At 36.3% G+C, this 72,089-nt stretch overlaps 1 protein-coding gene, 1 long non-coding RNA gene and 2 other non-coding genes across 4 annotated transcripts; all 4 read right to left on the bottom strand.

The window, feature by feature from the left end:
- Positions 1-33,834: 33,834 nt before the first annotated feature.
- Positions 33,835-33,916, bottom strand: TRNAS-GCU (transfer RNA serine (anticodon GCU)). Its single transcript has one exon. It is a non-coding gene; the product is annotated as a tRNA-Ser (tRNA).
- A 1,905-nt stretch (positions 33,917-35,821) lies between these two features.
- On the bottom strand, positions 35,822-35,903 carry TRNAS-GCU (transfer RNA serine (anticodon GCU)). The gene has a single exon. It is a non-coding gene; the product is annotated as a tRNA-Ser (tRNA).
- A 1,459-nt stretch (positions 35,904-37,362) lies between these two features.
- LOC142520636 (uncharacterized) lies at positions 37,363-45,970 on the bottom strand. Its single transcript, XM_075623698.1, has 8 exons — positions 45,759-45,970; positions 44,745-45,057; positions 43,970-44,167; positions 43,604-43,876; positions 42,695-42,797; positions 42,456-42,574; positions 38,670-38,846; positions 37,363-38,311 (listed from the first exon to the last, which is right to left on the bottom strand). The coding sequence occupies exons 2-8, from the start codon at positions 45,042-45,044 to the stop codon at positions 37,532-37,534; spliced, it is 1,950 nt and encodes a 649-aa protein (XP_075479813.1). The 5' UTR covers positions 45,045-45,057; positions 45,759-45,970; the 3' UTR covers positions 37,363-37,531.
- A 1,133-nt stretch (positions 45,971-47,103) lies between these two features.
- On the bottom strand, positions 47,104-59,414 carry LOC142521498 (uncharacterized). The gene is made up of 3 exons (XR_012814213.1): positions 59,228-59,414; positions 58,633-58,681; positions 47,104-48,392 (listed from the first exon to the last, which is right to left on the bottom strand). It is a non-coding gene; the product is annotated as an uncharacterized LOC142521498 (long non-coding RNA).
- Between the last annotated feature and the right edge of the window lie 12,675 nt (positions 59,415-72,089).

Genomic DNA, 72,089 nt, shown 5'->3' with positions numbered 1-72,089 from the left:
TACACAAAACTCAATCGAGCATTCCCAGCTATGCTCTGATACCACTCTGTGTGGGGCCCTTAGCTCCTAATCGTTATTACAATGCAATCTGATTAGGGTTAATTAATTACAGCGGAAAACGAGTTTAAATTTTCTTTACAATGAGCCCAAATCATTTTATTTGAATACTAAAAATAGTATTTAATCTCACGTCATAAACATGCCCACACGAAATCAAAATCTATCATATACAAACAACTCACATTCTCGGGACATGCCCCGGTATATAGATACATATACATATATAGTGGGAACAAGACAAAACATAAAACCTCAGCCCAAGCTGTGGCTCCCTCCAGAAGTACCCTCTCCGGTCTCCTGATATCCTGGAGTACCTGCCATTGTCCACACACAAAGACAACAACAGCCCCCCCTTGGGGGTGAGCAAAGCTCCGTATGGAACAACCAATCATATATACCACAGATATCTAAGCAATGATATATGGTATGCAATGCATGTATGTCGTGGAGGTATCGGGTCAAATGCCCATCCACTGAGCACATGTCAGAATCAATCGAATCGCTATCAAATCAATGCTCGAGCTGGCACACCGGCCAATATGGGATACTCGTATGATAGCGTCGGCAAAGCGCCATCAAGTCCCAAATCTCATATCCAATCATATGGGGCCACAATTGTCTATGCTTTACGGGTCATATAATACCGACATAGCGATTGTGTTCACAAACCCCGGAAGCCAATCAAATCATATCAGGGTATCCAAGGATCATAGCTCAACGTGCATGTCATGTATCGATGTATGCATAAAATGATGTGTGTTAACAAAACATTTATTTCATACATCGATATCTCAATCTCAATGTCATGTATGCCACATAAATCAACAAATAAGGCATATAGACACATAATCTCATTCCAATCAATCAAATCAATCCGACATATATCATATAATACAGATTCATGTCGTATGTTACCCGGTCGCAACATACCTCAATTATTCGTTTTCAGTTGATGTAGCCTGAAGATATTGATATTACACTTTATCTACATCAATAACATACTCATTCCAATCAATAACATACTCCAAAATCATTAATATGAGTTTCAAATATCATTTGAAACTTCAAAAATTCATATCAAATCAAATTCATATCATAATTCAATTCCGACTTCGAATACAAGTTTCTTGTCGGTTATTCTACTACATATCAGAAATTCAACTTCAAATACATGCTATTCCAACACTTTGATATTTAGAGCTGCTGGAACTAGAAGAAAATTACCTCAGTCAGAAGCCCTCGACGCGAAGATCACAAATATATAATTTGTTTCGCGTTTAGACAGCGTTTCGAAGTCGATTCGGACGAAAGAAATTCGAATTTCCTCGTATTTTCTCGAAGCCTCTGAAATGAAATGAAGAAAACGAACGGCAAAAATTGTTCTTATCTTCCCACCGCTCTCGCGCTCGGGCGGTAGAATTCTCGCGCCCGAGCGCGAGACATTCTGCCCCGAGTGTGAGTTGTGCCGCGCTCGGGCGGTCAAATATTACCGCTCGGGCGCGGAGTGTTCTGCCCGAACACAAATTTTACATACCCTAGCGCTCGGGCGGTCATTTTCTACCGCCCGGGCGCCACACGTTCTGTACAAATATAAATTTTTGTACTATATTGGCGTCCGGCTTTTCCACTCGTGCTCTTACAACGTCAATTCATATTCAATATTCATTTTCTCAATTTCATTGTCATAATATACATCAATTACATAATCACATAACAATTTCATGAATTATCGATAATCATATAAGATTTACGATAATACGATACACGGTCCTTACAGGTGGTGTCAGAAAATTCCTTCGGCGCTAGCCTCCGGAACTGATCATAAACATCGTGCTGTGGCCTAGGAGCATGCTGAAACTGCTCAAAGAAACGGGTCATGCCCTCAAGTGCACGAACAGCAGCATCTCCATTAGGAGGCGGGGGTGGATTTTCTTGACGGTTCTCATTATTCTCATCCTGATTCTCCATAACAGGGGCACGTCTGGGAGGCATTTTATCTGAACGTTTACCAAATTCTAACGTAACCAACATGCATTTAAATCTAAGTTTTCCAATCATGCATCATATCCTAATTCATTTTAGCAATTTTTAAACATATAAAACATCTATTCTCGTAAAGCTATTAAACATGCGATGTAAACATATAATTCATGTAATTATGCAAGTAGCATCATATAAATCATGTAAAGAATGTAAACTTACAGATTGAGGCTTGAAAACTTAGCTTCCCGACACTGATGGTGGCACAACCCTTTAACAGAAGAGGAAATTGGTTAAATAACCTCGGTCAACACTTTTTAAAAAAAATGACATCTTCAAGTGTATTTGAAATACACTTGACGAGGTCATTTTCTTAAAAAAAAGAGTTGACCGAGGTTAAAAAATAAAATACCCCTTTACAGAACCATTGTTTTGATACCAACTGAAACGTCCACTACTTGTTTTGCTTAAAAAATACTATAAATTATTTTTTTTAAAACACTTACTATTGAATCGGCCGAATATACACATGCACGTAAAAATATTTTGACATCATTTTAAAATAAAACCAGTCAACTAATATTTGAAAAATCAAAGGAATAGTTGAAATCGTAAAATCAACAAACGTTTTACCAAACCTAAAAGGAAATAATTTGAAAAGTATAGTTCATACTAAAACCTCTCAAAAACAACTCAAAGCATAAATAAAAAGTCGTAAAATCTTTAACATAAACGTAAATCATAAGTGCGGAAAAATAGAAGTGCTGGTCCTCGGGTTATGTGCACCTTCAGTCCAGCAAAGTCAACCATCAAGACCTCCATTATCATTATTATCATAATCACATGCATCGATCACACCTAGTGAGTCTAAAGACTCAACACAACATATTCTTGATAACAAATAATACGTATAAAAATCACATGCAACAGTGAAATTAAATTGTATGTAAAATAACATTTTCATGAAGATGCATAGACTTAAACATAAAAAATTTTCATTTTCATCAATCCATATCATTCATCATTTTATCATAAATTTTTCCCTTATTTTTTTATCATAAGCATATACGTTTTCCTTTTATTGAATTTGGCTTGTTAATTGTGACTTTCATATCATCATAAGGTCGATGAATCCATCTATAATGTAACCATAGTATCGGGCGGCGGGGATATCAGCGAAACTCTCACCCGTCAACTGAGCCTTGGCCTATCATCATCATATGGAAATAAGATCTCGGGCTCCCTTGGGGCCTTCTCCCATAGACGGGCTTCCTATGGAGCCTTCTCCCATGAATGGGCTCCCTCTGGGGCCTTTTCCCTCATGATATCCCCAATCATATCATCACAATAGTCACAATTACTTCACCTCTTCCAACGTTTCATATTATCATAACTTTACAAAAATCATGCATAAAAATCTTTTTATAGCGTCAATCTGCAACGGTAATCTTTTCAAAATATATCTGTTTCCAAATGCAGATGTCGTTATGACATTGTCATTGTCCTTTCTGACATGTTCTTATAGTGCGTGGAAATATGACATTCTTTTTTAAGGTTCAATGACTGTTAGTACGAAAGACTTTAACCGAAATTTTAGCTGGGCTCTAATTCTTAATCACTGATCATACTGATTCTTTAGGAAATATAAGGATTTGGTCTAACAAATCCATTAGATAGATTGTCAGTTGGGCGTCATTAGTCAACCTTGAAACGGTTTGGCTATCAGTATCTTTCTTATGTTATATCAGTCTGACTTTGTAAAAAATTACGTTTCTTAGTTAAGTTTTCCTCCTTGAATTCAGAACGGCTAGGTTAATCAACAAAATTTAAAATGTTCTAACAAATATAAACATAAAATGTCTTTTATACATTTTTCTTTTATTAAATATAAGAAAATATTAAAACTAATTCACAGAAACTATTATGAAACATGAGTCAATTTGTGAGATGAATCTTTTACCCTACACGAATAATGAAAAAATTGTTTTACGTCAAAATTATTATTTTTCACTCAATCTATAGACCGAGTCGACCTGTCCGATGAATATATAGATCTGTGAGACAGTCTCACAAGAGACTTACTTAAACTAATTTAGGTAAATTTATTTATTTTTCCACTTTGAGTAATTTTTCTAAATATGTTGACAAGCAGTTTAATTAGACTAAGTTTCAAAAATACATTATAGAGAATTTTAGGATTTTCTTCTTTCTTTTCAAATAATTATTTTTATTTTTTATTTATAATATTTAGTTAATTTAATTAATTACAAAAAAATTACATATACTTGTATATTCGTAATTATTGTATGTGTCGTTGTAGATTTAAGTTTCTCGAATAAATTTGTCATTGTAAAATAATAAATATGTGTACTCTTATATTTTAATATAAATTATTACTTTAATTACATATATAAACATATTAATTTAGTTTTGTTTAATAATACTTCAATATAAATATTTTTAAATAAATATATAAGAAATAATGAGGAATAATATAAAAAAATATATAAGAAATAATAATATTCCTCATTATTTCTTATATATTTATTTAAAAATATTTATATTGAAGTATTATTAAACAAAACTAAATTAATATGTTTATATATGTAATTAAAGTAATAATTTATATTAAAATATAAGAGTACACATATTTATTATTTTACAATGACAAATTTATTCGAGAAACTTAAATCTACAACGACACATACAATAATTACGAATATACAAGTATATGTAATTTTTTTGTAATTAATTAAATTAACTAAATATTATAAATAAAAAATAAAAATAATTATTTGAAAAGAAAGAAGAAAATCCTAAAATTCTCTATAATGTATTTTTGAAACTTAGTCTAATTAAACTGCTTGTCAACATATTTAGAAAAATTACTCAAAGTGGAAAAATAAATAAATTTACCTAAATTAGTTTAAGTAAGTCTCTTGTGAGACTGTCTCACAGATCTATATATTCATCGGACAGGTCGACTCGGTCTATAGATTGAGTGAAAAATAATAATTTTGACGTAAAACAATTTTTTCATTATTCGTGTAGGGTAAAAGATTCATCTCACAAATTGACTCATGTCTCATAATAGTTTCTGTGAATTAGTTTTAATATTTTCTTATATTTAATAAAAGAAAAATGTATAAAAGACATTTTATGTTTATATTTGTTAGAACATTTTAAATTTTGTTGATTAACCTAGCCGTTCTGAATTCAAGGAGGAAAACTTAACTAAGAAACGTAATTTATTACAAAGTCAGACTGATATAACATAAGAAAGATACTGATAGCCAAACCGATTCAAGGTTGACTAATGACGCCCAACTGACAATCTATCTAATGGATTTGTTAGACCAAATCCTTATATTTCCTAAAGAATCAGTATGATCAGTGATTAAGAATTAGAGCCCAGCTAAAATTTCGGATAAAGCCTTTCGTACTAACAGTCATTGAACCTTAAAACAGAATGTCATATTTCCACGCATTATAAGAACATGTCAGAAAGGACGATGACATGGTCATAACGACATCTGCATTTGGAAACAGATATATTTTGAAAAGATTACCGTTGCAGATTGAAGCTATAAAAAGATTAGTTGAACAAGCTCTATATTAGACACTTACAGCTACTAATTATCAAATCAAACTGATCTTCTCAGTAATAAGCTTTTCGAGATCCAAACTGAAAGAGCCAACACGCTCTGATAAATCATTATACGATCATTTTGAGGATAAAATTTGTGCTTAGAATTTCTCTGAGAATTTTGTGTAATTGAGAGTAAGAATTCTTACTGCTCAAAGTATTTAGATTGAAATTTTTACTAAAAGTTTCAATTATGCTGTATTAGGTTCTACTGAAGTGGGTGATTTCATGTTTTTGTAATTATCAAAATCTTTTATTGCAAATCTTTAGCAAGGAAGAAGGAGTAACATAGGAGTTTTGGAATCTCCGAACATCTAGAAACAACCTTTCTTTTATTTAATTTTAAGTCTACCTTCCTTACTGACTTTCTTGATGAGACATTTGTTCAAAAAGTTTCAGTAAGCCTACTTTCGTACGGTTTATGCTGATTGATTTGTTGAGAACTCAATTGACAAGAATAAAATTTTAGTGTTGCTAACGCAACAAAAAATCTTGACAAATTTATTCACCCCACTCTAAATTTATTTTTTATCCTAAGAAGTGGTATTAGAGAGGTTTATTCTTGTCTTCGAACAAAATATTATACATGGCATCATTAGTAAGGTCTCAATGTTCTCTAAAGAAGATTTTGATGACTGGAATATCAGGATTCTGGTTCATCTAGCTGCTCAAGATGATGATGTGTGGTATTTCACCACAGACCAATGAAAATTATGAAATCAAATACTGCTATTGTCATTTCTAACGGTGTTCTTCAGATGATTGAAAAACCAAGAATGGAATGGACCAGTGAGGATAAGAAGAAGGCAAATCTGGACAATGTAGCCAAGGATATATGTTACAAAACTTTGGACAAGAATACCTTCAACAAAAACAAAATGTATCCCATTGCCAAAGATATCTGGAATAAACCGATACAATTATGTGAAGGTAATGATCAAACAAAGAAAAATAAATTGTACGTGGCAATCCAAAAATTTGACGGTATTTAAGATGAAGGATGAAGAATCCCTGTCGGATTTTGATGAAAGAGTGAGCAATATAATTAATGAAATGACTGCTCTTGGGAAAGAATATGGAAATAGAGAAATAGATTTAAAAATCATTAGGGCACTCCTAAAAGAATGAGATGTCAAAACAATGGCTACGCGAGAATCAAAGGACCTTAACAAACTTGAACTTCACGATCTGTTTTCAGATCTCAGAGCATATGTATTTGAATTAGAAATAAGAATTGATGGTGAATCTTCAATCAAAATGACAAAAGCTTTGGATGCTGCAACTACTAAACAAAGTTCCTCAAAAGAGAACTAAATGCATGATGCCTGAAAAAATATTATTTTTCTGTGTCAAAGCAAATATGTTATGTATTTGGTTAAGAAATTTCCAAATGAAAGCACTAAACACATGAAAACACATATACGCTCAAGTGAAAATATGTGCAAGGATGATGTTGTAGAAAGTGTTGACAACATCCTCTACCGCAGAATCATAGCCTTTTGTACTTGACTGCAAGTCTTCCGATATCATATTTAGTGTTTGTTTGTGTGCTAGGTACTAAGAAAATTCTAAGATCTCGCATTTAAAAGCTGTTAAATGTGTCCTATGATACATAGCAGGAAACACAAATTTAGGATTATAGTGCACTCGAGAGACTAATACCAATTTAGTGAGATTTTCTAATGGTGATTGAGCTGGAGATTTAAATAATAGAATGAGCTCTATGAGATGTTTTTTCTACCTTGGGAATAATTTAGTTGCATGGCATAATAGGAAACAAAATGGTGTGTCACTCTCAACTGATGAATCTGAATATGTGACAGTTGGAAATTGTTGTTCTCAACTTCTATGGATGAATCACATGATAGAAGAATATACGCTTAAGAGTGAGACTCAAATTATGTTCAAGACTTAGTATAGAAAGTTTTGATCCGTATATAATTTGTTGGGACTAATAACCAACTAATAGACATATTTACAAAAACATTAGAATTGGAAAGATTCTCCAATCTAAGGAAATTTCTCAACATGTGTACATTCTGATCACTTACGAATGTTTTCTTAGATGTTACAACATTTCGGACAACACCTAACATGCATGTGTATTTTTAGAACATTAGGCATTCTAGATTTTCATTCATGTTGTTATATGTAATGTTTGCACTGTGTTGACTAACTTTCTTATGTGGTTTCAATTTTTCAATTCTATTTGAATCAACACACTTGGTCATGATATGTGCTATGACTAAATCACAAAGTAGTTAAGGGATGTTCGTGTACTCCATGATCTTGTCACATGTGAAAAGTGACTTAAGAAGAATGAGCAAAAAGGAAAAAAAAAAGGATTTTGTTTTGTACCAGAAGAAAAAAAAGGAAAAATCTATCAAAGAGAGTTCAAACGAATATTGTCCTTTTAATATGTGAGCTACCTCTTTTGAATCAAAAACATAAATAAAAATGGAAAAATCTACCTAAAGGAGCCCAATGAAGATCGTTATTCTAGTGTGAAAGCTACCATTTCTGTATATATACAGTATGAATGGGCTATGTGTGTAAGAAAATCAAAATTATTTTTGAAATTAGAAGTGTTGTCAGAAGATGTTGCCAACATCAGTAAAAAAAACACCTTATTTTTTAACACATCACGTGCATCTTTTCATGTTTCTATTATGTTACATTCTATTTTTAGGCATAATTAGATCATGCATATAATAGGTTTGTGAATAATTTTTTCTCGGGAGGTTATAAATTTTCAACATAGAACATAAGATGAAAAATTATATTTTCTAGAATTCAAATATTTATGATTTATGATGGTTTAGTGGTGTTAAGCTGACGTGGAGTTTTAAAATCTGAAAATTATTTTGGAAATAAATTGTGCTCTTTTATCTTTAGTGAAATATTCATTTGGCTCCAACTATTCCGGGATTAGCGGAGATATTTCTTGATGTATTCCCTATGAACTTTCTTCGAGGTTCCTTTCTTCAATCCTTCTATCAAGTCAACGACTAGATCAATTGTTCTTCTTCTAAATTGCACTAGAAATTTAGAAGGATTTTACGTTGAGATTGAAGAACGATTGACAGCTCAGATCTTCAATTGATATGAAGTGGCCGAAAACAAGGAGAGTGGGAGGAGGTGTTTTTCGAAAATCCCTTGGCTTAGAGGCTAGGGTTTTTCGAAAATTATGAATAGTATATTCTTAACCCTAAACCTAATACACATATATATAAGCTTAGCGTCCATTAATTAAATTAAATATTTAATGGCCTTAATAATGTAATTACTCTAATCCAACTAAATTATATAATTTTTTAAAGTCCAATTAAGAATTTTAATAATTTGTATGTTGGTCTTGTACTTCTACAAGCTCACTATACATACACTCATTACATTTAATTTAATTCTTTTATAAATTCAACATTTTAATTTAATATTTAAATTATAAATTCAATCCCTTTAATTCATCACCTCCAAAATTTAATAGTAATAAATTCAACTCCTTTAATTTATTTCTCAATGTTTTATATAAATTCAACTCCTTGAATTTATTATCTCAATGTTTTATATAAATTCAACTACTTGAATTTATTATCTCAAAGGGGACAAAATAATCCAGTACTTGCGTGAGCCTCAATGATTCAGGGATACAACTAGACGTGGATTCACAACTCTTTGTGATTCAGGACATAATCCTTTGTTTGGGCTTACCATAATTTGCTCTATTTTATGTATCAACAATTGATCATGAGAATGTCAGAAATCATATTTCTGATTAAATTCACCGAATCATGATAAGAGCGTCTAGTAGCATCGCCTCACGATTTCCTAGGTATCACTGATAGTGCCTGCAAAAACCAGTCGGCTATGATTAACGTACAGTACGGTCCCTTCATCTCATATATCCCGATCGAATATGCAACCATTGATTCATCGAGGGTTGCATAAGAATTAGATAACTATGTGAGATATATTTGAGAATAAATAGTGGCATCATATGTACAATTGAAAAACTCCTTCCCTAATGTACATCTCAAACTCTGGCCAGAGATTTTATGCACTATTATTTCATAGATCACAGAGGATATTCACACTCTTAGGTGAGAGGTGAATTCCCGACTATAATGCATTCGTTCCTATATGTATCGCAACTGTACCCAATCTCGTCACCTGATGACCCTCCTGGAGTCGGTAAACGAGTCAAAGCACCGCCCTAGCATATAGAGCATCAGTGTTGTCCCGGGCCGTAAGGACTAATAATGTACAATCATAACCACAGACTTAGACTTATCCTCTCGATGAATTATAACCACTTGAAAAGTCCTAGGGAGGGTAGTTCGGTACAATCATCATATGACTTCCCATTACGTGTTTGGACATCTTTATGGCTGTAAGGACCGTGCATCGTATTATCGTAAATCTTATATGATTATCGATAATTCATGAAATTGTTATGTGATTATGTAATTGATGTATATTATGACAATGAAATTGAGAAAATGAATATTGAATATGAGTTGACGTTGTAAGAGCTCGAGTGGAGAAGCCGGACGCCAATATAGTACAAACATAAATATTTGTACAGAAGATGTGGCGCCCGGGCGGTAGAAAGTGACCGCCCGAGCGCCAAGGTAGAAATTTTAGTGTTCGGGCAGAACACACCGCGCCCGAGCGGTAATTTTTGACCGCCTGAGCGCGGCACAAGTAAAATCCGGGGGCAGAATGTCTCGCACTCGGGCGTGAGAATTCTACCGCCCGAGCGCGAGAGAGATGAGGATAAGAGTAACTTTTCTTCTCTTTATTTCTTCATTTGCAATTCAAAGGTTTCGAGAAAGAGAAAAGAAACTCGATTTTCTTCCGTCCAAATCGACTTCGAAGCGCTGTCTAAACGCGAAACAAATTATATATTTGTGATTTTCGCGTTGAGGGCTTCTGATTGAGGTAATTTTCTTCTAGTTCCAGCAGCTCTAAATATCAATGTAAGGTCCAAAATTAAGACGACGTAATCCAACTGCATGCGAATCTAGGAAATTATGAAAAATTGAGTAATTAATATATTTTAGCTGCTAATTAATTATGTGACGTACTTGTTTATATGCTAAATGAGATTTATTTGTCATCATGCATAAAAAAAATGTATTTTTAGGAATATTCAAGTGACGATCGAGGAACGGGGACCGAGGGCTGAAGAAAACGTAAAATATTTATATTAAATAATTATTTTTAATTATTTAAAAGATGGTCGATGCTTTTTAGTATTTTTATGAAATTAAGGGTTTTGAGGTGATTTTATACGCCGGGACGTAAATTTTATCGGTGCTGGTTCTTCAACTAAAATACAAACTTTTTGGCAACCCGGCTAATAAATTCACATGTTTAATTAATCAAAACTTTGGTTAAAATTTTATTAATCCTAATTAAAGCTAATGGGCTTGAATTTGGTGGCTTAATAGGCCTAAAGCCTACTTAGTTAATGAATTAGTATTTAAAGTGTTAATTTTATCAAAAACCCTACACTTTGCAAAAGAAAACTCACGCCTCACTCTGAAAACTCTTCCCTCCCCACACCCACACACACACGGCAGCACACACTTGCAATTAGGAAGGGGTTTTCGAAGGTCTATCAAGAGCAAACCGTAGTCGTCCCTCCGTTCTTCGTCGTCAACGATTATTCGAGCGTATACTACGCAAAGGCACACCTTAATCTCCCTTTTCTCATCCATTACATCATATTATTGTTTAAAGTATGTGTGCATGAAAAGCTTGAAGTCATACATGTATATATTCAGAATTTTCGAAAAAAAAAAGGAGACCATCTTGTACATGCATTGGATTTGTGATTATATGCAATTTGTTTGATGCCATGACTCACGTTTTTTTATACTAAGGGGCTGCCATGATGTCTAGGCATGGATAGGTAAGTATTACACGGGTTTTGGAGTCCCACACACCACACATGAATCGACTAAAACCAAGAAAGAGAGACGAAACCAGAACTCGTGCAGGAACCGGTTGTTGCTGTCAAGTTTGGGGTTCGGTTTTGTTGTGCAGGGACGAAGGGCTTGGTTGGCTCGTTCCAAGGGCTAGCCAGGGTCATGAGAGAGTCAGGAAGGGAGTCCTAGCCACGCTAGGACTCGCGCACTAAGGCAGGGAAGGAGTCCTAGCAAGCTAGGACTCCCACCCGAGAATCAAGGGGATCGCGTGCAGGGTTCTGTGCTTCGCACAAGCTTGGGCGCGCGGTTCAGGGGGTCTGGGCTGGGTCAGGTCTAGTCCTTAGGGTCCTTAGGGGGTGAAAATCAGGTTGGTTTGGTGGTTGGGTTCGTGGTTAGGGGCTAGGTAGTGCGTGCAAGAGACCTTGTCCAACAAGGTTTCTCGGCCAGCTTTTGTTCAGGAAGTAGAGGGCTTGTTTTTGGCATTAGAAGGGTTTCCTTGATAAAGTTAGGGTCCAGTAAGTTAATTTATTATGTTGGGCACCTTTTGGCTCGACATAGTTTGGGGGTAACTCGTGAAAATCAGAAGTTGGCTCGGGGTCGAAGTTTAGGTGTCAAAATAGGGTTTTAAGTAAAGAAAAAATTGGAAAACGGCTCACGGGGGTCGAGTCGGGGTCCATAAGGGCTAAAATAATATAAATAGACTAAATTTAGAATTTAAGAATTTTATATTAAAGTTTGGTATTTTTCGGGATTAAAACACTGTTAAAACAATTAAGAAAAGATAATTGAAAAAGTCTAACATTTAAGCCAAATAAAATTATGAAAAAAAATTCACGTAAGCTTAAATAATTATTTGGGACATGTTAGAGTCGTGAAATCAAGGAAAAAGTCGAAAACGTAAAATGTTGAGTCCAGGGGTAAAACGGTCTTTTTACACCTAGAAATTAGTTAAGGTCATGGCAGTGCCCTAAATGCTATTTTATGAAAATATGATTATTTTTAAATGTTTATGAATTGTTCATGATTGAATGATGATTTTTAAATGTCTATTTGATTTTTATGATTGAGGGAAGACATTTAAAATACATGTTGCATGCTTGGTTTCAAAAATGAAAAACGTAATGATATTCATGATTTTTTTCTAAAGTGATGTGAATGAAAAATGTTGAAGGATGTGAAATAACTGTGACTAATTCGTTAATGTTGGCGACGTCGTGAGGGTTATGGTCCCAGTGGGAGCCCGACGATCGTGTTTCCATCATTGCGAATATGTGGTAACGGATATGTGGTAACGGATATGTGGTAACGGTTTTGTGGTAACGGAAGAATGGGAATATCGTGAGGGAAAAAGGCCCCAGAGGGAGCCCATTTATGGGAAAAGGCCCCAGAGGGAGCCCCGACGAGCGTATTTCTATTTGAATCATGATAGGCCAGGGCCCAGTTGACCGGTGAGAGTGTTGCTGGTGTCCCCCGCCGCCCAGTACTGTGGTTTTATGTAGATGGATCCATCGACCCTCATGAGCATGATCAGGAAAGTCACAATTAACGATCTGAATTCAACAAAAGGAAAAGGAAAAATGTTTATGATCATGAAAAATGTTTTATGTCATGTCATGTTGAGGAAAAAGGGAAAAGGTTAAGGTTTATGATTGCATGTCATGAAAAAGTATTTTACGAAAATGTTTATGTTTAAAGTTTTATGCATCATGAAAATATTTACAAAAATGTTTATGTTTATGCATCTTCATGAAAACGATATTTTAAGTACATATATTTTTCACCGTTATATGTTGACTGTATTACGTATTACTCGTTATAAAGATTATGGTGTGTTGAGTCTTTAGACTCACTAGGTGTGATGGATGCAGGTGGTATTGAGGGAGGACTTGAGGGGTGATTTGACTGGACTGAAGGCGCACACAACCCGAGGACCAGCGCTACATTTTCCGCTTTATGCTTTATGAATTAAGTTAAAGATTTTTAATATTATTTATTTATGCTTTTAAGAGATTTTTGAGAGGTTTAGTATGGGCTTTACCTTTCAAATTATTGCTTTTTAGGTTTGGTAAAATATGCGACGATTTCATTTGATCACTATTGCACTTGGTTTTTAAAATGCTAGTTGGTTAATGTTTAATTTTAAAGGGTAAAATATTTTATAAAAATATTTTCATGTGAGAAAGGTACATGGCCGAAAAATTGAGTGTTTGTAAAAAAAAAAAAATTTCTAGTACTTTTAAAGCAATAAAAAGGGCAGGACGTCTCAGTTGGTATCAGAGCAAAGGTCCTGCAAAGGGTTGTGCCACCATCAGCGCCGGGAATATCAGTCGTCAAGCCTCAAGTTGTAAGATTTACTTGCTTTATGTGATTTTATATGATTTAACCTGCATGACGTTATGGATATTATGTTTATGATACATTTTTAATAGCTTTTTGAGTAGTATTGCCTTGCATGCTTAAAATGCTAATTAAGTCAGGATGTGTTACATGATTAGAGAACTTAGATTTAAATGCATGTTGGTTACGTTAGAATTTGGAAAACATTCAGATAAAATGCCTCCTAGACGCGTACCCGTTATCGAGAATCAGGCAGAGAACAGTGTTAATCGCAGAGGGAATAGTCAAAGAAATGCACCACCACCACCACCTCCTCCAGGGGATCCTGCTACTCGTGCATTAGAGGGTATGGCTCGTCTCTTCGAGCAACAGTTACAGCAGCAGCAGATACAGCAGCAACAGCTACAGCTGCAGTTACAGCAGATGCAGCAGCAGCAGCCACAGCAGCCACCTAGGCCACAGCATGATATTTATGAGCAGTTCCGGAGGCTAGGGTCGAAGGAATTTTCTGGCACCACCGATCCATTTGCTGCAGAGAGTTGGATCCGATCACTCGAGGTACATTTTCGCTATCTGAACATGGGAGACGCCGACCGTGTGAGGTGCACTACTTATCTGCTTAGGGATGACGCTTCTTTATGGTGGGAAGGAGCCGAGCATGGTGTTGACCTTGCTACACTCACTTGGGCACAGTTCAAGACGAAATTCTATGAGAAATACTTTACTGCTGACGTCAGAAGCCGGATAAAGAGGGAATTTATGACTCCCCGCCAGGGAGACGTACCTGTTGCCGATTTTGTGAAGAAGTTTGATAGGGGTTGCCACTTTGTACCCCTTATTGCGGGAGACGCGGAAGAAAAACTTAGGCATTTCAAGGATGGCCTAAGACCTACCATTCGGGATAAAGTCATGATGATGCGTCCGGAGAATTATGCTATGGCAGTTACTTATGCATATCAGGCTGAGCAGTCCTTAAAGGACATTGACTTTGAGATTCAGCGCAAGAGGCAGCACTATCAGAATAACAATCAACCCAACAAGAAGCCAAATACGGGTCCTCCTAGACCTCAAGGGCCTCAAAAGCCCCAAGGTCAAGTCAAGAAGCCAGCGCCACCAAAGCCACAGAATCCGAGAGCACCAAAGCCTGCTGAGAGGCAACCATGCAAGGAGTGCAACCGTCTACATCTTGGCAAATGCGAGTTGGGATCATATAAATGTTTCTACTGCAAGGAGGCCGGTCACAAAGCTATTGATTGCCCAAAGAGGAAAGCAGCTACTACGGCCCGAGCTTATGTGATGAATGCCGAGGAAGCCGAGGAAGAGGCAGACACTACACTCATCACGGGTAACCTAGTCATTTAACATTTTTATATTCCTTATTTCGGCATGAAATGTTAAATTGGTTATTAGAATTGAATTGTGATTAAGTTTCAACCTAGAATAAATTAGGTTGCATGTTCTACTTAGTTGGCCTTAAGCGATGATTTTAGAAACCATAGAAAAATGATTCGAATTTTTGTGCCTTATTTTATGTGAAGGATGTTATGATTCAGAATAAAAAGTCTAAGGGCCAAAATTAAAGAAAACCATAAAAGGGGGTTTCGAAATTATTGGGGGGCCAATATGCAATTTTCGAAAATTTAAGGGACTTAAGTGCAATAATTCGAAAATTATGGGTCAATAATGCAGACTTAAAAGATTGAGGGACTAAAGCAAAACTTCTCTAAGAAATGATTAAGTTCAACACGAAATCTTCATTCAACTTTGGGAATTAATGATAGTAAATCCTTAAGTGTCAACACGAAAAGAATTAAAAGACATTTTCACCGCAGGGAGGATCATCATTCTAGGCGTAGCTACCTATGCTTTGCTAGATTCAGGAGCTACACACTCTTTCATATCAGAAACCTTCATCAAAAGACTGAATGTTACTCCTCAAGATATGGGTTTGGGTTTCAAAGTTTCGATTCCATCCGGTGATCAGATGCTCACGTCTAAGATTGTTAAGAATCTGGAGCTTCGTTTATTCAAAGATGTTGTTCGGGCAGATCTTATTGTGCTTCCTATGCCCGAATTCGATATTATACTTGGGATGGATTGGCTATCTGCGAATGGAGCTTCGATTGATTTCCGTCAGCGATCAGTATCTATCAGGCCACCCAGTGGTAAATCTTTTGTTTTCGAGGCGGCAAGAAACCAGCAAATGCCGCACATTATCTCTTGTCTATGTGCGAGGAAGCTTATTAAGCATGGATGTCAGGCGTATTTAGCATGTGTCACTACTACACATGAATCCATCAGCCAGAAGCTAGAAGATGTTGATATTGTGAGGGATTTTCCTAGCGTCTTTCCCGAAGACGTTTCTGGCATTCCGCCCGATCGTGAGGTGGAGTTCTCTATTGACCTTATGCCGGGCACTGTTCCTATATCTAAAGCACCTTATCGTCTAGCACCCGCTGAAATGAAAGAATTGAAAGATCAAATTCAAGAATTGCTAGACAAAGGTTTTATTCGCCCTAGTTACTCTCCATGGGGCGCACCGGTTTTGTTTGTGAAAAAGAAAGATGGTAGTATGCGTCTTTGCATCGATTATCGAGAGCTCAATAGGGTCACTATAAAAAATAGGTATCCACTGCCAAGAATTGAGGATTTATTTGACCAGTTGCAAGGAGCTTCGATATTTTCTAAAATTGATCTGCGATCTGGATACCATCAGTTGAAAGTCAAGGAGTCTGACGTGCACAAGACAGCATTTCGCACAAGATATGGGCACTATGAGTTTATGGTCATGCCATTCGGGTTGACCAATGCGCCAGCGATCTTCATGAATCTCATGAATCGCGTATTTCAGCCGTATCTGGATCAGTTTATTATTGTCTTCATTGATGACATATTGATCTATTCCAAGAGCAGAGAGGAGCATAGTCGCCATTTGAGGACAGCACTGCAAGTTTTACAAGACAGAAAGCTTTATGCAAAATTCAGCAAGTGCGAGTTTTGGCTTGATAGAGTGGCGTTCTTAGGCCACATCATTTCTAGGGATGGCGTGGAAGTTAATCCGAGTAAAGTTGAGGCAGTAAAAGAGTGGCCAGTACCGAAGAGTGTCACCGAGATTCGCAGTTTCTTGGGACTAGCTGGCTATTATCGCAAATTCATCAAGGGGTTCTCATCTATTGCAGTGCCTTTGACATCTTTGACGAAGAAAAATGCTAAGTTTATTTGGGGATCCGAGTGTCAAGACAGTTTTGACAAGTTGAAGCAAGCTTTGATATCAGCACCAGTGTTATCCATGCCATCAGGGCAAGGGGAGTATGTTCTTTATACCGACGCTTCTAAGCTAGGTTTAGGTGCAGTTCTGATGCAAAACGACCGAGTTATCGCCTATGCGTCAAGACAGTTGAAAATTCATGAAAAGAACTACCCTACTCATGATCTTGAGCTTGCAGCAGTAGTCTTTGCATTAAAGATTTGGAGACACTACCTTTATGGGGAGAAGTGCAAAATATTCACTGATCATAAAAGCTTGAAATACTTCTTCACCCAAAAGGAGTTGAATATGAGACAGCGCAGATGGCTTGAATTGGTAAAGGACTATGATTGTGACATTAGCTACCATCCCGGGAAAGCTAATGTAGTGGCAGACGCATTGAGTAGAAAGGCAGCGGTTATCACTCAATTATCACTCCAAAGACCGTTGCAGTCCGAGATACAGCGGTTTGAGCTTGCCGTGTATGCTAGGGGCGAGGCCCCTAATCTTGCCACATTATCAATGCAGTCGACTTTGAGAGACAGAATTCGGGATGGACAGCCTACTGATGAGCAGTTGCAAAAGTGGAGAGCAAGAGATGAAGCCAAGGGCCGGAATTTATATTCAGTAGTGGATGGCTTAGTCCGTTATCGAGACCGTCTATGGGTTCCTAGTGACGATTCTTTGAGAGATCTTATTATGAAGGAAGCCCACGACACACCATATTCCATTCATCCGGGCAGTACAAAGATGTATAGAGATTTGCAGTTGTTATATTGGTGGCCAGGCATGAAGAGAGACATCTTGAGATATGTATCCGAGTGTTTGACTTGTCAGCAAGTCAAAGCAGAGCATCAGAGACCAGCGGGAAAATTGAAGCCACTCCCTATTCCCGAGTGGAAATGGAAAAATATCACCATGGACTTTGTTGTGGGATTGCCAAAGACAGTTAAAGGATTTAATGCCATTTGGGTGATAGTGGATCGTCTTACAAAATCAGCGCATTTTCTACCTATTAAGACGACATTCACCATGATTCAGTATGCCGACTTGTATATTCGGGAGATAGTTCGGCTGCATGGGATTCCTGTATCCATCGTTTCTGACCGGGATCCGAGGTTCACGTCGTCTTTTTGGAAAAGTCTGCATGCAGCGATGGGGACCAAGTTATTGTTCAGTACAGCGTTCCACCCTCAAACCGATGGTCAGTCAGAAAGGGTTATTCAGATTTTGGAAGATCTACTGCGAGCGTGCGTCATTGATTTCCAAGGCAGTTGGGAACAAAAATTACCTCTAGTGGAGTTCACTTACAATAACAGCTATCAATCATCAATAGGAATGGCTCCTTTTGAGGCACTCTATGGAAGAAAATGTAGATCTCCTATTCATTGGGACGAGGTTGGGGAAAGAAGAGACATTGGTCCAGATGTGATTGAAGAAACAGCCGAGCTTGTAGTCAAGATTCGTGATAGAATGAAGACTGCACAAAGCCGACAAAAGAGTTATGCGGACAAAAGACGAAGGGACTTGGAGTTTGCAGTAGGCGACCACGTGTTTGTGAAGATAGCACCCATGAAGGGTGTTATGCGTTTTGGCAAGAAGGGCAAGTTTGGTCCTAGATTTATTGGCCCATTCGAGATTTTGGAGATGATTGGGACACTAGCTTATAGAGTGGCATTGCCACCCGCACTTTCTGGAGTTCACAATGTGTTCCATATTTCGATGCTGCGGAAGTACATGTCTAATCCGTCGCATGTGCTTAATTATGAACCTCTTCAACTAACTCCAAATTTGTCGTATGAAGATAGACCTGTCCAGATTCTGGCTAGACAAGACAGACGATTGCGTAACAAAGTAATTCCAATGGTCAAGGTCAAGTGGCTGAATCACTCGGAAGAGGAAGCTACTTGGGAAACTGAGAGGGACTTGAAGAGTCGCTATCCGGATCTATTCGGTAAGTTCTAATTTCGAGGACGAAATTTTATTTAAGGGGGGAGGAATCGTAAGGTCCAAAATTAAGACGACGTAATCCAACTGCATGCGAATCTAGGAAATTATGAAAAATTGAGTAATTAATTGATTTTAGCTGCTAATTAATTATGTGACGTACTTGTTTATATGCTAAATGAGATTTATTTGTCATCATGCATAAAAAAAATGTATTTTTAGGAATATTCAAGTGACGATCGAGGAACGGGGACCGAGGGCTGAAGAAAACGTAAAATATTTATATTAAATAATTATTTTTAATTATTTAAAAGATGGTCGATGCTTTTTAGTATTTTTATGAAATTAAGGGTTTTGAGGTGATTTTATACGCCGGGACGTAAATTTTATCGGTGCTGGTTCTTCAACTAAAATACAAACTTTTTGGCAACCCGGCTAATAAATTCACATGTTTAATTAATCAAAACTTTGGTTAAAATTTTATTAATCCTAATTAAAGCTAATGGGCTTGAATTTGGTGGCTTAATAGGCCTAAAGCCTACTTAGTTAATGAATTAGTATTTAAAGTGTTAATTTTATCAAAAACCCTACACTTTGCAAAAGAAAACTCACGCCTCACTCTGAAAACTCTTCCCTCCCCACACCCACACACACACGGCAGCACACACTTGCAATTAGGAAGGGGTTTTCGAAGGTCTATCAAGAGCAAACCGTAGTCGTCCCTCCGTTCTTCGTCGTCAACGATTATTCGAGCGTATACTACGCAAAGGCACACCTTAATCTCCCTTTTCTCATCCATTACATCATATTATTGTTTAAAGTATGTGTGCATGAAAAGCTTGAAGTCATACATGTATATATTCAGAATTTTCGAAAAAAAAAAGGAGACCATCTTGTACATGCATTGGATTTGTGATTATATGCAATTTGTTTGATGCCATGACTCACGTTTTTTTATACTAAGGGGCTGCCATGATGTCTAGGCATGGATAGGTAAGTATTACACGGGTTTTGGAGTCCCACACACCACACATGAATCGACTAAAACCAAGAAAGAGAGACGAAACCAGAACTCGTGCAGGAACCGGTTGTTGCTGTCAAGTTTGGGGTTCGGTTTTGTTGTGCAGGGACGGAGGGCTTGGTTGGCTCGTTCCAGGGGCTAGCCAGGGTCATGAGAGAGTCAGGAAGGGAGTCCTAGCCACGCTAGGACTCGCGCACTAAGGCAGGGAAGGAGTCCTAGCAAGCTAGGACTCCCACCCGAGAATCAAGGGGATCGCGTGCAGGGTTCTGTGCTTCGCACAAGCTTGGGCGCGCGGTTCAGGGGGTCTGGGCTGGGTCAGGTCTAGTCCTTAGGGTCCTTAGGGGGTGAAAATCAGGTTGGTTTGGTGGTTGGGTTCGTGGTTAGGGGCTAGGTAGTGCGTGCAAGAGACCTTGTCCAACAAGGTTTCTCGGCCAGCTTTTGTTCAGGAAGTAGAGGGCTTGTTTTTGGCATTAGAAGGGTTTCCTTGATAAAGTTAGGGTCCAGTAAGTTAATTTATTATGTTGGGCACCTTTTGGCTCGACATAGTTTGGGGGTAACTCGTGAAAATCAGAAGTTGGCTCGGGGTCGAAGTTTAGGTGTCAAAATAGGGTTTTAAGTAAAGAAAAAATTGGAAAACGGCTCACGGGGGTCGAGTCGGGGTCCATAAGGGCTAAAATAATATAAATAGACTAAATTTAGAATTTAAGAATTTTATATTAAAGTTTGGTATTTTTCGGGATTAAAACACTGTTAAAACAATTAAGAAAAGATAATTGAAAAAGTCTAACATTTAAGCCAAATAAAATTATGAAAAAAAATTCACGTAAGCTTAAATAATTATTTGGGACATGTTAGAGTCGTGAAATCAAGGAAAAAGTCGAAAACATAAAATGTTGAGTCCAGGGGTAAAACGGTCTTTTTACACCTAGAAATTAGTTAAGGTCATGACAGTGCCCTAAATGCTATTTTATGAAAATATGATTATTTTTAAATGTTTATGAATTGTTCATGATTGAATGATGATTTTTAAATGTCTATTTGATTTTTATGATTGAGGGAAGACATTTAAAATACATGTTGCATGCTTGGTTTCAAAAATGAAAAACGTAATGATATTCATGATTTTTTTCTAAAGTGATGTGAATGAAAAATGTTGAAGGATGTGAAATAACTGTGACTAATTCGTTAATGTTGGCGACGTCGTGAGGGTTATGGTCCCAGTGGGAGCCCGACGATCGTGTTTCCATCATTGCGAATATGTGGTAACGGATATGTGGTAACGGATATGTGGTAACGGTTTTGTGGTAACGGAAGAATGGGAATATCGTGAGGGAAAAAGGCCCCAGAGGGAGCCCATTTATGGGAAAAGGCCCCAGAGGGAGCCCCGACGAGCGTATTTCTATTCGAATCATGATAGGCCAGGGCCCAGTTGACCGGTGAGAGTGTTGCTGGTGTCCCCCGCCGCCCAGTACTGTGGTTTTATGTAGATGGATCCATCGACCCTCATGAGCATGATCAGGAAAGTCACAATTAACGATCTGAATTCAACAAAAGGAAAAGGAAAAATGTTTATGATCATGAAAAATGTTTTATGTCATGTCATGTTGAGGAAAAAGGGAAAAGGTTAAGGTTTATGATTGCATGTCATGAAAAAGTATTTTACGAAAATGTTTATGTTTAAAGTTTTATGCATCATGAAAATATTTACAAAAATGTTTATGTTTATGCATCTTCATGAAAACGATATTTTAAGTACATATATTTTTCACCGTTATATGTTGACTGTATTACGTATTACTCGTTATAAAGATTATGGTGTGTTGAGTCTTTAGACTCACTAGGTGTGATGGATGCAGGTGGTATTGAGGGAGGACTTGAGGGGTGATTTGACTGGACTGAAGGCGCACACAACCCGAGGACCAGCGCTACATTTTCCGCTTTATGCTTTATGATTTAAGTTAAAGATTTTTAATATTATTTATTTATGCTTTTAAGAGATTTTTGAGAGGTTTAGTATGGGCTTTACCTTTCAAATTATTGCTTTTTAGGTTTGGTAAAATATGCGACGATTTCATTTGATCACTATTGCACTTGGTTTTTAAAATGCTAGTTGGTTAATGTTTAATTTTAAAGGGTAAAATATTTTATAAAAATATTTTCATGTGAGAAAGGTACATGGCCGAAAAATTGAGTGTTTGTAAAAAAAAAAAAATTTCTAGTACTTTTAAAGCAATAAAAAGGGCAGGACGTCTCAATCAAAGTGCTGGAATAACATGTATTTGAAGTTGAATTTCTTATATGTAGTAGAATAACCGACAAGAAACTTATATTCGAAGTCGGAATTGAATTATGATATGATTTGAATTTAATATGAATTTTTGAAGTTTCAAATGATATTTGAAACTCATATTAATGATTTTTGAGTATGTTATTGATTGGAATGAGTATGTTATTGATGTAGATAAAGTGTAATATCGATATGTTCAGGCTACATCAAATGGAAACGAAGAATTGAGGTATGTTGCGACCGGGTAACATACGACAGGTATCTGTATTATATGATATATGTCGGATTGATTTGATTGACGGAAATGAGATTATGTGTCTATGTGCCTTATTTGTTGATTGATGTGGCATACATGACATTGAGATTGAGATATCGATGTATAAAATAAATGTTTTGTTAACACACATCATTTATGCATACATCGATACATGACATGCATGTTGAGCTATGATCCTTGGTTACCCTGATATGATTTGATTGGATTCCGGGGTTAGTGAACACAATCGCTATGCCGGTATTATATGACCCGTAAAGCATAGACAATTGTGGCCCCATATGATTGGATATGAGATTTGGGATTTGATGGCGCTTTGCCGACGCTATCATACGAGTATCCCATATTGGCCGGTGTGCCAGCTCGAGCATTGATTTGATAGCGATTCGATTGATTCAGACATGTGCTCAGTGGATGGGCATTTGACCTGATACCTCCACGACATACATGCATTGCATACCATATATCATTGTTTAGATACTTGTGGTATATATGATTGGTTGTTCCATACGGAGCTTTGCTCACCCCCAAGGGGGGCTGTTGTTGTCTTTGTGTGTGGACAATGGCAGGTACTCCAGGATATCAGGAGACCGGAGAGGGTGCTTCTGGAGGGAGTCACAGTTTGAGTTGAGGTTTATGTTTTGTTCCCAGTATATATGTATATGTATCTATATACCGGGGCATGTCCCGAGGATATGAGTTGTTTGTATGTGATTGGTTTTGATTACGTGTGGGCGTGTTTTATGATTTGAGATGAAATACTATTTTTAGTATTCAAATAAAATGATTTGGGCTCATTGTAAAGAAAATTTAAACTCGTTTTCCGCTGTAATTAGTTAACTCTAATCAGATTGCATTGTAATAACGATTAGGAGCTAAGAGCCCCACACTAGATGGTATCAGAGCATAGCTGGGAATGCTCGATTGAGTTTTGTGTGTACTTGAATAGGCACAAATGAATTGTGCGCTTGTGTTTGAATTATTTGTATTACTTGCTTCTACTTGATTTGAATTGAGTAAGTATTTGATGAGATTGACGATATGAGATGATGAGATTGATATTGATTTGTGATGTTCATCATTTGATTTTTAGATGGATCCCACAAATGAGACTGCGAGTAGCAGTACTGAGACGATAGTTGGACAATTTGAATGGTTGTCCATGGATGTTGTGATGGCTCGATTCCAGGATCTGAAACCACCGAGGTTCTTTGGCACTGAGAGTGCTGAAAGAGCTGAGGCCTGGCTGAAGGATATCGAGCACTTGTTTAATATTGTTGAGTATTCCAAGGCTCGGAGACTGAAACTTGCTTTGTATCAGCTGAAAGACCGAGCTAAATCTTGGTGGGAAGCCGCTGAGATTGGATTGAAAGAGGCCGGGATTGAAGTCACTTGGGATGTCTTCAAGGCCCAGTTTTTGGAGCAGTATTCCCCTCCTTCTTATTATACTGCTCAGGAGAATGAATTCAATAGTCTGCAGCAGGGAACGATGACTGTTGCAGAATATGCTTCGAAATTTTCTACTCTGTTGAAGTATGCACCTCACGTAGATGGGAATGCGAGGGCAAAATATAACAGGTTTGTAAATGGATTACATCTTGCTTTATATACTTATGTTGTTTCTGGATTGCCTAATAGCTACGCAGAGGCAGTTGAACGAGCCAAGGCAGCCGAGGCTGGACTTAGGAGAGGAGGTCCACAGTATAGTCCTCCACCATCGGTGTCAGCTCAGCAGCCTACTTTGCGGCCGAGAGGTAAGAAGTTCAAGAAGACTGGTTCTGTTTCTTCGTCTTCTTCGAGTTCGAGTGGATCACAGCGAGGGAGTCCTGTGATTGCTCTCTACTGTAGTCATTGTGGAGGTAAACATACTATCGAGCAGTGTCGAGGTATGTTTGGTACTTGTTATCAATGTGGGCAGGAAGGTCATTTCTCTCGAGTATGTCCGAAGAGGGGTACGACTTCTGCTCAACCCCAGCCAGGATTTAGAGGTGGCCCTAGTACTATGATGAGACCTGCTGTTCCTGTTCCATCTTTTCAGCAGTCGAGTGTCCCACGATATCGAGGACCGGGTGGTCAGAGTGCCCAAGTTCCTCCCCAAGTGAGAGTGTACGCCATGACTGAGGATCAGGCGAGAGAAGCTCCTGGAGGTGTGATTGCAGGTATTTGCACGCTTTGCGATTATCCTGCACGTGTTTTATTTGATACAGGAGCATCTCATTCATTCATATCTCATGCATTTGTTGCATCTCACGATATTGAGTGTACCCCGTTGTATGACACTTTGTCGATAGCCACGCCAGCAGGGAAGATTATTTTGTCTGAAAAAGTTGTGCATAATTGTGTATTAATAAATGAGGATAATGTGATGTTCTTGAATTTGATTGTCCTCCCAATGCACGACTTTGATTGTATTGTTGGCATGGATATCTTGACAACAAATCGAGCTACTATTGATTGTTGTCATGGAGTGGTTCGATTTCGACCGATTGATGGACCCAAGTGGAATTTTTATGGCAAGGGTTCCCAAGCCAAAATTCCATTGGTATCTTCCTTGGAAATGTCCCGATTGTTGACTAGAGGAGATGAGGGTTATCTTATCTACGCTATTGATATTTCGAAGAAGGAGTCTTCTTTATCTGAGATTCCTGTTGCGAAAGAATTCCCGGATGTATTTCCCGATGAGATTCCTGATTTTCCTCCTCATCGAGAAGTTGAGTTTAGTATTGATCTTGTGCCGGGGACTGCGTCTATTTCTAAAGCTCTCCATCGCATGGCACCATTGGAATTGAAAGAATTGAAAGAATAATTGCAGGATCTTCTCGATAAGGGGTATATTCAACCGAGTGTATCACCTTGGGGAGCTCCAGTTTTATTTGTTCGAAAGAAAGATGGTACTATGCGAATGTGTATCGATTATAGGCAACTGAATCGGGCTACTGTGAAAAACAAGTACCAACTTCCTCGTATTGATGATTTGTTTGATCAGCTTCAGGGTACTTCTGTTTACTCGAAGACTGATCTTCGTTCTGGGTATCATCAAGTACGTGTTCGAGACGAAGATGTGCCCAAGACTGCTTTTCGTACGAGGTATGGCCACTATGAATTCTTGGTTATGCCTTTTGGTCTCACGAATGCTCCTGCTGTTTTTATGGATTTAATGAATCGTGTCTTACGAGATTATCTTGACCGATTCGTTATTGTGTTTATTGATGATATTCTGGTATATTCGAAATCGAAAAAGAAGCATGCTAAACATCTGAGACTGGTACTTCAAACTCTTCGTACTAGTCATTTGTATGCTAAATTGTCCAAATGTGAATTCTGGATGGACAAAGTGGTATTTTTGGGCCACGTCATTTCGAGACATGACATATCTGTTGATCCTGCGAAGGTCGAAGCTGTATTGAATTGGCCGAGACCTACGAATGTTCCTGAGATCCGTAGCTTCATGGGTTTAGCGGGATATTATCGACGTTTTATCGAGGGATTTTCGAAAATAGCTAAACCTATTACTCAACTGACACAGAAGAATCAGCTATTCATTTGGTCAGATGAATGTGAAGCTAGCTTTCTCGAATTGAAGACGAGATTGACCACAGCACCTGTGCTTACTATTCCCTCAGGTACCGGAGGATTTGTGGTGTGTACAAATGCGTCTGGTAAAAGTTTGGGCTGTGTTCTGATGCAACACGGCAAAGTGGTTGCTTATGCGTCTCGTCAATTGAAATCTCATGAAATACGTTATCCTGTTCATGATCTCGAATTGGCTGCCATTGTGTTTGCTTTGAAAATTTGGCGCCATTACTTGTACGGAGAAAAGTTTGTTATCTATTCGGACCATAAGAGTCTGAAATATCTCTTTTCTCAATCTGATTTGAATATGAGGCAACGCAGGTGGATGGATCTCCTGAAGGATTTTGATTGTGAGATTCAATATCACCCTGGATCGGTGAATGTTACTGCGGATGCCCTGAGCCGGAAAGTTCATGATTCTGTTTTAGCATCTGTTTGTGTCGCCAAGGTACATGAAGATATATGTACTTCTGGTTGGACTTTTCACTCGAATTGAAATTCTGTCACTGTCTCAGCATTGCAAATTGAGCCGAACTTGATATCTAAAATACGAAAGGCCCAACGAAGCGATGCTCAGATCCAAAAGTCGAAAGAACTTGTATCTGCTAGACACCAGTCTGGATTTCAGATTTCTTCTGATGGTTCTTTACGACTTAGTGGTCGGCTGGTAGTTCCTGACGACTCTGAGTTGAAATATGCCCTTCTTCGAGAAGCACATTGTAGCAAATACAATATTCACCCTGGAGGTTGGAAGATGTATTTGACATTGAGACCTCAATCCTGGTGGAAACATATGAAGAAGGACATTGATGAGTTTATTTCGAAATGTCTTGTTTGCCAGCAAGTAAAAGCCGAGAGAATGAAACCGGGAGGATTGCTCCATAGTCTTGAAATCCCGAAATGGAATTGGGAACATATCGCTATGGATTTTGTGACTCATTTACCTCATTCGCCCAAGGGCTGTGATGCTATTTGGGTGATTATTGATCGGCTTTCCAAATCTGCGCATTTTATTCCGTATGAGCGGACTTATCCTTATAAGAGAATGGCCCGTTTATACATTGAGAATGTTGTGAGACTGCATGGTGTGCCAGTCTCGATTTTATCTGATCGTGATCCCAGATTTGCTTCTAAATTCTGGGGTAGTTTTCAGGAGGCGATGGGTACACGTTTGGCTATGAGTACTGCTTATCATCCTCAAATTGATGGCCAAACTGATCGTACGATTCAAACTTTAGAGGATATGTTGCGTGCGATTGTGATGGGCTTCAGAATGGGATGGCAAGATGCCTTACCATTGGTTGAATTTTCTTATGATAATAGCTTTCAGACGAGTATCGGTATGGCACCGTTTGAAGCTCTATATGGGAGACGATGTAGATCACCGTTATTCTGGGATGAGATTGGTGAGAGACAATTACCTGGACCTGAAATGATACAGGAAATGAACGATAAGGTTCAGTTGATTCGGCAGCGGATGAAAGCTGCTCAGGATCGTCAAACGAGTTATGCGAATAAACGAAGACGACCCTTGGAATTCCAGAAAGGTGACAGAGTGTTTTTGAAAATATCTCCCTTTAGAGGCACTATTCGATTTGGCATGCGAGGGAAACTATCTCCTCGTTATGTTGGTCCATACGAGATTTTGGATCGAGTTGGTGATCTTGCGTATCGATTGGCATTACCACCAGCTTTATCTGCCATTCATGATGTATTTCATGTTTCTATGTTGAGGAAATATGAACCGGATCCATCACATGTGCTTGTACCTGATGAGGTGGAACTTGATCCTTCTCTTTCCTATGTCGAACAAACTGTTCGAATTATGGATCGAAAGGAGAAGATATTGAGAAATAAATCGATTCCTTTAGTACGAGTGCAATGGACACGACATGGTGTTGAAGAATCAACGTGGGAATTGGAGAGCAAGATGCGAGATTCGTATCCGCATTTGTTTGATTCTATGACATCTGTTCCATTGTATTTGATGTATTTTGATCCTTTTTCTGATTTTAGTTTTGATATGTACTATAACTGGTGACATATGTATGTTTGCCAATGTTATGTATATAAAGATGTTTGAGATTTCGAGGACGAAATCTTTTAAGAGGGGGAGAAATGTAAGGACCGTGTATCGTATTATCGTAAATCTTATATGATTATCGATAATTCATGAAATTGTTATGTGATTATGTAATTGATGTATATTATGACAATGAAATTGAGAAAATGAATTTTGAATATGAGTTGACGTTGTAAGAGATCGAGTGGAGAAGCCGGACGCCAATATAGTACAAACATAAATATTTGTACAGAAGATGTGGCGCCCGGGCGGTAGAAAGTGACCGCCCGAGCGCCAAGGTAGAAATTCTAGTGTTCGGGCAGAACACACCGCGCCCGAGCGGTAGTTTTTGACCGCCCGAGCGCGGCACAAGTAAAATCCGGGGGCAGAATGTCTCGCGCTCGGGCGCAAGAATTCTACCGCCCGAGCGCGAGAGAGATGAGGATAAGAGTAACTTTTCTTCTCTTTCTTTCTTCATTTGCAATTCAGAGGTTTCGAGAAAGAGAAAAGAAACTCGATTTTCTTCCGTCCAAATCGACTTCGAAGAGCTGTCTAAACGCGAAACAAATTATATATTTGTGATCTTCGCGTTGAGGGCTTCTGATTGAGGTAATTTTCTTCTGGTTCCAACAGCTCTAAATATCAAAGTGCTGGAATAACATGTATTTGAAGTTGAACTTCGTATATGTAGTAGAATAACCAACAAGAAACTTATATTCGAAGTCGGAATTGAATTATGATATGATTTGAATTTGATATGAATTTTTGAAGTTTCAAATGATATTTGAAACTCATATTAATGATTTTTTAGTATGTTATTGATTGGAATGAGTATGTTATTGATGTAGATAAAGTGTAATATCGATATCTTCCGGCTACATCAACTGGAAACGAAGAATTGAGGTATGTTGCGACCGGGTAACATACGACAGGTATCTGTATTATATGATATATGTCGGATTGATTTGATTGACTGAAATGAAATTATGTGTCTATGTGCCTTATTTGTTGATTGATGTGGCATACATGACATTGAGATTGAGATATCGATGTATAAAATAAATGTTTTGTTAACACACATCACTTTATGCATACATCGATACATGAAATGCACGTTGAGCTATGATCCTTAGATACCCTGATATGATTTGATTGGATTCCGGGGTTTGTGAACACAATAGCTACGCCGGTATTATATGACCCGTAAAGCATAGACAATTGTGGCCCCATATGATTGGATATGAGATTTGGGATTTGATGGCGCTTTGCCGACACTATCATACTAGTATCCCATATTGGCCGGTGTGCCAGCTCGAGCATTGATTTGATAGCGATTCGATTGATTCTGACATGTGCTCTGTGAAGGGCCTAAAACTCCTTTCTTGAAAATTTGCGGAAAATTAAAAATTTTCTTTTTAAAAGAACTTAAATGGCCTCATTCATAAAATCACTGGTGAATCAAGTTCAATATTTCAAAATATTGCAGCGGAAGAAAATTAAAGTTTTGCCAACAACAACGATTTAAAAATATCCAACGACTGATAAAATTGTTTGCGGAAAAAAATAACAACTGCTGCTCTGAGGTCCTCGGGTGCCACTACTGCCGACCTAAGCTGGCTCACTGGTCCCCGCCCTCGGCCCTGGCCTCATCAGTACCTACAACAATCAAGTCTAGTGAGCCTAAAGACTCAGCATGCATATATCACAGGTAACGAGTAAAAATCTGAATTAAAATATGCATGAGTTAACATATCCTGTCCTGAGGCATACTGAAAATAATCTGTACTGAGCAATTATAATACGTGCATAATTGAACTGGAAATCACTGTAAAAATATTTGCTCCTTGGAGCCTGTACTGAAATATCTGGTAAAATTTTCTGTTGAGATTATGTTTTACGCCTGTGGCCACTGCACTAAGCTGAACTGATCGGTAACTGGCTACCGGGGAGGCTGAAACTGAACTGAGCTGGCCGGTCACTGGCGACCGGGTGGTACCATACTGAACTGATCGGTCACTGGCGACCGTATAAAATAACACTCCCACATAGTGAATGAACCACAAGCCATATCGCATAAATCTCAAAAATAATCATTTTCTATTTAATGCACGTAAAATAATTAACTGGCATAATGAAAATGTCCCGTAATTTTACCAACTGGATTGGATTGGATCGTTCCCAGGCTCGCTGCAACCTAACTATGCCATGAAAATTATGCAATAGCTTAAACTTGACCAACTATGCAATTTACGTTCAAAAGATGCGACTATGACGCCTAATGACTTCGCATTTAATCATGACTCCGAGCCAACCTGAACCGACACTGAACCGACGTATAGTCATGATTAAAATACGCTGAAAAATCATAAAATAATGTTCCTAAAATGATAGGGTCTAAATCTAGGTGGAATGGAGGCCAAAACACGAAACGCTCTTTCGAGAGTCAATTTGGCACATTACACCGTAAATTCTCGTACGACCTCAAAAATGATCCAAATGACAAACGGTCAAAAAAATGACCTTCCTAACTCAATGAGGCACTGTCCAGTCCAAGGCCATGGGCTAAAAGCCAACCAAGAACTCGAACGAGCCTCTGAACCGACACAGCAACTTGCTGTAATTTCCAGCAGCTGCGCAACTACAAGACTTGCGTTGGTTTCGAGACTATCGGCCATTAGGGGAGTGAACCACCGACCAGAGACTCTTACCAACATCCCAAGGAATGATTTGAACCATGGCTAAGGGCCCTAGGCCAGCCACAATCCGCATCACACCATAACTCAACCGAAGGGTCCAACCGAGAGCATCTTGAATGCGTGTGTAGTGTTTATGCTATGATCGATGTCTTGCGTCATTCCAGTGGCCATTTGATTGACCATGGCACGATCTAGACATCTAGGAGCATGATATGAACCGTGGCTAAGGGCCATAGGCCAACCAAGATCCATACCAAGCAACAAAAGAACGAACCAAAAGCTGAACAAATGAAGAAGCCGAAGGGGTATAGGGGCTGTTTTGACGTTTTTATTAAAAACCGATGAACCATGGACCAAGCCACCAAAAGGGCAACTTAGTCACGTCTTAGACATGCTAGGGAAGTGATCCAACCATGGCTATAGGCCCTTGGGGCAGCCAAGATCAGATCCTTCCTCCATGACAAGAAACTGAATTTTTCGAACAACATTCTGCACTAATGGGGAGGTTGCTGTCATGTGCTCGTTCCAGCATGTATGGAACTGAAACTCACGATCTATCATGGCCCTAACATGTCCTAGTACATGTCTATATGAAGCCTCGAGCCCCTGGAACGATCCATCCCTGAAATCGAAACAAAACATACCAATCGTGAAGCATGGAAGTCGATAAAAATCTGTGCAGAATTTTCTTTCTTGTTTTGCTAAAAATTTCGGTTTTTGAAATGATAAAATCTGATCATGTACTGAAAAATAATTAATAATATGACTTGATTGAGGTTTGAAAGAGATCTAGACATGCCTGGTTTCGTTTCGAAAGAAAACGAACGAAACGACGACGACGCGGCACGGAGGAGGTGGAGCGCTTCTTGTCTACCTTTCTTGCTCTCGATTTCTCTCCCTTATTTTCCTACTGGATTCCCACGGTTCTCAGCTTAAAATTTCACTCAGATTTCGAAAGAAAAGAGAGGGGGAAAAATGGTTAGGAAGGTGAGGAGAAAGGGTGCAAGATATAAGGAATGAATCAAGACTAAGTCCACTCTCCTTTGAAATTTGAATTGTTGTTTGATATCAAGTCTACTTGGGGATGAGGTGGCCGAATATTAGCTTGTTTTCTAGTCTAGGATATGTCCATTAATTAATTAAATTGTGCTCCCAAAAATCCTAGAATTATCCTACTAATTACATGCAAAGAATTGGTCAAAGTTGATGAGTTGGAAAATGAATCTTCTAGCAACTAAGGGTGGCCGAAAAATGCATAATAAAATAAAGGGGAAATGTTGGTTATCTAGTCAACTAATAATCGTTGAAAGCCTTACTAATCTTTTAAATAATTTTAGTGAGCTAACCCCTTAATTTAATAACTTAAATGAGTTCATTTCTTAATCACCTCAAATAATTAAATTAAATCCTCAAACCTCCCTTTCTAACTTAAATGAACTTGGTTACTAGCTAAATTAACTTCTGGAAATATTTCTCGAATCTTAAATTCTATCTCAAAACTCCAACTCCGGTCCGGCCTCACTGAAATAACTGAAATGCTAAAAATCAAACTACTGAACTGAAATAATAAAATAATTAACTTCAAATAAATGCATTTAAAATAATCATGCAATGAAGTCAATTAAATTTAAAAATCTAGAATTATGCACGGCTTATACGTCTACTGACTTACGGGTTCTACATGCTCAGTGGATGGGTATTTGACCTGATACCTCCACGACATACATGCATTACATACCATATATCATTGTTTAGATACTTGTGGTATATATGATTGGTTGTTCCATACGAAGCTTTGCTCACGCCCAAGGGGGGCTGTTGTTGTCTTTGTGTGTGGACAATGGCAGGTACTCCAGGATATCAGGAGACCGGAGAGGGTACTTCTGGAGGGAGCCACAGCTTGGGCTGAGGTTTTATGTTTTTGTCTTGTTCCCAGTATATACGTATATGTATCTATATACCGGGGCATGTCCCGAGAATATGAGTTGTTTGTATATGATTGATTTTGATTACGTGTGAGCGTGTTTTATGATTTGAGATGAAATACTATTTTTATTATTCAAATAAAATGATTTGGGCTCATTGTAAAGAAAATTTAAACTCGTTTTCCGCTGTAATTAGTTAACCCTAATCAGATTGCATTGTAATAACGATTAGGAGCTAAGGGCCCCACAATGGCCTTATCAAGAAACACGGTACACAACATCATAGATGCTAGTCTCGAGCTCAAGCGACATTAATCCATGTTTCAGGCGGCTGAATCAACTAGGAACGAATTTAGATTATAAAGTGTTTACAATTGAGTTTCAACATCGAAGTATGATTCATTTTTATTAAAGTATAATCAAGATATTTATGTAAGTTGTTCACATGAGTATACATTTAAAGAAATAACAAACGATTAAATAATGGATTATATTAAAATAAAGATTGTTTATTACAATCGAGTCAATAAATTCTTTAGCCAACAGTTGACTAACATGACATCTATTCTAACATTTATCATATCATGATCACATAAATCGGATTGAAATTGTCTTTTAATCCAACTATAGGAAAGTCACTGAAATGTTTTTCTTTTTCTTGTTATTTAAATCTTTTCAAGTCAACCAAATATTGTGGTTTCTTCTGTAGTATATGTGTTAGATTCGCCATAGTTGAATTAGCGATGAGACTAAAAATTAATATAATTCAAATATAATTAGTGGTTTTTGTAATACTAATCGAAGAACATGCAAAACTGTTTTTGATCCAAAAATGTAATTTCAGCTCGTCGCCTGAGATATTCGAACTCTTGCGGGGAAACCCCATGTACTTAGCAGGCACACGACTTAACCACTCGGCCAAAGCGACTTTAGCAGGAACGCTGATGATTGTTAAAATTATTAATCTAATAATTTATTGGGGAAGTTGCATGATTAATCCTATAAATTTATCTGTTTTGGCGGTTTTTGATCTGGCCTTCGTGTACTAATTGACTTATTTCCAAAACGTTTTCTAATTTACTTTTTCGCCATTTTCTTTTTCCCTCTTTCCATTTCTTCGATGTTCTTCTCTTATTTTCCTCTATTCGATTTCAGAAACTAATGTTTTTGGGTTGATGCAAGAATGTTAGTTTTTTGGGTTGATGCAAGAATGTTAATATACTATGAGTATTAATATACTATGAGTAGTTTGGAGATGTTTCATTGGATACCACGTATTTTTTGTATGAACCGTGCATAGCAACCACTTGTTACCTTTTTAGTTTTCAATCATCACATATCAATGATTTTTAGTGAAACAATTTTGTTTGATGGGATCGTAACATTATTTAAATGGTTGTCTAAAATCTTTTTAGAGGTACACAAGCATGAAAAACATCTAACTATCTTCAACGACAATGATCAAGCTATGATAAAACACTTTTATGCATACATCGATACATGACATGCACGTTGAGCTATGATTCTTGGATACCCTGATATGATTTGATTGGATTCCGGGGTTTGTGAACACAATCGCTATGCCGGTATTATATGACCCGTAAAGCATAGACAATTGTGGCCCCATATGATTGGATATGAGATTTGGGATTTGATGGCGCTTTGCCGACACTATCATACGAGTATCCCATATTGGCCGGTGTGCCAGCTCGAGCATTGATTTGATAGCGATTCGATTGATTCTGACATGTGCTCAGTGGATGGGCATTTGACCTGATACCTCCACGACATACATGCATTGCATACCATATATCATTGTTTAGATACTTGTGGTATATATGATTGGTTGTTCCATACGGAGCTTTGCTCACGCCCAAGGGGGGCTGTTGTTGTCTTTGTGTGTGGACAATAGCAGGTACTCCAGGATATCAGGAGACCGGAGAGGGTGCTTCTGGAGGGAGTCACAGTTTGAGTTGAGGTTTATGTTTTGTTCCCAGTATATATGTATATGTATCTATATACCGGGGCATGTCCCGAGGATATGAGTTGTTTGTATGTGATTGGCTTTGATTACGTGTGGGCGTGTTTTATGATTTAAGATGAAATACTATTTTTATTATTCAAATAAAAATGATTTGGGCTCATTGTAAAGAAAATTTAAACTCGTTTTCCGCTGTAATTAGTTAACCCTAATCAGATTGCATTGTAAAAACGATTAGGAACTAAGGGCCCCACAATGGCCTTATCAAAAAACACGGTACACAACATCATAGATGCTAGTCTCGAGCTCAAGCGACATTAATCCATGTTTCAGGCGGCTGAATCAACTAGGAACGAATTTAGATTATAAAGTGTTTACAATTGAGTTTCAACATCAAAGTATGATTCATTTTTATTAAAGTATAATCAAGATATTTATGTAAGTTGTTCACATGAGTATACATTTAAAGAAATAACAAACGATTAAATAATGGATTATATTAAAATAAAGATTGTTTATTACAATCGAGTCAATAAATTCTTTAGCCAACAGTTGACTTACATGACATCTATTCTAACATTTATCATATCATGATCACATAAATCGGATTGAAATTGTCTTTTAATCCAACTATAGGAAAGTCACTGAAATGTTTTTCTTTTTCTTGTTATTTAAATCTTTCCAAGTCAACCATATATTGTGGTTTCTTCTGTAGTATATGTGTTAGATTCGCCATAGTTGAATTAGCGATGAGACTAAAAATTAATATAATTCAAATATAATTAGTGGTTTTTGTAATACTAATCGAAGAACATGCAAAACTGTTTTTGATCCAAAAATGTAATTTCAGCTCGTCGCCTGAGAGATTCGAACTCTTGCGGGGAAACCCCATGTACTTAGCAGGCACACGACTTAACCACTCGGCCAAAGCGACTTTAGCAGGAAGGCTGATGATTGTTAAAATTATTAATCTAATAATTTATTGGGGAAGTTGCATGATTAATCCTATAAATTTATCTGTTTTGGCGGTTGTTGATCTGGCCTTCGTGTACTAATTGACTTATTTCCAAAACGTTTTCTAATTTACTTTTTCGCCATTTTCTTTTTCCCTCTTTCCATTTCTTCGATGTTCTTCTCTTATTTTCCTCTATTCGATTTCAGAAACTAATGTTTTTGGGTTGATGCAAGAATGTTAGTTTTTTGGGTTGATGCAAGAATGTTAATATACTATGAGTATTAATATACTATGAGTAGTTTGGAGATGTTTCATTGGATACCACGTATTTTTTGTATGAACCGTGCATAGCAACCACTTGTTACCTTTTTAGTTTTCAATTTTAGTGAAACACTTTTGTTTGATGGGATCGTAACATTATTTAAATGGTTGTCTAAAATCTTTTTAGAGGTACACAAGCATGAAAAACATCTAACTATCTTCAACGACCATGATCAAGCTATGATAAAAGTCTTGCACGAGAAAATGACTCAGATATTCCATGGATTGTGCACATGGAACTTAATGCAAAATGACATCAAGCATTTGTGAAATTTGATGAAAATGGTTCGTATTTCTTAACTGATCTTAAGAGATGCATGTATGATATTGATTATACGACCTAGTTTGATAAGGAATAGAGTGTTCTACTAGCATAATATAGTTTTCATGAAAACAATTGGCTACAATCCACATACATATAAAAGAGAGATGGACAGCTTGTCACATGAAGAAGGCTTTCACGCTTGGTGTCACAACTCGTTTCACGGTTAACTTCGACACATTTGTCAAACGATACTCTTTATCATGATTTAATTAATTTATCATAGTTAACATACATATGAATAGCAATGAGGATTTTCGGTTCCAAAAATGACTTTTCAAGGCCAAAATGTTTCTTAAAATTTGTAAATAATCATATAATTAGGACTAAAAATTATAATTTCAGAAGGAAAAATTAATTCAAATGATTTTTACTTAATATGATTATATAAATAAATTACTATTTAGTAATATAATATTCGATGCTTGTTCACGAGCTTTTGAGAAATTAAAAAGAGCTAAAAAATTATATGTACTGAACTTGATTTTTTTAAACTCTTTTAAAAAGAAGAGAAGAAGAAATGTTATTGGGCAAAAAAAAAAAAAAGTTCGTACATGGAAACAGAGGAGGAAAAAAGCCCAGGAATTTTTTTCCTGCCAGCTTCCAAAATGGTGGCGTCTAGCAAAACAGCACCGAGTGCTTTTAATCCTTAACAGCAGAGGATCCGGACCGAGTCCGTCAGATTTATTTATATTTAGTTATTTAGACTTATCAACTTTAAATAATAATAGTAAAAAATTTACCACCCCAAGTTTATTGAAATACACGAGGGAAGATATTTTTCAAAATGAAAAGTTTATTAAATAGTAATAATTATATTTGAATTTTATAAACAATGATGTATCATTTAAATCTGTAGAAAGGGAGGGCCCTATCACTAACTAGATTGGCTCAGCACAATGATGGAATACAGCAAAAGTCATCATTTTAACTCGCCAAAATGAATCCACCACCACTCAACTTACTAAAGAATACAATTGTCTTCTTCATTATTCCCTTCATTTTCAATTTCCCTAATCAGCTTTTCTATTTGTCTTCTATAGATAGGCATATAATGGTCAGCGATCATGGTCTGTGACAGCCTCAATTTACTATATAACGACCTGGGAGTGAGGAAAATACCCACTTTCGGCTCTTCCTCCGAGGTTTCGTCCAAATCACTTGATGTGCTGGCATCACTCACCCGGTCAGGGTCATCGTTAACCAGTGTAACAATATGCATTATCTTTCCAGGAGGGAAAAATCTGTGCACGTCCATTGTATTCGGTACAGGCTCGTTATCATCACTTACCTCAGCAATGGCTGCAGCTTCTTCTTCCCTAATTTCCTTTACCGTATCAACTTCCTCAGATGACTCCTGCTCGTAAAGCTCTCGTTCTAGCTGTTGCCACAATTCAACTTCTGTCATGCGATCTTCATTTCTTATGTGGTCCAATACACCCTCACCATCATCGCTGTCTGCAAAAGCAATCTCACTTGCACGATTGTCTGAAGTCCCTGCTGCATCCTCTGAGGAGAATTCTGGAAGTTCTTTGGTATTTGTAACAACTACGGTCTCCTCAACAGTTGTTTGGAAAGGGTCTAATGTTCCTCTCTGAGTTGACGAAGATTCTGGAGTCTCTGCTCTCACACTGCAATTTGTACGGGATCTCTGACGAGGACCAATGCAAGACCATGAAGACATATTTAGGCCAGGACGGGTCAAAGCTGCCTGCGCCATGCTTTGAGCTCTCTTCATAACCACCTACATCACCGAGTAAAATGTTGGTCCAACAAGATCTAACTAAATGCAACTCTGAATTCACGTGTGTAAACAACTTAGTTAGACGAGATTGGAAGACAATATCATCCTGAATGTTGAAGGTAAAAGTGGCAGTGTTAATGATCTTGAATTTACCAACACCGATAATCATTACTCAAAGTTGTCACCTTAAAACTACCGCAATCGTGTCAAACAAATCTTCCTATTTAAAAAGCAGAAGACCCAACAGGAATTGGTTATGACATCATCATACTATATGTTGAAATACAATAGAAGTTGACACTACTTGAGAGCTGTCTGCCTTTCCAAATGCTGAAATATTAGGATCAAATATTTACACCTGAGTACCACTGGAAACTGGACGTAGTAGTGCACCAGCACCAGCCACTTTTGCTTTAGCACTGGCCATGGATGGAAGCCGAGAACCCAACGCTGAAGCAGATCTATACACAGTACTAAGGATTCGGGTACGTTCAATTTGATTTCTCAGATCATTCAACCATGCAGATGCTGTGACCTTCGAATGGCATAAAGCTATTGTGAGCCAATAAAATTAAGGTAGAACGTGCGGAAAAAACATAATGCGCACAAACCTCTACATTACACCTCTATATTAATCTCAAATCGAAGATAAGCACACCAAAGAGTCAGTTTCAGGTTTTACGAATTCACAGGTTAAATCATATTCCTCTTCCGAGTGCACTACAGGGTTACCTGACCTCAGTTAGGCATGCTTAACGGACCAATTCGGACCTGAACCGGACCGGTATGGATGGACCGCACACCGAACCACCTCCAATCCACTATTTAATGTATTGAACCGATTTAGTATTTCCTGAACCGATTAAACCGGTTCTGGGACCGGATCCGGTCCGGAACAGGAAATTTTAAAAAATAATAATAAATGGCCGCTGGGCCAACGGCTACAATTGAGTAGCTGTCGGATTGCCAATGGCTACTGAATACACTTTTCTTTCTGCAATTGCGCAAATTTTTTTTTTAACCCATCAACTTTAAATACAAGATTGTTTTTTAACATTTTAAACAAAAATTTTCTCAACTCTACATTTCTCTATTTACTATCATTTGTTAACATATATTCAATAAAATTTGTTATAATTTTATCTACACTCAATATTCTCTTAATTATTATATACTTGCTCTTTTGCAATGTACTCAAATAAATAATTCGAATTTCAACAGCGTCATCTTCAAACCGTGGTGGTCGTGGTGAATACATTTCTCACTTTGGTGAACATTTTGGCTACATCACCGACTTTAATGAAGTCGAACATGACCACAAGCAGTAAGAAGCCATGAAACTCTTCAACAAAGATGTAGGGACGTCATCGTCCGCCCGAGTAAGCAATACGATTGCAACGGGTATGATGACAGCCCGAGCAAAGCGAAGAAAAGTTTGGGATCACTTACGAACAACACTTTTGCCATATGTAAAATTTGCAAAATCAAATATTCTACAAAACGGGTGGAGGTTCAGGTGGTATCGACACTTGGAAAAACATTTAGTCAAGATACATAAACTTGACCCTTAACTCTACAACCATTCGGTAGAAACCAACCCAACAACAAACTAATCATTCAAGTATTAAAAATTTCATAATTACAAAAGAAATTACTCAAAAAGTCATTGTTAATTTTGTTATGAAATGTTTTCGATCTTTTATAATAGTTTTGTTGAATTTATTAGTACTATTCAACCTGGGTTTTACAGTATTTCTAGACACAAACTTAAGAAATTTTATTCTGATATGTATAAGGAATATAAAGAAACACTAAAATCGCATCTTTCAAATATTTCTCATAGAGTTAGTTTGACAAAAGATATTTGGACTAAATATGAAACATGAATCTTATCTTGTTGTTACATGTCAATAGATTGATGAAACTTAGATTATGCAAAAAAGAATTTTAGAGCAAGATCATTAAGAATTGTCACATAACGCATACACTATAGAAACATATGCTTTAAATTTTGTTGTTACATGCAAAATATTGTCGCGGAGTCTTTAATGTTGATTGGCTATGATTGAATATTTTAAGTAACTGTATTTATTTGTTAGAAATTTTTATAGCAGCAAACGAAAACTTTTATGGCATTAATTACCCTACCGCAATCATATTTCTACATTTGCTTTTCAATATGTTCTAAAATTCTCTAGGGCTAGTCGAGCGCTAGACCAGCGCCTAGAGCCTAGGACGCGTAGGAGGGGACTAGGCCCAACCAGGCGGATTCCACGGTATCAAGAGACTTGTAATGGTTCTTAGAATATATTTCAACCCAAACTTTGTTAAAATTCAATTGACTATTAAAATCCAATTGACACATGGTTCATTCCTCCTACTTCTTCTGCTTAAGGCAAGTCAGGATAATAGGCAATGCAATAGAAATCATAATAAAGAAAAAAATTACTTTTAGAGTCTGACTCAATTTTCTTATGTGGGCAGAAATAAGCAAACAAAGAAGATGAGAGTGATGTGTTAGGACAAGCGCAAGCCAATAAATCGTGGTTTTAATTGGGCTTCCAATCCCAAAAAAATAAAAAGCAGAAACCTGTCATTCTTTCTTACGTCATGTTGTTTAACTGGCTAAAAATTCCCAAAAAACCTCTAAACACATAGGACCGCCTAGGCGCCCTTGCCACCTAGACGCCTCCTCCGATCGGGCGGCTCCCCGAGTTTAAGAACACTGGAATTTATTGATTACCATGATGATGTTATGCATGATTTTGCTTCCAAATGGAAATTTTTTTTTTTTTTGAAATGTTGGGAGAATATCCCAATTGTGCATGGCTTAACAAATGGCTTAACAAAATTAGTTGATATTAGTCAAAGTCAAAGCGGGTAGCTCCTTGGAGGCGCCAAGGCGGCCGGCTAGCATGAGTTTTAGAACACTGAAATTTATTGAATATCATGATGACGTTATGCATGATTTTGTTTCCAAATAGAAAACGAAATATTGGGAGAATAACCCAATTGTGCATGACTTACAACATTAGTTGATCTTAGTCAAAGTCAACGTGGGTTAGACATTATTTTTTAATATTATGTTAAATTTCTTCGGAAGAATGTTAACTATCAAAAGAAGTCGACGATGCATTCTTTTCGAGAATTATTTGATTTTTATGCTAGTGAAAAATGTGAACTGAGTGCACAGTTGAAGGAGATGCCGACAGAGAGAAGCAAAAGTGGAGCACTGAACTTCTTTCAAAGTTTGAAACGATAAAAGTTCAAAAGAAAATCGGTGACAACAACATATTACAATGAGATCCAAATTTATCTAAGCCAATATATTGGGACTACAAAGAATTTCGATGTACTTGATTCGCGGAAAGTAAATTCTCAACTTTAACCAGAGTTAGCGGTAATTGCAAGAGAGTCATTCAAAGTAAAATCGTTGCTTCTGAATCAGCTTTTTTACTATGTGGAAGAATCAATGGTGAACGAAAAACTAACTTAAAGTCAGAAACACTTAGCATGTTAGCATGCCTACAAGATTGATTTATAGCCGAAAAAAGAATAGGACTGTTGGAGCAATCAAAGAATTTCAAAGCTCAAGCTCCGACGAAGATCCGGAATGCTCAAAATATATTTTAATAAATCGTGATTAATTTTAGATGATTAATAGTGAAAATCAATATTTAAGTTATTTTACTTTTATGATTAATCAGTATTGTTTCCACTCAAAATACTAAATAAAAAAATTTGTCCATTAATAATAGTAATTTTATATTAAAAAATAATAAAATTTGGACCTGGAACCGGTTCGACCCGGACCAAAACCAGTCTATAAATTATAAAACTGGTCTGCAGTGCAGATTTACCATGGAACTGGCTCGACCGGTCCCGGAGCCTCCTGAACCAGAACCGGCGAACCGTTAAGCATGTCTGTCATATCCAAATTTATCATCTGATATTAGTTCTTACCTAGCTTATCTTTAACGCGTTAAAAGTGGAACCCCATTAGATGAAACTATTCTGACATGGATAAGTCGAGGTGACTACTACAACAACATTTAATGTGGAGATATAGAACAAACAAATCAATCTCTTTTCGAGACAAACTGCAAAATCTAGGAAATACTTTGGACAGCACTTGGAAAAATACCTCAGCACGCAAGTCATCCACAGATGCAGCTGAGAAAGTGGGCACCAAATCAGCACCGTTAATTACAGAAGTAACAAACTCATTTCCTGATTCAGCCAGTTCCCAAGTCATACAAGCAGCTGCAAGTAATAATTCATGATCATGTATAAAACCATGTCCTTAATAATATAATACTAAAAAGGATAATCTAGACCAGACAACAATAAATGTACAGAACTAATCAAGAAAATTAAATGAACCTGGAGCAAAAGCAAAACAAGTAGTGGTTGATAACTCTTTTTGTTCACGTAATACATATGTTAAAAGTGCAGCTGTGCCACCACCCAGAGAATGTCCAACGATCTGTAGACAACAGAACAGTAAGTCTTGAAACCAAAGCATTAGCAGTAACAAGGGCCAAATTTCAAAGTTAAACTTAACCTGAAATATGAGTGAAAAAAATATATTAAAAGCGAAAAAGAATTCTTGATGCCTCAAGTGATGTAATAGATAAATTTAACTTTTCAATCAGACATTAGCATGACATATTAAAAAATTATGCAGTTAAAGCAGCTTCAACAGATAGTACCTATGACGGAAGCCATTTTCTCAACTTACACATAATTCTGGGAAAAAACTGGATGAGTCAGCTAAAGAAGTTTTGGACTGTATAATGCAAATGTGTAAACGACATAATTCAGAATTAGAGAATGGAGTTTCTGTGTGATTTCACATGCCAGATAGGAAAAATATCAGAGGTGAAAACTCACACCTCGTCCAAGTAAAACCAACCAAGTAAACTTAAATCTTATAACCTCGTGGGGGTGTTTTCTTAACCACTCAATTATTGTATTTATTACAAAATGCATTCTTCAATTTTTTTACTTTGATATTATCTATACTTCTTAAATAAGTTAATTAATATATTTGCTGACATATATAATCTCATTTTATTTTAATTTTATACTTTATTAAAATAAAAACTGAAAAAATAAAACCTGGCTACTGGACTGGAATGGATACCCAGTCCAGACCAGGTTTTAAAGGGATGGCTTTATTTAACCTAACAGATCAGGGCCAAAAAATATTTTCCTGGGTCAAGTGAGAAGTTTGCCCGCCCAGCCTGTTTTCATCCCTTTAAAGAAACTTGAGTTGAAGAAAATGTAAACCTTAAGGGTGTAATCGGGATGGCTGTTCACTGCCATGAGGAGACGAGGAGTGGCAAGTTTTGCAATCCATCTTGCAGCTGCAACCATTCCGCAATGTGCATAACCTAAAACCAAGTTGTTGACTCCACCTCCATAAACCACGGTATGATGGAATGGTACCACTGCTCCTGTAACAGCGGTCAAAGTATCCTTGACACTGTGAGTTCCACGGATCAGCAAAAGGAAATTTTTTGCTTTGTGGTCGACCAATATAGTAAATGCTGGTTTTAATATCTACATCAAGATTCAAAATACAGATCAGATAATGAGCTTACAACCAGATAAACACTCAAAATATTTAGTCAACAAGTAGAAATAAAACTTTACGCCAGCTTTAGGTTCTTGGAGGAGAACATCTTCTTTAGAATACCCAGTTTCCTCCAAAAATAAAGGGAAGGGCTTTTTTGAGAAATGCCAGCAGAGTGTAAGCAAATTTAAGAGATATTTAAGCTCCACACAAATTTCAAGTCCTTTAAGCTGTAAGCTGTCTTTACCACCAAATTCACGGCTAACGTGCAAATTTCCCTGCATAGTAAGTTCAGTCTTAACAATTACATTTGCAGAACATCCAATTTCTTGTTGAAAGATAAATTAACTTATAAATTGGGAGCAACTGCCCATAAACTAACAGTTTATGAACATGATCTTATGCTAGTATTTTCGGTACCACATATATACATGGTTCAGTGCGACCATTTGCTTGGATATCAGTTGAGCAAGTAAACAAAACCTACCGAACCTTAAATCATCATCTTCGCCTTCTATATGTTAACTCCGATTAGTTTAATACATTCCCTGTTTACTATTACGCCAATATCATGTTATGTGAACCTAAAACTGTTCTCACTGCTTTGATACATTCACAACCAGCACTTCCCAGATCATATGGATGATGATGCAACTATTAACTCCTCTAAGTAAAATCAGTTCTTCAGTTCAACAATAATCTGAACTTAGCATTTTACCGTTCTATATAGTTTCTACAAAAGATTTTAATTTACACCTAAAAGTCATGAATATTGTGAAAATGGAAACGGGGAGATGTTGTGTATCACCCGTCAAAAGAATAGCTTGGAACATGTGAAATTTGAAAAATGCATACCTGCCGTTTTAAGAGAAAACTGATACCAAAAGCCAAATCACCAATGGGCCACTTCCCCAAAGTCTCAGAGTAAGTAAATCTAAGAGTCTCCGACAAAGTAGATATTGTCTCTAGCCATGTTGCAGGAGCTTGTATAAGTCTATGAGAGACTCTATCAACCGCCAATGGGGGATGATTGTGCACATCTCCACCATTTTCATCATCATCACTAATTCTTCTATTCGATTGAATTTTTTTATTCAACGTGTAATACAAAAGAGCAGCTGCACCTGCTGCCGTGGCCATTGTGGCTGTAGCCATGAGCTTTGGAGCACTACCATTTTACAAAAGTGAGAAGACAATATCTCAGTATGCTAGCACATAAAAAGGATTTTTCTAAAGATCTCCAAAATAGGCTAGTAAAAAAATTCATACATGCAATAAAAGCTTCAATAGTCACTAGATAGACTCGACATTAATTGATATGCTAAAGGTAACACAATAAGAATAACAGAGTTGGATATTTTAAAGGATGCAACAAAGGACCTTCCTCTGCTTTTCAATAACAATAAAGAACATGTTTATCCCTTCGGATATCTTGTATACACTTCTATAAAAGCTCAAATCATGTAATGAGTAACAGACTCAAAATACCATCAAAACAATTTATCAACCACAACAAAGAAAATAAACACTAACTGTTAAAAATTCTCAATCAAACACAACTTCTTCTCTAATTCTCATTCCATGCAAGGATTAGTCATAAGAGAACAATAAAAAAAATCGGATTGTCCTACACTCAATAAACCCAACAAATAAAATGATTTCGACAAATCCTCAGCATGCCAATGGATTACTCATGCAAAAAAGGCAACTTTATTAACCTTAACATGATTAAAAGAAAGCCCTAGAACCCCCAACTTCGAGTACCAATTTTAATTTTAATTTTAATTTTAATTTTAATCAATGAAAAAGATACGGTCGGTAGACGAAATCGAGGAGGAAAAAAAACGACGAGGATTTTAGTTGCCGTACCTGAATTCTTGGAGGGTTTGAGGGATGATTCGACGGTGATTATTTAGCTTCGAGTGTAAGGAATCCGAAATTTAAGAGAAGAAGAAAAGCATACAGAGCACAGGTGTAGTTAGCCGGAAGTCAAAATTGATTTCGGATGTTTGGATCAGAATCGGACCTTTTAATCAAAGTCAGCCCACCGCCTCTTCGTTATTTGCTTTTTGGGAAAATTGGGAGTAATGGAAGTGTTAATTAAAAAAAAAATGAATGTAATTTATTTTTTTCTATAAAGAACAATATTAATGATGATTAAAATCGTTGGTAGTGGATTTCACTATTCAGAGTTGGTGGAATATCACATCATGACATATCGTGACAAAAGTAGGTGGCAAATCAATGTAAACTTTTTGAATTTTTGAATTTTACTATTCGCTTTAATCCTCCATGTGTGCGAAAGCCACAAAGAAAAAATTTGATAAAACAATGTCACGTATCAGATTCACTTTGATTCCAAGCCACATATGGTATCAGAGCCATGTAAATAGTCTGGTTAATAATTTAGCAGTTTCATTCAATGAATATTTTTGGTATGAAAGAAACTGTTTAAACCAGTTTAAATGAAAAATATGATTTACCAGAAAATTTGAATTTATTGAATAAATGGATTATTCCTAAGATAGAATCTAAAATGATTTATAAGTTAGGAACCTTTGAAAAATTGGTTTCAAACAAATAGTTAAAACTACAGAATTATCAGTACCTCTTCATAATGATGAAATGGTTATTAGATTGTTAAATAATAAAGATATTTTACCTTATAGGAAAAATTATAGATTAATTCATATAGGTTTAATTCAAATTGCTTTTAGACCTTTAACTTTAGAAGGACTACCTGAAGGCTTCATAGTAGCTTTAGGAGATGGTAGAAATTTAAATTAGAAACAATCCCTTATGGGAATAATTCAATCTAGTCTGGCTCATGGTCCAGTATATTTTGATGTTCATCCTAATTTATCTTTATCTTTGTCTGATATAAATATATTAGATTCTTTAACATTAAATGTTAAAACACATGGTTATAATTATATTCCTGGAACATAAGTCATATGTATCTGTTATCGTATTTATTATAAACCATTATTTACACTTAATCATATGTGTAAAAGAATAGATAAAAAATTAAATGAAACTATTCTAATAGAAACTAATTTTAATAGATCTATAAAATCGGAAGAAATTGAAATTTCAGAAAACTGGATAATTGAACAAGCTGTTCCTAGAAATCCTATAATAAATAGGGACATACAAAAAGTTATACAAAATAATGAAGGATTTGTTCAAATACCGTTCAATAATGAACAAAGAAGATTATTGTGAGGCTCATTTACTCTAATGACAATTAATGATCAAACAATAATGGTTTGATTTAAAGCTGCAGTGGAAAAAGATTTAAAATACTTTAAAACAGACCTCAGGGCCTAGAAAAAATTCGGCATGACCTCCCCGTAAGTAGGACATCCCGAAAACTCAAACAGCAGTTTATATCAAAATATACTCCAACTAGAGTCATTAAATCAAAAACCGAAGTTAAACAACCTATAGCCGCACTGGCCAGGACTAAGCAGAAATTAAAAATTACCAATTACTCACCAGATCAAAAATATCACAGAGTCGACTCAGAACATTGCAAAAACAACCAAATACCACTACAGATACACGGGGCATTTCCCCGGCAAATAAGCTTCAATACAAGACTGAAACAAACCCAAGATATACATATAGACTAACTGGGAGACTCCACTGAACAGAACCAAGCAATCCAACCTCAATCCCGAGCTCCACTGACGGAACTTCGGCCTGATGCTGCACAACGACTCGGGAGATCTATCATGGTGCCCAATAGCAACCACAGTAGCCCCCCCCAGTAAACAACTGAGGTTAGGATTCTGGTATGAAACAGTTCAACAATAACAACAATAATCATAAATCATGCATCATCATATAATAAAATGTAATATGCAATGCATGAAAGGCTCAACGAATAATCGGGATAACAGGAGCCAACAAACGGTACGATAACAACTGGAATAATGCTCGAGCAACAACACAGGGGAGCTATATCGTCATGCAGCTAAACCGCCCTGCCAAGTATGCGAGGTATGCCAAGCTGTGTTGAATAACACCCCTGACTCGGCCTCCATATACCTGATACGATATAACAGGATGACACAACAGAACAAACTAGATGACACAATCCCAGCGCTCACCTCAAAAGGCTGCACTAACCATGGGATTGTTCAATCACATCTACGGTCTCATGTGTATAGGCCTATCAGCCACACAATGATCCCGAGATAAACAACAGTGCCAGATAACAACGGATATCAACAATGGACTAACAAGAACGATATGTTCAATATGAATGTCATAACTGTATGCCCGATGCTAAGTGCCAATAATATGTCATAATAATAAACATAGATCACAACGAAGGCATTTAACAATTTACAACAGTCAACAAGTCATAAACACGATCCATGTAACACAGAATGACAATTAAACATAATTTATGTTTTACCGTCGTATGTTACCGAGCTGTAACATACCTATACCAACTTGAAACTCCAATATCAACTTCTCTTCAAGACTCTCGGCCTAAACAAAACCACAATAAGCTGATCATGAAAACTACATTCCATACCAATGTCCGATTTGGCACAAAAGAGCTTAAAATTCGTATCTCACTCAATATTAACTCAAATCAATATCCGCTAATTGAAAATGAAAGATAACTCAATTAAGTTTCTTTAGTTGAAACCATCTTCAGAATCTCAGTAGATTATTCTCAGAATTTTCAAGAACTCACTGCTACTTCCTAATTCGCGGACAAAATCTCATACACTGAGCAGTTCCAGAAAAACAAGCATAACTTGCTCAATTCTTAATAGAATATAACGAATCTTATATCATTACGAAGACAACACAAAGATCTACAACTCTTATTTGAATCACAAGTGCAGAATCCGAGCGCATAATTGACAAAAACTCGAATTACAGTAGGTGTCCTGCACAGCACAATTGCAGAATTCGATTTTGGCACATTTGGTAGAAAAATCATAACAAATCCGTTTCTTATTGAAATTCGATGATTCCAGCGGCTATAGAAAGCTAACAAACAGAGCTACAAGTTCTATTCGAGCCACAAGTCGAGATTCTTAACGGACAATACACAAAACTTCGAATTTCAGAAGCACAAGAACCGAACTCACCAAAATACTGCACACAAACAGGGCTCGCGAAATGGAGCTTTGATCAGCTCGCTTCCTCGCTCAAAATTCGTGGTTTCTGAGTTGAATTGAAGCCTAGGATGTTAGGAAGACACTCCTTCAGACCGATCGAGATTTCGACGCCGGACGGAGGAGATATCGCGATTTTGCCACGGTTGCTCCAAGGGTGACGGGAATGGGGTTGAGGGAAATGGGTTTTCTTCTTTCTTATGTCGTTTTTTTCTTCTTGAATGAGGTAGGTGTGTATTGCATGTATTTAATAATAATAATAGATCACCAAAATAGTAACCCAAGCCCATTTATCCCGGTCTAAATTTATTTGCTCTCGTGTGTTATTTAAACTCTATATGTATTTTATATCGTTAAATTCTCCGATATTTTAAAATACATATTTTTAACATACTTCTTGAATTTATTTGGCATAAATAATTATTTTAATTTACAACTCAATAATTATTCTAATTATGCCAAATTACCGGATAATTAATTACAGGGCCTTACACTTCTCCACCCCTTAAAACAAATTTCGTCCTCGAAATTTCTGTTTTTCCACATACATCTTACACACAATACGAAACCAACAATACATTATTAGGAATCAAACAGATATGGATAAGATGCTCTCATCTTCTCTTCTGTTTCCCACGTTGATTCTTCTACACCATGCCTCGACCACTGAACACGTACAAGTGGAATAACTTTATTGTGTAAAACTTTATCTTTACGATCCAAGATACAAACAGGATACTCAGTATACGATAGAGACGGATCAAGTTCAACCTCATCAGGCTGAATCACATGAGACGGATCGGGCTCATACTTACGCAACATAGAAACATGGAAACCATCATGGATGCCAGATAAAGACTGGGGCAAATCCAAACGATAAGCGCAAGTCTCAATACGCTCAACAATCTCGTAGGGGCCAACGAAACGAGATGACAACTTACCTCTCATACCAAAACGAACAACACCTCTAAACGGAGAGATTCTCAGAAACACAAAATCTCCAACTTGAAATTCTAGAGGTCGACGACGTCTGTTAGCATAACTAGCTTGCCGATCTTGGGCTGCTTTCATTCTCTGACGATTCAACTGGACTTTATCATGCATTTCCTGAGCAATCTCAGGTCTAGTCTGTAGAGGCCCATATTTCGTATTTGAAAATTTGCGGAATAATTTAAAATTTTCTTTAAAAGTAAATAACTTGCCTCATTCATAAAATAAATGGATAAAAGTTTTAATGTTAAAATAGCAGCGGAAGTAAATACTGTTTCAAAACAATCACTCAAAAATATTTCAACAAGACAAAATGAGTTTGAGCATAAAAATGATAAATAAACTGAAACATGAGGTCCTCGGGTTCCTACTACTGCCGACCCAAGCTAGCTCACTGGTCCCCGCCCTCGGTCCCGATCTCATCAGTACTCACAACAATCAAGTCTAGTGAGTCTAAAGACTCAGCATGCATATATCGTGAATAACAACTAAAATGTATCAAAAAATTGCATGCCATGAAAAGATATCATATCGTAAAGCGTAACGTGAAAATCGTGTCATGAATAATTATAAATACGTGCATAACTGAAAATCGTATGTAAAATGTTTGCTCGATAGAGCCCTGTCGTAAAATAGCATATCATAATTTTCTGTTGAGATAATGTTCTACTCAAGTGGCCCATAACATAACGTAACATAACATGCTCGTCTGATCAGACTAAACCACAGTATACTGGGCGGTAGAGATAATCACAGCCCTTGGACTGGATATCCGTACCCATACATGAACATGAATCGGTCGTAAGTCACCGGGTGAAGTAATAATCCCATAAGCGTGAAGTGGCCACAAGACATAAAATGTATATCTCAAAATAAACATTTTATATTTTATCCACGTAATATAATTAAAAACTCTGTCTTATTTTTACCAAATGGGTTGGATCATTCCCAGGCTCGCTGCGACCTAATTCTAACATGAGAAACATGAAAATAAACTTAACTTGACCAACACATCAAAATTGAACTAAAAACGAGACTATTACGCCCAACAAACTTAGTATCTAACCATGACTCCGTACCAACCCGAACCAACATCGAACCATCATTTAGTCATGATTAAAATACGCCTAAAATACTGGAAAATAAATACCAAGGGCTTTAATACACGAAAATTGTGCATGGAGGCCAAAATCATGAAACGCTCTTTCGAGAGTCACTTTGGCACATCGCACCGTAAATTCTCGTACGACCTCTAAACTTAACCAAATCACAAACGGCCAAAAACATGACCTTCCTAACTCAATGAGGTACTGTACATTCCAAGGTCATAGGCTAAAAGCCAACCAAGAACTCAAAACAAGCCTCTGAACCGAAGGCAAAGTTGCTGTCAAAAATACAGCAGCAGCTGTTGTCCTTTCTTGCTTTGTTTACGAGGCTATTGGCCATTGGGGCTTGAACTGCCAACCAGAACCTCTTCCCAACATCCTAAGGTGTGGTTTGAACTATGGCTAAGGGCCCTAGGCCAACCACAATCCAATCCAACACCTACGACGATCCCAATCTTCACCCAAGAACACACATGGCACGCGTGGGGGTGTTGCTTGTTTTGCTGTCATGGATCATTCCAGTTGCCATGGGATCGACCATGGCATGATCTAGACATCATGAGGCATTGTGTGAACCGTGGCTAAGGGCTAAAAAGCCAACCAAGATCCACACCAACCTCAAAACCGAAAACTACTCACACAACTCGAAAAAGAATGAAAACCGAGGGGCTGTCTTGTTTTGTTTTAAAACCGATGGGAATATAAACCAAGCCATGAAAGGTCATCTTGGTCACGTCCTATACATGCTAGGGAAGTGTTCAAACAGTGGTTATAGGCCATAGGCCAACCAAGATCCGAACTCTCCCTTTAGACAATCAACAACTAAAATCGAGGGCCAAAAATTGAAAGGTTGCGAGTTGCTGTCAAAGATTGTTTTGCTGGGGCGAAAGGGCTCAAAACAATGGACTAATCCCTTCCTAACACACCCTATAACATGACCATAAGCAGCCTTGAACGCCTGGAACTGAGCCAAACCTTGAAACCATCAAAACGATACCAAACGTGAAGCATGAAGAGAAGCCGAAAATATTCTGCGCAGGTTTTCGAAACTTGCTGTCAAACATTTCGGTTTTTGCTATTAAAAACATGTACATGTGATGTCTAAAAATAATTATATGGCTTGATTGAAGAGAAAAGAAACATATATACATGTCTTGAATTTGTTTGAAAAAAAAACAAATTGATACGACGACACGGCGCGGCGGAGACGGAGTTCCTTTACTTTCTTGTTTTCTTCCTTGTTTCTCACGTTTTTTTGAGAGGTTTTGCTACTAAATTTCGGTGGAAGTGGTGAGGGAGAGAAGCATAGGAAATGAAGGGAATGATTGCAAGATAAATGGAGATTTGAAATGGCCAACCCAACTTTCTATCCTAGTGTTTGATAGATAAGGAATGAAGAGTGATTTGATTTGATTTAATGGAGGTTGTGGCCGATTTTATCATTCAAAATAAGGTAGGAAAATTGCTTAATTAATAATTATTGAAGATTAAATGTGATGGAATTATCTCCCAAGAAAAGATAAGGAAATGAATTAAAAATGGAGAATTGCCAAATATTTTAAATCCTATCAAGGAGGTGGCCGAAATCTACTATTAAAATGGGATGGAATATTGCTTAATTCAATAATTATTGGTGATGAAAAAAACGAAGTGATTATCTACCAAGAATGGATAAGGAAAGGAATAAAAATGGAGAGTTGTCAAACTTTTTAAATCTTTTAATGTGATGGCCGAATTCTTGATATAAAATGGAGGAAAATATTGCTTAAATAGTGAATTTTATCTCCTTAAAGTTTTAAACACTAATTATGTATTTTAGTGAGTTAATACATTAATTTGGGATAATAATTATCTTGCATGCATGGCTAATTTTTAAAATAAATTTACTAACATGTTAAGTTACAATTTCTTAAATAAAATAAGCCTAGATTAACTTATCTCAATACTCCGACTCCGGTCCGGCCTCGCTTTTTTATCCGAAAAGATAAAAGCTAAACTACTGCGATTTAAAATAAATGCTCATGACTTAATAAAATTTAAAATGCTTTAAATATAAAAGAAATCATTTTAATTTAAATAATAGTAATTATACATGGCTTATACGTAGTTTGATATAACAGGTTCTACACAGTCAACTGCTTCTCACCAAATTCATCCCAACAAAGAGGTGATCGACACCGTATGCCGTACAAAGCTTCAAAAAGAGCCATACCAATAGTCACCTGGAAACTGTTGTTATATGAAAATTCTACTAGTGGTAAAGCTTCCTGCCAACTGTCTTTGAAATCCATAACCACTGCTCGAAGCAGATCCTCGAGTGTCTGGATTGTACGCTCTGTCTGACCATTGGTCTGAGGATGGTATGCATTACTCATCGCAAGTCGTGTACCCATTTCTTTTTGAAAACTAGTTCAAAACTTTGATGTGAATCTAGGGTCACGATCTGAGACTATTGCAACTGGAACTCCATGAAGTCTCACAACATTTTCAATATACAGACGAGCCATTTTCTTGAACGAATACGTCCTCTCATACGGAATAAAGTGTGCCGATATAGATAATCTGTCGACAATCACCCAAATGGCATCGAAATGACGAGAAGTACGTGGCAAATGCGTAACAAAATCCATAGCCACGTGCTCCCAGTTCCACTGAGGAACCTCAAGACTATGCAATAATCCTCCAGGTCTCATTCGTTCTGCTTTGACTTGCTGACAGATCAGACAACGAGACACAAACTTAGCCACATCCTTTTTCATATTCTTCCACCAAAACTGAGGCCATAGAATATGATACATTTTCCTTCCTCTTGGGTGGATACTATATCGAGTACAATGAGCTTCTTTAAGGATAGCTGTACGCACTTTAGGAATATCTGGGACAACCAATCTACCATTCAACCGAAGAGAATCATCTGAGTGAATTGAGAAACCAGATTGGTGTCCTTGAGATACTAACTCATAAGATTTCAGAACTCGATCATCAGTTTTCTGAGCTGACTTTACAATCTGAATCAACTCTGGCTCAATAGAAATCTGATACACACAAACAGCATTACCTTGGATTTGAAAATCCAACCCGGAAGTGCAAATATCATTTCGTAACTTAGAAACATGAATCAAGGATAAATTAACATCAACAACCTTACGACTCAAATCATCGGCAATGACATTCACTTTTCCCGGATGATACTGGATCTCACAATCATAATCTTTCAAAAGATCCATCCAACGTCTCTGTCTCATATTCAGATCTGACTGAGAGAACAAATACTTCAAACTCTTGTGATCAGAATAGATTACAAATTGTTCCCAAACAAATAATGCCTCCAAATCTTGAGAGCAAAAACAATAGCAACCAATTCCAAGTCATGAACAGGATACTTAGACTCATGCGGTTTCAACTGACGAGAACCATAGGCCACAACTCTTCCATGCTGCATCAGTGCACAACCTAATCCTCGATTTGATGCATCGGTACAAACAACGAATCCTCCAGAACAACTTGGGATGGTAAGAACTGGTGCAGAAGTCAATCTCTTCTTCAACTCGACAAAACTTGACTCACATTCATCAGACCAAATGAATCTTTTATTTTTCTGAGTCAGTTGAGTGATAGGTCTAGCAATCTTTGAGAAATTTTCGATAAATCTTCGGTAATAACCAACTAAACCCATGAAACTGCGAATCTCTGGCACATTGGTCGGTCGTGCCCAGTTTAGAACTGCTTTCACTTTACTTGGATCGACAGAAATACCATGTTGAGATATGACATGGCCCAGAAACACAACTCTATCTAACCAAAACTCATACTTGGATAGCTTGGCGTACAACTGCTTCCTTTGAAGAGTTCGAAGAACTAATCTCAAGTGTTTGGCATGCTCTTCCTCAAACTTGAAATAAACAAGAATATCATCGATGAATACAATCACAAAACGATCGAGATATTTACGAAATACTCGATTCATCAAGTCCATAAACATAGCAGGAGCGTTGGTCAAATCAAAAGGCATAACCAAAAATTCAAAGTGTCCGTATCTCGTGCGAAAGCTGTTTTCGGCATATCTTCTTGTCTAACTCGCACTTGATGGTACCCAGAACGGAGATCAATCTTAGAATACACCGAAGTACCTTGCAACTGATCAAATAAGTCATCAATCCTAGGGAGTGGATATTTATTCTTGACAGTAAACTTATTCAGTTGCCGATAATCAATACACATCCGCACCGTACCATCTTTCTTCTTGACAAATAGAATCGGTGCACCCCACGGTGAAGAACTCGAGCGAATATAACCTTTACTCAACAAATCCTGTAATTGTTCTTTCAGTTCTTTTAGCTCAACGGGAGCTAAACGATATGGTGCTCGAGATATGGGTTCCGTTCCTAGCATTAATTCGATACTGAACTCAACTTCTCGTTCTGGTGGAAAACCAGGAATCTCTTCTGGAAACACATCAGGAAATTCACAAACTACAGAAATATCAGAAATCCGTCGCTCATCCTGCGATAGATCAACAGCATAAACCAGAAAACCTTTATGACCAGAATCTAACAATCGATTCATCTCAATGGCAGAAACTAGAGGAATCTTGGCTTGAAAACCACGGCCATAGAAAGTCCATTTAGGAGCAAAGCTAGGCCTGAAACGAACTATTCCTCGATAACAGTCAACAGTGGCATGATTTGCAATGAAAACATCCATACCAATGATACAATCAAAGTCATGCATATGTAGGACTATGAGATTCAGATACAGAACATTTTCATCGTGAAACAAAACCGCATTGAACACCACATTATCAATGATAATCATTTTGCCCATCGGAGTAGCAACAGATAGATTGGAATTCATACTAGTTGTGCGAAGATCATGCGAAACAACGAATGCATGAGAAACAAAGGAATGAGATTCTCCGGTATCAAATAACACTTGGCTATAAAACCACATAGAGTACAGTTACCAGTAATGACAGTACCTGGAGCTGCCTGAGCCTCGTCCGCAGTAAAGGCGAATACATGAACAGATGACTGATTCTGTTGACCACCTTGCCCTCTGCTCTGATGCGAAGGGCGACTAGGCTGATGGGAAGACTGGGACGCTGCTGGAATTCTATTACTTTGAGCTCCACTACCTGCCAGGGCTGATTTCCCCGTCTTACTAGGACAAACTCTAGCAAAATGACCCGGCCGACCACAATTATTACAAACCCCCTTGAACTCCAACACACTGATTACTGGAATGCTTGCCCCCATACTGATCACAATAAGGTCCACTATAACGATATCCACCAATGGTTCCCTGAACTCCCTGAACTCGAAGAACTAGAACCGTGCTTCTTAAATTGCTTCCCACGTGGACGAAGAGATGCAGAACCAGATGAACTGAATTGTTGCCTCCTCGACTGATGATGTTGGGTAGGAACTCAATTGCCACTCCTCTTAAGACTAGCTTCAGCCCTTTTTGCTATTTCTACTGCTTCAAGATAATTCAGTGGCTTACCGGTATAAACAAAAGGGTGCAGATGATCGTTCAATCCTTCAATGAAACTTTCAACAACAGCAACCTGACTCGCAACAACATGAGGAGCATATCTCAGCATAGCATAAAAAGTATCTGCATACTCCGAAACTAACATGTCGCCCTGCTTCAAATTATGAAACTCCGAAGCCTTAGAACTGTAAAATGATAGAGGATAGTAACTCTCCTTAAAATTCAGCTTGAATATATACCATGATGGAACAATTCTCTGAGCATCTAAAGTCATCAATATAGTAGACCACCACATTTTAGTACGATCTTTCAACTGATGCACAGCTAATCTCAATCGACACTCTGAAGGATACTCAATCAAATCAAACAATTCCTCAATCTCAGAAATCCATAGTTCTGCTTTCTCAGCTCCCTCAGAACCACTGAATCGAGGTGGATGCATAGAATGGAAACGAGCAACTAACTCATCCATCCTAAGCTGGTCTAGATGATCATCAGCTTGCTCAACAAAAGTATCATCAACAACATGGACACGAGGTCTACCACGTCCACGACCTCGACCTCGAGCTAGAGGAATCTCATTAACAGGAATTTCTCCATCTCCCTCCATTCTTTACGATAAAACATCAAAACAATTAGAATGGAAGCCAACAAATCTTATAATTACATAAACATGCTGTCGAGTAGCATACACAGGCGCAACAACCATTTTAGCGTCAAGACTCGAGTGTCCTAGACTCTAGTTCGAGCGTATCCCAGTTCACGCTCTGATACCAAGATGTGAGGCCCATTTACTCTAATGACAATTAATGATCAAACAATAATGGTTTGACTTAAAGCTGCAGCGGAAAAAGGTTTAAAATACTTTAAAACGGACCTCAGGGCCTAGAAAAAATTCGGCATGACCTCCCCGTAAGTAGGACATCCCGAAAACTCAAACAACAGTTTATATCAAAATATACTCCAACTAGAGTCATTAAATCAAAAACCGAAGTTAAACAACTTATAGCCGCACTGGCCAGGACTAAGCAGAAATTAAAACCTATCAATTACTCACTAGATCAAAAATATCACAGAGTCGACTCAGAACAGTGCAAAAACAACCAAATACCACTACAGATACACGGGGCATCTCCCCGGCAAAAAAACTTCAATACAAGACTGAAACAAACCCAAGACATACATATAGACTAACTGGGAGACTCCACTGAACAGAACCAAGCAATCCAACCTCAATCCCGAGCTCCACTGGCGGAACTTCGGCCTGATGCTGCAAAACGACTCGGGAGATCTACCATAGTGCCCAATAGCAACCACAGTAGCCCCCCAGTAAACAACTGAGGTTAGGATTTTGGTATGAAACAGTTCAACAATAACAACAATAATCATAAATCATGCATCATCATATAATAAAATGTAATATGCAATGCATGAAAGGCTCAACGAATAATCGAGATAACAGGAGCCAACAAACGGTACGATAACAACTGGAATAATGCCCGAGCAACAACACAGGGGAGCTACATCGTCATGCAGCTAAATCGCCCTGCCAAGTATGCGAGGTATGCCAAACTGTGCTGAATAACACCCCTGACTCGGCCTCCATACAGCTAATACGATATAACAGGATGGCACAACAGAACAAACTAGATGACACAATCCCAGCGCTCACCTCAAAAGGCAGCACTAACCATGGGATTGTTCAATCACATCTACGGTCTCATGTGTATAGGCTATCAACCACACAATGATCCCGAGATAAACAACAGTGCCAGATAACAACGGATATCAACAATGGGCTAACAAGAACGATAGGCTCAACATGAATGTCATAACTGTATGCCCGATGCTAAATGCCAATAATATGTCATAATAATAAACATAGATCACAACGAATGCATTTAACAATTTACAACAGTCAACAAGTCATAAACACGATCCATGTAACACAGAATGACAATTAAACATAATTTATGTTTTACCGTCGTATGTTACCGAGCTGTAACATACCTATACCAACTTGAAACTCCAATATCAACTTCTCTTCAAGACTCTCGGCCTAAACAAAACCACAATAAGCTGATCATGAAAACTACATTTCATACCAATGTCCGATTTGGCACAAAAAGCATAAAATTCGTATCTCAGTAGATTATTCTCAGAATTTTCAAGAACTCACTGCTACTTCCGAATTCGCGGACAGAATCTCATACACTGAGCAGTTCCAGAAAAACAAGCATAACTTGCTCAAATCTTAATGGAATATAACGAATCTTATATCATTACGAAGAAAACACAAAGCTCTACAACTCTTATTTGAATCACAAGTCCAGAATCCGAGCGCATAATTGACAAAAACTCGAATTACAGTAGGTGTCCTACACAATTGCAGAATTCGATTTTGGCACATTTGGTAGAAAAATCATAACAAATCCGTTTCTTATTGAAATTCGATGATTCCAGCGGCTATAGAAAGCTAACAAACAGAGCTACAAGTTCTATTCGAACCACAAGTCGAGATTCTTAACGGACAATACACAAAACTTCGAATTTCAGAAGCACAAGAACTGAACTCACCAAAATATTGCACAGAAACAGAGCTCACAAAATGGAGCTTCGATCTGCTCGCTTCCTCGCTCAAAATTTGTGATTTCTTACTTGAATCGAAGCCTAGGATGTTAGGAAGACACCCTTTCAGACCGATCGAGATTTCGACGCCGGACGGAGGAGATATCGCGATTTTGCCACGGTTGCTCCAAGGGTGACGGGAATGGGGTTGGGGGAAATGGGTTTTCTTCTTTCTTATGTCGTTTTTTCTTCTTGAATGAGGTAGGTGTGTATTGCATGTATTTAATAATAATAATGGATCACCAAAATAGTAACCCAAGCCCATTTATCCCGGTCTGAATTTATTTGCTCTCGTGTGTTATTTAAACTTTATATGTATTTTATATCGTTAAATTCTCCGATATTCTAAAATTCATATTTTTAACACACTTCTTGAATTTATTTGGCATAAATAATTATTTTAATTTACAACTCAATAATTATCATAATTATGCCAAATTACCGGATAATTACTTACAGGGCCTTACAATTATTCCCCTCTTCTGTTTATGCTAGATTAAGATCTAGTCATTCTTTTATTTCATCTTTAGATTATATGGTGGATGCTCCTCAAACTTCTAGAGCTTCTACTTCTCAAATAAGAGAAGATGTAGAGTCTTCTGTACAAGATACAATAGAAGAATTAATTATAAATCAAAACAATATTGTTCATAAAAGTAACTTTAAAAAAGTTAAAGAAACTGATACAGTTTCAGAAATGAATTTTAGTATTTAATGAATAGTAAACCAAAAATTGATTTTACTAAAGGATCTCTTGCTAGAACAAAAATCAATGCAGAATTTTATCTACCCAAATGGGAATCTTTCAGAGATTGGTACTTTAAAAGCTTCTCTGAAGAAGAATTTGAATATATTGTTTCGGAATTTTATAAATATTTTGAAAACCAGAATAAACTAATACATTTTGTTCCTTGGTTTTTTAATACATTTATTATAGATTATATTTCTATTCTTGAAAGAAATTATAAACTTTCTTCATGACAGATTCAAAAATCTGTTTATCCTCCACAACAATCTTTTATTATAGAAAATAATAATAAAATTTTAAATTTTACTGCTTTTTTAAAATTATTTGATAATGATATGTTACAAATAACTGTTAAACATATAAATCAGATAATTGAAAAGCAGAATTATACAAATTTATATCTTACGATAATAGGAGAGGAAATAGTTTCTCTTAAGGATCGTATTGATAAAATAATTTTAGTCATTAATCAAATTAAACCAGATGTTCATATACAAACAAAAGAAGATAATAATATTGTTTCTATTGCTACTTCTTCTATACAATCCCCTCCAGATATAAAAGATTTTAAATTTAAATCTTCTATTTCTGATATAGAAAAATTATTAGAAGAAAAATTTAAAAATATTAATTTAAATACACTTAACGAAGAGTTTGAAAATGTTGATAATCATTCTGATGAAGAAATTAATAAAATTAAATGGACAGATAAGCCTACTCAACAAAAATATTATTATGATTGATCTACTCCCATGCATGTTCTTATTGAAGAACAAGAATACATTTTTGCTAATAGTTATAATGGGAAAAGTATTTATGAATGGAATATTGATGGTTTTAGTGATAAACAAATTTATAATACTGCTCACAGAATGCTTATGTAGCGTCCCGAAAATTTGAAGGTACACGTGAACCACATGCATGCAGGTTATTAAATTTCTTTGGTATTTTATTTAATTCCTTTAAAGCATTTAATGTATGTTTATTTCATTATCATGTGTTTAATTATTTTTATGCATTTTATGCATAATTCATGCATGGTAGAATTTATTCCATAAATTTTATAAGTTCACGCATTAGGGTTTCTAGGTTCGTTTCACGCTCGAACAAGAAACGAAGACCGGAGAATTTTCAGGAAAATTATTTTATTACACGATTTATTTTTATAAGTTAATATAAGGTGTTTTTAAGTGGATTTTTTTAAAATGGGTATTTTTAGGTATTTTTAACCGCATGATTTTAATTTTTAACGGCACGCTAATTTTATCAAATCGGGACATTTTTTAAGGTTTCAGCTAATATTTTCAAGGACTTACCAACACGAAATATTTTTCGAAATCGTGTTTGAATTTAACGAGCCAACTTTTAAGCCCATCGGACTTAAATATTCTTTTGAATCTTTAATTGTCAAGATGATAGTCCATTAACATTTTTAATTAGTATATCATTACACCTAATCACCCCTTAACCTCCCGTAACCCCCCACAGCCGACACTCACCCCTTTTCCATTCAAAATCCTCTCGGTTTCATCATATTCCAGCTGAAAGCTTCGGTCATCTCCTTTCTTCCACGAAGATCATTCGGCGTTGCATTGTTGCTTCATTCTTCAACCGTCTTGCGTTTGCACATCATAAGGCACGCATTGTACCATCCTTTTACGCATCATACACGCTATATACTTACTGTCATATGTATATTTGTCTGTGAAACTTCCGATCCAAACGTGAGTGCACATGGTTTACGATTTCTCAAATGTTTCTTGCATTCTTTTGGTTTGCCACTCACGTTTTTCCTTCAGTTTGTGCAAGGGCTCTGCTGTAGGTTACTAGGTTGTGTTTGAAGGCTGTTATCACCATAGGGAGTGGAGTGGTAGGATGGAAACGAGGTCATCACAGTATTTTGTAAGGGTGGTCTCGGTTCTTGTTTATTAGTTCGATAATGGTTTTGATCGACGTAGGTGTAATGTCTGAAGTAAATATCACAAGTTATGGATTTAGTAATGTGATATTACTAAATAATTAATGATTTTTAACGATAGAAATATGTGATATGTTGGTCATATGAAGTCCAAATGATTTGAAATTTGGATAGAACGTAGAACACCGAAAGATATAGAAGTTGCATGTTTTGAGTTTTGAAAAATTTGATCGTTTGACTGGTCCAAAGAGATATATCGGTGTTAAAATGTTAAATATTATATATTATATTAATTATATTATTTTATTAATATAATATAATATAATATTAAAAAAAATAATTAAAAAAAATGCAATTAGTCGAATGAATTCCACCGAGCTCAACAAGGCAAGAACAGAGGCGAGAGACGTGGGGTAAGATAGAGAGAAAATAAGTTTTTTTGATTTTCGTTTCGATCGTGTGATTTATCCGTTTATCCAATCGACGAACCGACTTCAGTTCTGAGATCGTTGACACGAGGTCTTCGATTTGAGGTATAAATTTTATAGTTTTGGTGATGTTTGAAATTCGTCGATTTCTGGAATAAATCCAATAAATTGTTAAATCATATTGAAATTGAAGATTGTTGAGTAGTGTATGATTTTAACGAAGTAGAGAAGATTATTGTGTTGTTGTTTTGAATTATTCCTAATTTATTATAATTAGAGATTTTTAATCATTGGATTGATATTGGGGAGTTGTTTGTCAGTTGTTATTAATTCTGATTATATATTAGGAGTCTACGAAGTATAGGCTACACGTTGATATAAAGTTTTCGTAATTTGACGGATGTTGTAAAATAGCCTATTATTTGAAGTTAATTAATTAGGGTGTATTTGATGGTAGTATTGTGAATTAAATACACCAGATTATTAAATTGTTGAACAATACGAATTTATAATCGAGTTTTATATTTTGTTGAATTAATTGTTGTTGGGCTATTTGATGTTATATATTGAGGCTGTTATAACTGTGTTGATACGGTGACAATGATCTGATAATTATTGTTGAATTATTTAGATACACCACAAGCCTCGGGATCAAAGAAATAGCCAGATTTTATATATACTCGATTATCAAGTACGTGTTGACGTACGAGCATATGTTGTTATTGTTTAGTATTGATGAATACTATTGTGTTGAACGATGATAAATCACCGGAATTGGGTGATTTGATATTATATATTTTGTTGTTTATTATTGTTAATATTGTTGACTATCGTTGTTGGGAGACGTCTCGTTGATGTTGTCACATTGATGTTGTTCGTTCAACGATATTGCTGTCGTCGGTGTTGGGGTGCGACGTATCGTTGATGTTGTTATTCGTTCGACGATATTGCTGTCGCTGGTGTTGGGGTGCGACGTATCGTCGATGTTGTTGTTCGTTCGACGATATTGCTGTCGCCGGTTTTGGGGTGCGACGTATCGTCGATGTTGTTGCATTGTGATGTTGTTGAGGTTTTTGTTGGCTGATTGTCCATAAACGGCAAATGGGGTATTTCTATTATGATTTCAGTTATATTTTATGTTGTTAATATAACTGTTATGTATTGCGATGATGATTGTTGTATATGCTCACCCTTTGAGGGCTGTTTCTGTTGGGCAGGTTACAGGACTATGCGTGAGACAGGATAGTGGTGAAGGACTAGGTGTGTCTAGTCAAACAGTCTTGCAGTTGATAGTAGATAGAGACATTATAGCTTATTGTCTTATTTGAGTTGTATGTGTGTATTTATTATACTGTTTCTGCTACACTGACGTATATAGTGTGGTGATTGCACTATTTTATCGTATATGCATTATATTATTACGTCGTCGAAAAGAAAAATATTTTATGCATATGACGTCACATGTTGCATGATTACGTGGCGAGGTTTGGGGCGCCACAGTAGGGATGATTCGGCTGTACATGGGCTCGAACTCAGCCACGTTTCAGACCTTTTAGAGTCTAGTAAGATGTTAGGAAGAATTCATGGGTGTTTGGTTGAGGGAGAGGCTAGATCCTTGGAAGCACAGCGTGAATGGAGATGGAGACGGTAGCTTTTGGTCGACTTCTGCACGTGGCTGGTGCAGCAGCCTTAAGTATCGGTTGGCTTAGTTTAGAAGGGTCATTAGGGTCCTAATGGTGAGATTTAAATGCTGGACAGGTGGTGGAAGAAGGAAGGACCGAAATGTCTAGGAGTTGGGACCATGTGTTGCATTATGATTGTATTGAGGGAGTTGGCCGAGAGTTTAATGAGAGGTAGGGTGCTGGCCGAAATATTATAGTACTTAGGAGCTGTATAATGTTTTTTAAGATATTGTAAAAAGTTGGGAGAAATTCGGTTAAGTTTCTAGTCGATTCGGGTTAAAACCGGGACCCCGGTCCAAGTTTTAAAATGAATCGATTAAGTTTTGTTTTAGGCTCGAATTTACGTCTAGGGAAGCTTTTAATAATGTTTTGGGATATTTTAAGAAGTTTGGTAAGCTTCGGGTCAATTTTAGAGGTCCAGGGTTGAAACGATAATTTTCGGGATTCCAGGGGCAAAATGGTCATTTTGCACCCGAGGTGAGATTTTGGTTTTAGCAGCGCCCTGAGCACAAATTCATGATATTTTAAATGTTCATGCATCATGTTTACGATTTTTACGCAATTATGATAAATACGGTGCATGCTTGGTTTAAAGGGAAAGTTACGTATATGCATGTTTTTATTAAGTGATGAAAATGATGATATTTTTGAAGGATGTGAATTGGTTGTGACTGACGATGTATAAGTATACGATGACATGAGATATGATGAGCTGAGGCCCGGGCTCAGTGGGCGGGTAATGCTGTCGCTGATGTCCCCCGCCGCCGGGTACCACGGTTTTATAGATGGGATCCATCGAATAGAGCTGATACGATAGAGCTTATACGAAAGTCACAACTAATGAACTGAATTCAATAAAAAGAAAATGTGTCAGTTTATGATGACACGATGAGCTGTCTTGACACGTATATGATTATATGAGATGCCATGACTTGACACGACATGATTTTATACGACACGTTTACGTTATGCTTTTAAGTTCATGAAAGATATGTTGAGTATGATATTTTTCACTGCTGTGTGCTATGTATATGTACTTGTTATTAACGGTACAGGTGTGTTGAGTCTTTAGACTCACTAGGCGTGTGTGATGCAGGTGAGCTTGTTATTGAGAGGACTAGAGGTGCTGAACACTGAGTAGACAGACCTGGTGGGGTGACACGACCCGAGGACCACATGTTTTCCGCATTTTGTTTTTATGAGATTTGAGATGATACGAACATTTTTATACGCTGGTTTTGATTTTCACAATTTTTACTCGTTTATGTTTACGCACTATTTTTATTGTCAAATACTTAAGACATTTTTAAATGTTATTTCGAAAATGCAAGCTTTTATTTAAAAAAAATATTTCCGCGCTTTTAAAATTAGTAGACGTTTCAGCTTATGTACAGTACTGTGTGTAAAACTTCAGGCAATAATGATAAAAATATTGCTAGAATGATTATATCAGGATTTACTGGCCAACTTAAAGGTTGGTGGGATAATTATTTAAATCAATCCCAAAAAGATGATATTATAAATTCAATAAAAATTGAGAATACTATTCAATCAAAAAATGTAGTATATTCATTAATAATGACAATGATTGAATATTTTACTAATAGATTCAATGATAATGGTGAACAAATTCGTACTTTATTGAGTAATCTTAAATGTAAAACTCTTACTGATTTTAGATGGTACAAAGATACCTTTTTATCTCAAATTTATGAGATACTAGACTGTAATAATAGTCTTTGGAAAGCCAAATTTATAGATGCTTTACCTTTTATATTTGCTGAAAGAATTAGATAAGTTTTAAGAAAAGATGATATTAATATTCCCTATGAGAATTATACTTATGGAAAATTAATAAGTACTTGTATCCAAGAGTGTTTAGCTATTGTAATGAATTAAAATTAAATAATCAAATTAAAAGACAGAATTTACTTGAGAAAAAACAATTAGGTAAATTTTGTAATCAATTTGGTATGGACCTATCTAATAAAGGTAAGAAAAAAATTAAATTTGGTATAAATAAATTTTTATTTAAAGATGATTAAAATCGTTGGTAGTGGAATCTCACTATTCAGAGCTGGGGGAATATCACATCAAGACATATCGTGACAAAAGCGGGTGGCATATCACTGTAAACTTTTTGAATTTTTGAATTTTACTATTCGCTTTAATCCTCCACGTATGCGAAAGCCACTAAGAAAAAATTTGGTAAAACAATGTCACGTATCAGATTCACTTTGATTCCAAGCCACAAATGGTATCAGAGCCATGAAAATAGTTTGGTTAATAATTTAGCACTTTCATTCAATGAATATTTTAGGTATGAAAGAAACTGTTCAAAACAGTTTAAATGAAGAATATGATTTACCAGAAAATTTGGATTTATTGAATAAATAGACTATTCCTAAGATAGAATCTAAAATGATTTATAAGTTTGGAACCTTTGAAAAAATTGGTTTCAAACAAGTAGTTAAAACTACAGAATCATCAGTACCTCTTCATAATGATGAAATGATTATTAGATTGTTAAATAATAAAGATATTTAACCCCATAGGAAAAATTATAGATTTATTCATATATGTTTAATTCAAATTGCTTTTAGAACTTTAACTTTAGAAGGGTTATCAGAAAGCTTCATAGCAGCTTTAAGATATGGTAGAAATTTGAATTGGAAACAATCCCTTATGAGAATAATTCAATCTAGTCTGGCACATGGTCCAGTATATTTTGATGTTTATCCTAATTTATATTTATCTTTGTCTGATATAAATATATTAGATTTTTTAACATTAAACGTTAAAACACATGGTTATAATTATACTCTTGGAACAGAAGTCATATGTATTTGTTATCGTATTTATTATAAACAATTATTTACACTTAATCCTATGTGTAAAAGAATAGATAAAAAATTAAATTAAACTATTCAAATAGAAACTAATTTTAATAGATCTAATATTACATTTCGTAGATCTATAAAATGGGAAGAAATTGAATTTCCAGAAAACTGGATAATTGAACAAGCTGTTCCTAGAAATCCTATAAAAATAGGGATTTTCAACAAGTTATACAAAATAACGAAGGATCTGTTCAAATACAGTTCAATAATGAACAAAGAAGATTATTGCCCTCTTCTGTTTATGCTAGATCAAGATCTAGTCATTCTTTTATTTCACCTTTAGATTATATGGTGGATGTTCATCAAACTTCTAGAGCTTCTACTTCTCAGATAAGAGAAGATGTAGAGTCTTCTGTACAAGATACAGTAGAAGAATTTATCATAAATCAAGACAATATTGTTCATAAAAATAACTTTCAAAAAGTTAAAGAAACTGATACAGTTTCAGAAATGAATTTTAGTATTTAATGGATAGTAAACTAAAAATTGATTTTGCTAAAGGATCTTTTGCAAGGGCAAAGATCAATGCAGAATTTTATCTACCCAAATAGGGATCTTTCAGGGATTGGTACTTTAAAAGATTCTCTAAAGAGGAATTTGAATATATTGTTTCAGAACTTTACAAATATTGTGAAAACCAAAATAAATTAATACATTTTGTTCCTTGGTTTTTTAAAACATTTATTATAGATTATATTTCTATTCTTGAAAAAATTATAAACTTTCTTCAGGACAGATTCAAAAATCTGTTTACCCTCCACAACAATCTTTTATTATAGAAATAAATATTAAAATTTTAAATTTTACCGCTTTTTCAAAATTATTTGATAATGATATGTTACAAATAACTGTTAAACATATAAATCAAATAATTGAAAAACAGAATTATACAAATTATATCTTACGATAATAGGAGAGGAAATAGTTTCTCTTAAGGATCATATTGATAAAATAATTTTAGTCATTAATCAAATTAAACAAGATGTTCATATACAAACAAAAGAAGATAATAATATTGTTTCTATTGCTACTTCTTCTATACAATCCCCTCCAAATATAAAAGATTTTAAATTTAAATCTTCTGTTTCTGTTATAGAAAAATTATTAGAAGAAAAATTTAAAAATATTAATTTAAATACTTTTAACGAAGAGTTTGAAAATATTGATAATCATTCTGATGAAGAAATTAATAAAATTAAATGGACAGATAAACCTACTCAACATAAATATTATTATGATAGACCTACTCCCATGGATGTTCTTATTGAAGAACAATAATAGATTTTTGCTAATAGTTATAATGGGAAAAGTATTTATTAATGGAATATTGATGGTTTTAGTGATAAACAAATTTATAATACTGCTAACAGAATGCTTATTTATGGTACTGTGTGTAAAACTTTAGGCAATAATGATAAAAATATTGCTAGAATGATTATATCAGGATTTATTGGCCAACTTAAAGGTTGGTGAGATAATTATTTAAATCAATCCCAAAAAGATGATATTATAAATTCAATAAAAATTGAGAATAATATTCAATCAGAAAATGTAGTATATTCATCAATAATGACAATGATTGAACATTTTACTGATAGATTCACTGATAATGGTGAACAAATTCGTAATTTATTGAGTAATCTAAAATGTAAAACTCTTACTGATTTTAGATTGTACAAATATACCTTTTTATCTCGAATTTATGAGATACCAGACTGTAATAATAGTCTTTGGAAAGTCAAATTTATAGATGGTTTATCTTTTCTATTTGCTGAAAGAATTAGAAAAATTTTAAGAAAAGATGATATTAATATTCCCTATGAGAATTTTACTTATGGGAAATTAATAAGTACTTGTATTCAAGAGGGTTTAGCTCTCTGTAATGAATTAAAATTAAATAATCAAATTAAAAGACAGAATTACTTGAGAAAAAACAATTAGGTAAATTTTGTGATCAATTTGGTATGGACCTACGTAATAAAAGTAAGAAGAAACTATTAGATAAAGATGAAAAACTTTATAGAAAAAAAGACATTTGTCTGCGAGACAAAAATAGAAAAAGAAGAAAAGAAAAGATGACCGTGATTTACGGAAATAAGAAAAATATAAAAATAAAAATAAATTAATAATTTGTAGAAAATATAAAAAGTCAGGACATTATGCTTATCATTGTTGGGCTAAAAATAAAATTAATAATTTTGATATAGATGAAAATCTAAAAGAAACATTATTCAAAATAATAATGAATTCAAATAATAATTCTGACAGTGAAACTAAGAATTTCTCAGACTCTTATAATTAAGAAGAAATTTTAGATAATGAATCAGATATTTCAAATTTAGAAGAATGTGATAATTGTATACAAGGAAAATCTTGTCTAAATCATATGGAGGATAATAAAGATAAAAATCATGAATTTTATAAAATTATGTCTCAATTTCAAGATTTAAATATAAATGTTTTAACAAATAATAATATTTTAGAATTCCTTAAAATCTACAATTATAGATCAAACGAAAAATACTGTGTTGAGGATCGGGTTGAGTTTAGAAGGGGGGTTGAATAAACTCAATGACCAACTTATTAAATTCTTTCAAATGATGTGCTAAAATCATGTTAGAGATTTTAACGATTCTTGTTCAAGTATAAAGACCAGCAGATCACAAGATAATGTGCGGAAAACGATCTGTTGGTTAGTGGGTGAAAAATAATAAAGCCGAAAAGCAGTAGATAGCACAAGGTTTGTTTCTGGAAGTTCGAAGATGAATCTTCTACGTTTCCCCTTCTTCTGTTTCCAGAAGGTATCACTAAAAGACTTTGGTGAATACAGCACAACAATTGTACACACCCACTTCAACAGGACTTACCCTTCGCCTATTGAAACTCTTAGCTTTACAACTCAACTTCTTGAATGATCTTAAGTTCTGGAAAAGACTCTTTTCCAGTTACACATTCTTCTATCAATGAAATAGTGAAGTGAATAGCTTGAGAAGATATAACGAAAAATAGCTAGCACAATATGATCTCAATGATCAAGAGTATGCAATGAAGCGTGCGCTGCTTTTTCAGTGTTTGAGCTCTTTAGATAACTGAAAGTTCTAACAATGCTCGAATGATGTTTTTCAATTCAGATTTTTGTTCAATGCTACATGCTACTTCACGAAATCCTTCATCTCCATATATAGGCTCTATTCAACGTTCAAAAACTGAACGGTTCTTTTCTTCTTGGTGGTTCAGCTTTATTGCTTAAAATGGACCCTGCAGAATACATCAAAAGTAATCAGTCGCAGTTCATACCAAAAATGGTATACCGTCTTAAATGTTCTTGTATAGCATTTAATGGCATTTAATGAAGCAATAAAAGCTGGTATCACGTTAATAGATCAACGTTAATATTTAGAGACTTTGAGATACGTAATATTCTGTTAGTGTATATTTCGAATTTTGTATCCTTCTAGTTCTGGTTTTAGCTAAGAAATTATTTAAGCAGGTTTTAGCGCGATATAAGTACTTCTGGTTTACAACATCTACTGGTTCTACTGGTTTTGAACTAATCCAACATCTACTGGTTCTGTACTTAATCCAACATCTACTGGTTTTCCTTAGCATCTCCACAATAAATTTAATTCTAACAATTTTCCCCTTTGTGGTGATGCCAAAACCTAGATGTTCTGTGTTAGTAAAATAGAGATAAGAACGGATTAGATAATCAAAACAATTTATATCCAGAGAAAATCACACAAAGCATAAATATAAAATAAAAAAAAATTTAGTTTGTTCCAATATCCCTGAAGATGGCTTCATCTAGATTTTGATTCCTTCCAGTTGGTCCGCTGCTACTTGCTCCAGTTCTATCGTCTTCCCCCTTTTTGGCATCATCAAGAAGGACCCTAGCAAGTAATTCATCCATTCTCCCAGATAAATTGTGAATTCCATTTGTCAGCATCTCCAGATAAGGAGTCTGATTAGAAACTCGATCATTAATAGCAGTGAGCGTTTGAGATTGAGAATCAATCTTGGCATCCATCAGGTCCATGGTGGTGGAGATTGATCGAAACATTTCATCATGCTCGGTGATCCTGGTAAATATATCAGATTGAGCAAGCGCGATCTGACTGGAACTTTTGGATATGGCCTGTCGAAAGACGATGGTCTCAGCATGCATTTTACTTAGAGATTCCACAGTGTTCTGTATTTCCTTAGACATGCGTTCTTGGAAGAATTGAGCATCATGAAATTCGGCGGCATTTTCATAAGATTTCCGCTTGACAAAGTCTGAAAGATTTACAAGATCCCTTTGAAGAGCATCAATTTGGAATTCTAGATCAAATGGTTCCATAGCTGGGGAAGGAGTCCTTGCTTGCAATCTTTGTTTAATTTCCTCCATTCGGGCAATGCGCTCAGGAGACTGCAAAGAAGGAATAGAGAATGGTACAGCTTCTGCTTGAGTCGTAACAGCTGGTTCTGGTTCAGCAGAAGGTCCTTCTGAAGCAGTAGACTGTTCTGTTGGCCCTTCGTCTGGTTGCTGCAAAACAGCAGCAGGTACAGATACAGCTTGTGGCTCAACAACGGAGGGTGAAGTATGCAATAAAATTGCCATATCAGCTTGGTGAGCTTCTGAAAAATGCTCAAGTGCTGGAAGAGACGATGAAGCAGTAGTCATAACAGTAGCACTGACAGCAGCAGTTGCAGTAGCAGTAGCAGATTCTGGAGAAGGATCAGTAGTAGTAGGAATAGATTGAAGCAATTCATCTTGTGCTGTTTGGGTCGGCATAATCGATTCGATTACCTCATCAACCGATGCCAGATCATGAACAGAAATCAGAGAGGATGATTGAGTAGGAACTTCTTGAGGTGTAGGAGTACTAGAGACCTTGACTTCAGGAGAAGCTTTGATCGGTTCCTCAACTGTCTGATTCTTCAAAATTGCGGAGACAGAAGTGAGACTGAACTTTGGAGGCCGAGAAAAGGCCTTTTCCTTATTAGCAGTTTGTTCAGAAAGAATTGTCAGCTGCTTCGACAAAATTTGAATGACATTCTGGTCATGAAAAACAGTAGGACTTGCAGAGTAAAAATTTGACTTTAAGGTTTTCAGAACAGTGTCCATCTTCTGCATTTTGAATTTTTCCAGAATGTAATTGCGACGATTTATAGCTTCTATCA

This window comes from Primulina tabacum, chromosome 12 (assembly GCF_025594145.1).
Source record: "Primulina tabacum isolate GXHZ01 chromosome 12, ASM2559414v2, whole genome shotgun sequence".
NCBI classification, from domain to species: domain Eukaryota; kingdom Viridiplantae; phylum Streptophyta; class Magnoliopsida; order Lamiales; family Gesneriaceae; genus Primulina; species Primulina tabacum.
The sequence above is the reverse complement of the archived record's forward strand: the minus strand, read 5'-3'. Positions and strand labels throughout refer to the sequence as shown.

Coding starts and splice junctions, on each gene's coding strand:
- LOC142520636 (XM_075623698.1), bottom strand. CDS start 45,044: ATGGCTACAGCCACAATGGCCACGGCAGCAGGTGCAGCTGCTCTTTTG. Junction 42,798..43,603: donor ATCCCGATTACACCCTTAAG/GTTTACATTTTC, acceptor TGTTGTCTACAG/ATCGTTGGACATTCTCTGGG. Junction 38,847..42,455: donor TGGATGACTTGCGTGCTGAG/GTATTTTTCCAA, acceptor TGCCATTCGAAG/GTCACAGCATCTGCATGGTT.